General features: G+C 51.0%; 5 protein-coding genes across 5 annotated transcripts; 2 read left to right on the forward strand and 3 right to left on the reverse strand.

Moving 5' to 3' along the window:
• Window positions 1-12,779: 12,779 nt before the first annotated feature.
• On the reverse strand, window positions 12,780-15,838 carry LOC150042043 (uncharacterized). The gene is made up of 5 exons (XM_090325228.1): window positions 15,706-15,838; window positions 14,233-14,453; window positions 13,868-13,958; window positions 13,189-13,373; window positions 12,780-12,919 (listed from the first exon to the last, which is right to left on the reverse strand). The coding sequence occupies exons 1-5, from the start codon at window positions 15,788-15,790 to the stop codon at window positions 12,803-12,805; spliced, it is 699 nt and encodes a 232-aa protein (XP_090181354.1). The 5' UTR covers window positions 15,791-15,838; the 3' UTR covers window positions 12,780-12,802.
• On the forward strand, window positions 15,795-23,882 carry Gdf3 (growth differentiation factor 3). Its single transcript, XM_090325191.1, has 4 exons — window positions 15,795-16,047; window positions 21,765-22,058; window positions 23,050-23,133; window positions 23,341-23,882. Exons 1-4 carry the CDS (start codon window positions 15,795-15,797, stop codon window positions 23,880-23,882), a joined length of 1,173 nt encoding a protein of 390 aa, XP_090181317.1.
• A 7,204-nt stretch (window positions 23,883-31,086) lies between these two features.
• Window positions 31,087-33,264, forward strand: Apobec1 (apolipoprotein B mRNA editing enzyme catalytic subunit 1). Its single transcript, XM_090325241.1, has 3 exons — window positions 31,087-31,575; window positions 31,846-31,964; window positions 32,541-33,264. Exons 1-3 carry the CDS (start codon window positions 31,107-31,109, stop codon window positions 32,688-32,690), a joined length of 738 nt encoding a protein of 245 aa, XP_090181367.1. The 5' UTR covers window positions 31,087-31,106; the 3' UTR covers window positions 32,691-33,264.
• Window positions 33,265-33,723: 459 nt separating this feature from the next.
• Window positions 33,724-41,304, reverse strand: Aicda (activation induced cytidine deaminase). Its single transcript, XM_090325240.1, has 5 exons — window positions 41,244-41,304; window positions 38,308-38,455; window positions 37,896-38,166; window positions 36,055-36,170; window positions 33,724-34,759 (listed from the first exon to the last, which is right to left on the reverse strand). Exons 1-5 carry the CDS (start codon window positions 41,249-41,251, stop codon window positions 34,706-34,708), a joined length of 597 nt encoding a protein of 198 aa, XP_090181366.1. The 5' UTR covers window positions 41,252-41,304; the 3' UTR covers window positions 33,724-34,705.
• A 5,058-nt stretch (window positions 41,305-46,362) lies between these two features.
• Mfap5 (microfibril associated protein 5) lies at window positions 46,363-57,485 on the reverse strand. The gene is made up of 9 exons (XM_090325112.1): window positions 57,418-57,485; window positions 56,415-56,453; window positions 54,434-54,469; window positions 54,008-54,040; window positions 53,284-53,319; window positions 52,313-52,342; window positions 50,690-50,777; window positions 49,723-49,796; window positions 46,363-46,728 (listed from the first exon to the last, which is right to left on the reverse strand). The coding sequence occupies exons 1-9, from the start codon at window positions 57,473-57,475 to the stop codon at window positions 46,616-46,618; spliced, it is 507 nt and encodes a 168-aa protein (XP_090181238.1). The 5' UTR covers window positions 57,476-57,485; the 3' UTR covers window positions 46,363-46,615.
• Window positions 57,486-68,537: the final 11,052 nt, after the last annotated feature.

A 68,537-nucleotide genomic window follows, 5' to 3' on the forward strand; every position in this document is an offset into this window, starting at 1 on the left:
TCTCCAGGACCTGCTTGATAGCATTGTCTGATTAGTCCTGAGCCAATTCACAGACAAGGGACTTCAAAACTGCCTGGTGCTCGTCTACTTGAACCATGCCTCCAGTCAGCATTTGGCTAGATGATTGGGGATAAACTGCACAGACAATTTTCTCTGCCCAGGATAGTTTTGAATTGTGAACTACTGGTTACCTACTAAACCTCATGGGCTCTGTCTTTCTTCCCTGGTGAACCCCAAATTGTATGCGTGAAGACAGTTGACTCCTAGCCCTGCTCTGTCTGGGATCTGGGATCCTGGATACCATTGGAGAGCAAAGCTGACCCCTTAATGCCAGGAGCCTGTCTGGCTCACCTCGATTACTTGAGAGCCAGTATCTAAGTGGCATCACAAAAGGTGTGGCAGAAGCCTCTGGGGTCTCTGTTTCACTATCTGGGTCCGTTGATCCCTGTATGGAGGAGACAAGAATGGATTGCATGCAAGAAAGCTGGGGGGAAAATTCTGCACTCGGGAACCACCAAGAAGGAGAGTGGCTGCCCGAGGCCTCTGGCACATTTTTTAAAGCTATTTTTGAAGTTAGCGCCTGGCATTCAGTCTCTCCTCTGATCGCACTCACCAGGTCGGGGCTGTCTTCGGGGGTGTCTTCAGGGCTGTTAGGGGGGCTGTCGGGGAGGCAGGATCTCTGGGCTTCCTGCCCCTTGTCCTCGGCTGGTGGCCGGGATTGGTCACTGTCCAGCTTTAGATTCAAGTCAGAACTTTCCATCTCCCGGAACACTGAACCAGAAATAGAGTCGGCTGCAGGGGAGAAATGATTCTTAGTGGGGGGACCCCATGTCAAGTCTCAGGCCCCCACCCCAGTTTCTCACCATGACAAACAGAGGAAGAAGACAGCTCACATTATTTCTTAACCCCAGATACAGGACTTGGATCTGTTGAATGTCTCCAAACCAGGGAACCCCCATGAGATTCTCACCCCTCCCTCTTTACCTTCCCCTGGGAACCCCCCTGTTTTGTGTCTGGAGCCAGTTACACTCCTGGCACTCCTCTGTCTGGGGCCTGGACCCTGTGCTTCTCTGGAGAGCAAAATGACTGTGCCCAAATCCAGGGCAGACTCTGCCCCCCACTTCTCTGGGCACTGAATCACTTGAGGGACTGTCTCCTTCTGACAGTTTGTCCTCAGAAGAGTCTTCAGCGACGTCTTTAGAAGTCTCCGAGGTCCAGGTTTGATGAGGCATCTCGGATGGCAGCTGTGTGGAAAGAAGTAAGAATGGGTCGCCAAGATGCCTGGAAAAATGATGCACTCGGAGAAAAAGCCCAGATTCTGAACCAGCAGGGCGGGTCCTTTTTCAACTGGCTTCACTTTGCAACCCATGGCACAGCCAAGGTGCCAGGCTATGCTAATAATGAAATGATGGATGTCTTCATCTGGGTGCCATGGGGTGTGTGTGTGTGTGTGTGTGTGTGTGTGTGTGTGTGTGTGTGTGTGCTTTGATTTATTTTGTGGCAACCCAGGAGCTTGAACTCAAGGCCTGGGCACTGTCCCTGAGCTTTGGGCTCAAGGCTAGCAACTCTACCACTTGAGCCACAGCACCAGTTCTGGCTTTTTCTGTGTCTGTGGCACTGAGGAATCGAACCCAGGGCTTCATGCACTCCGCCACTAGGCCACCTTCCCAGCCTCTCAGCCTCTGTATTTGTATTTATTCTGTAAGATTTGCCATGTAGCTCTGCTGGGATTCCAGTCAACAGGGGCAGAGGGTCCTGAGCCCAGCCAGCCAATGAGTGGAGAGAGGCCAGAGCCTCAGCCAATAGGGGCAGAGGGTCCTGATCCCAGCCAATAAGAAGAGAGAAGCCCGGGCCTCAACCAATGGGGACACAGGGGTCTGGGCCCAGCCAATGGGAAGAGAGAAGCCCGGGCCTCAGCCAATGGGGGCAAAGGGATGTGGTGGCAGGGTGAATGAATGAGCTAGCCAGGAAGAGAAGCAGTGGATGCACAAGTGGGTGAGTGAGTGAATGAATGAGTGATGAACGAATGAATGAGGGAGGGAGTAAAGAAATTAAGAAATAAGAGATTGACAAAGCAAGGGACTGAGATGGAGTGGAGTGAGTGTGTGAATGGATGACTGAGTGAATGTGTAAATAAAATGACCAAGTGGATATACAAAGTGACCCTGGCCTGGCAGTCCCTCCTGCGATCCCACTCACCGGGTCACCGACTGTGATCTTCTCAAAGAGAGAGGGGTCCAAGAACTCTCTTTCCTGGGGGACTCTCTCTCCTGGTGGTCTCAGCCCCCTCAAACTGCCCTGTAAAGTAGGAGAAGCACCAGATTCCACATTCCACTTCCTGCAAGCTGTACAAGCTGCAAGAAAAGGAGGAGACTGAGGGTGGGGACCCCAGACCCACCAGCCCACCTGCTCATCATGAAGAATAGAAAAACCCCCTCTCTCCCCCTAAAATAGACCAAAATGCTGACTGGAGGCATGGCTCAAGTGGATGAGCACCCGGCGAAGGGGAGGTTTTGAGATTCCCTGTCTGGGAATTGTAGATGGTTCAGGACAAAGCTATCAAGTGGGTCCTGGAGATTCTAGCAATTTCCTCTCCCCCAAACTGGATATGGATGTTGAATGTCTTCTAAACTCAGCGAACCCCAGGAAATTCTCACCCCTCCCTCTTTATCTTCCCCTTTGAACCCCTGTTTTGTGTCTGGGGCCACTCCAAGGCTGGCCCTCCTTTGTCTGGGGCCTGGAACCCTGTGGTCCTCTGGAGAGCACAACGGGCAGTGGACGAATCCAGGGTGTCCTCTGACCCCCAAACTGTGAGTTAGGGTGGCCCCAGGAACTGACCTAGGTGACTTGAGGTGCTGTCTTCATCCGATGTCTCAGACTCTGGGATCAGGGTGATCTGAAGCACCCCTGAGGAGTGGGTTGGCAGTGGTGTGGAAGAGGCTCGAGTATGCTGTAACAAGAGCGAAGCCTGTGGGCTGTGGGCTTTACCTCTGGCTTCTTTTGTAAACTGAGCACAGCCAACGTTCCAGGCTATTCTATCAGTGAAATGATTTCAGCCTCCTTCCCTCTTTCCCCTCGTGTGGGCTTTGATGTCTGGGCCTGGGTCTTGTCCCTAAGCTCTTGAGCTCAAGGATAGCTCCAGATTTGTGTGTGGCTGTGTGTGTGGGGGGTCATGGGGCTTGAACTGGGCCTGGGTGTTGTCTCTAAGCCCTTCAGCTCAAGGCTACCACTCTACCCATGAGCCAAACCCCACTTCTCATTTTCTAGAGGTTAATTGGAGATAAGAGTCTCAGCTCTTTTTGTGGCCAGGCTGGCTTTGAACCTGGATCCTCAGATCTCAGCCTCCTGAATAGCTAGGATGACAGGCGTGAGCCACCATGCCTGGCATTCCAGATTTTTTTTTTTCTGTGTATGGAGCACTGAGGAATCGAACCCAGAGCTCCATGCATGGTAGCTGAAGGCTTTACCACTAAGCCACATTCCCAGGCAGCCAAGTCACTCAGCTCAGCCAATGAGAAAAGAGGGGCCTGAGTTCACCCAATGGGAGAAGAGGGAGTCTGGGCATAGCCAATGGGAGCAAAGGAGCCTCAGACTATCCAATGGGAAGAGAGAGGTCTGAGCCCAACCAATGGGAGGAGAGAGAGTCTGGGCATAGCCAATGAGGGCAGAGGGGCGGGTCCTGCTGATGTAGGTATATAAAGGAGCAGCCTTCTGCTTTGGGCGTCTCCTGGTGGACTCTGGGCTGGTGCAGGTTTTGTTCTGTAGAGTCAACTTCGCCTTGCCTTGTTCCTTTCGAATTGGGGTTCTTGGTGACACCCCAACTCTAATTCTAACACAGTCCCAGCACCCAGGCCTAAGAAGAAGACACCCACAGCTCCAGAGTCTGCTTAGCCCCTAAGATGGGAACTGAGGGGGCGATGGAGTTAGAAGGGAGTTACACATCCCCGTAGCCGGACCCCCCAAGCCTGTCCCTCCTGTGATCACTCGCCTGGTCACAACTGTGTCCCCGAGCTTCAGCTGGCATTGTGGCTTGCTGGCTGTCCAGATTCAGGCTTGTGTGTGAGCTCTGGGATGCAGCGGCTGATGTACCCGGCACAGAGTCCCCTGCAAGGAAGGGGCGACTCTGATCCTGGGGACCCTGTCTCAACTCTCAGGCCCACACCCCAGCTTCTCACCAACAGAGGAAGACACCTCACACCGTCTCTCCATTCTTATCCTAAACCAGGCGCTGCTGGCTCAGGCCTCTCATCCCAGCTACTCAGGAAGCTGAGATCTGGGGAACTGGGGTTCAAAGCCAGCCTGGGCAGGAAAGTCCAGGAGACATTTAGCACCAGTGCATTTGTCTGTCTATCTGTCTGTCTGTCTGTCTGTCTGTCTGTCTGTCTCTCTCTCTCTCTCACACACACACACCAGCCAGATGTAGATCTGTGCCTTTTCTTTTTTTTTTTTTTTTTTTGCCAGTCCTGGGCTTGAGCTCAGGGCCTGAGCGCTGTCCTTGGACTTTCTCAAGGCTAGAGCTCTACCACTTGAGCCTCCGCACCACTTCCGGCTTTTTTCTATGTATGTGGTACCGAGGAATCGAACCTGGGTCTTCATGCATGCTAGGCAAGCACTTTAACCACTAGGCCAAGCTCCCGGCCCAGATCTGTGCCTTTTCACTGAGCAAAAAAAAAAAAAAAAAAAGTGCTCAGAGATAGAACCCAGGCCCTGAGTTCAAGTCAGAGGACGCAAAATAAAATATGAAAATCTACAGCGGCTCATGCTTCTAAGGCCAGTTACTGAGAGCAAAGTTCACTGTTCAAAGCTAGCCTGGGGCAGATAAAATTATTTACACATTTTACCCGCAATCGTCTAGCCAAATGCTAGCTGGGAGGCATGGCTCAAGTGGCAGAGCACCAGGCCAAAGGAAGTTCTGAGATTCACTGTCTGTGAATTATGGATGGTTCAGGAACAGTCAGGCATAGCTATCAAGTAGGAACTGGGGAATGTTCTAATTTCCTTTCTCTAGAAATTGGGTGTGTGAGCTGAGTGTCTCCTCAACACAGCAAACGCCATGCAATGCTCTTCCTTTCCTCTTTTTCTTCCCCATTTGAGCCCTGTGTTTTGTGTCAGGATCCAGGTACCCTATGCTCTTCTGGAGAGCAAAGCCGCAGTACCAGAATATAGGGTGGCATCTGACCCCCAGGACCCCAAGTAGGACAGGGCAGTGGGGGGGGGTCCACCTAAGTCACTCCAGGAGCTGTCTTCATCCCATGTCTCTGAAGACTGCAGGGTCTGGGCTTGCTGCAACACCTCTGAGGCATCTCTTGGCTGCTGTGGGGAAGAGCAAAGAATATTCTCCAAAGAGGCTGGGGAAAAATTATGCATTCATGAAAAAGCCCAAGATTCTGGACCTCCAGGGAAGAGTGGCGGCCTGAGGCCTTTGCCTCTGGCTTCCTTTCAATTGTGTCACGGTCAGTGACAATCCTGCAGGTTATCCTAATAGCTTGTGCTACTCAGCTTCCCACCATTATTCTCCCCCTTCTTCTGAAGTTTGGAGACTACAACCATGCGTGACCTCAGCTATAGATAAAGACAGCCAGGGCAGAAAACGCCCTGAGTTCAGCTAATGGGAGCAGAGGAGCCTGAGCTCAGCCAATGGGGGGGCAGAGGGGACTGAGCTCAGCCAATGGGAGACAAGGGGACATAGCTCAGCCAATGGGAGCAGAGGGGCTTAAGGTCCACCAATGGGAGACGAGGGGACTGAGCTCAGCCAATGGGAGCAGAGGGGCTTAAGGTCCACCAATGGGAGAAGAGGAGACTGACACCAGCCAATGGGAGCCGAGGGGCGTGGCCTGCAGGTTGAAGTATATAAAGACAGCAGCTCTTGCCCAGGATTCTTGTGGGATTTTGGCTGGTGGGAGCTTTCTTGGTTGAAGTCAACTTTGTTTTTCAGGAAGGTGCTGGAGAGTGAACCGGAATGAATGGCTGCCAATCTCAGATCCCAAAGGCACCCCAGGTCTGGCAGTCCCTCCTCTCATCACACTCGCCTGATCCATGCTGCAGATGGGGTTGACTCCCTGGGCCCCGGCCAGCAGACTTGGACTCACCAGCTCTGAGGACGTTGCGCCAGGCACGGAGTCCTCTGCAGGGAAGGGAAGCCTCTTAAGCCTGGGGACCCCATCTCAAGCGTCAGGCCCACACCCCAGCTTCTCACCATACCCGCTTTTAATCCTTATCCTAACCCAGGTGCAGGTGGTTCTCAGCCAGCCCAGGCAGGAAAGCCCAGGAGGCTCTTAGCACCAACGAGTCACAAAATAAATCAATTAATCAAAAAAAAAATAAAACAAAACTGGAAGGGACAAAAAAAAAATAAATAAAAGCTCAGGGACAGATCCCAGGCTCTGAATTCAAGCCCCAGGATGCAGTAAAATAAAATATAAAAATCGACAGTGGGGCCAGGAGTTTGGCCTAGAGGTAGAGTGCTTGCCTAGCATGCACAAAGGCTGGGGTTCGATTCCTCTGTACCATATGCACAGAAAAAGCCAGCAGTGGTGCGGTGGCTCAAGTGGCAGAGTGCTAGCCTTGAGAAAGCCCAAGGGACAGTGCTTAGGCTCTAAATTCAAGCCCCAACACTGGCAAATAAATAAATACGGTGGCAGCCAAATGTGATGGCTTCCGCCTGTCATCCTAACTACTCAGGAGGCTGAGATCTGAGGACCATGGTTCAAAGCCAGCCTGGGCACTAAAGAACATGAGACGTTTGTCGTGGGGCTTGAACTTGGCCTGGGACCTGTCCCAAAGCTCCTCAGCTCAAGGCTACCACCCTACCCCTAGAGCCATAGTCTGACTTCCATTTTATAGAAGTTAATCGGAGATAAGAGTCTCAGGTCCTTTTGTGCTTTGAATCTTGATCCTCAGATCTCAGCCTCCAGAGTAGCTAGAAACTCTTATCTCCAATTAACCAACAGAAAACCAGTAATGACGATGTGCCTCAAGGGGTAGGGCCGTAGCCTAGAGCTGAAGAGCTCAGAGACAGCCTTGAGGCCCATAGCTGAAGCCTCGTCACTGTCAAAAAAAAGAAAAAAGAAAGAAAAAGAAAAAAAAAATCTAGTGACTTACGCTTCTAAGGCCCTTTACTGAGAACAAAGTTTACTGTTCAAAGCTAGCCTGGGCAGATAACTTTCTCCACATTTTATCTCAGTCCTTCTAGCCAAATACTGACTGGAGCCATGGCTCAAGTAGTCGAGCACCAACCAGGCTCAGGGAAGTTTTGAGATCTCCTGTGTGAATTGTGGATGGTTCAGGACTAACCAGACAGAACTAGTCAGACCCAGGGAGTCTTCTAATTTCCTGTCTCTAGAAACTGGACTTGGGTGTTAAATGTCTCCTAAACACACAAACCCCATGCAATTCTCATCCCCTCATCCCTCCCTCCCCGCCCTGTTTCTTCCCCCTTGGACTCCCCTGTTTTGGGTCTGGAGCCAGTTATACTCCTGGCTCACCCCTGCCTGAGGTCTGGTGTTCTGTGCTCTTCTGGAGAGCTGCAGGGCCTGAATCCAGGGTGATCTCTTGACTCCCCCAAAACCAACTTGGGGAATCCTATATGACTCACCTAAATCACCCCAGGAGCTGCTTCCATCGGACACCAATAGAAACTCGTCCGAAGAGTCCTCTGCAGATTCCAGGACCAGTTTTTCCTTGAACAAGCTCAACTCATCCATTGTTACCTGTGAGCAAGAGCAAAGCGGGCCGAGGGAAAACTATACACTCATGAAAAAGCTCAGGAAGCTGGAGGATTGTGGTCCCAAACCAGCCAGGGGTGAGAAAGCCCAGGAGACTCTAAGAAACAAGGAACTCGGTGAGATTCCCCCCCAAAAAAGGCCAAGCTGTAACACCCAGGTGGGGAGTCGAGAATACTCTCAGAACACAGAGAATTTTCTGAAATCCCAGACTTAAAAGGAATTCATTCCTATCCATGGGTGTGGACTCACTCCTCCCTCATGGGCCTAGGGGGGAAACTGAGGCTTATGCAAATTATAAGCTATTTATTGTGTAGCTGTCTTTCTCAGAAGGAGGAGGAGAAAATCTTGTTCTCTATGGAAGTTTCTAGCTTCCTATCTGCACACCACGCCCCAGACAAAAGTAATGAAATTCTTGGTGAATGGAATCTTGGGAAAATCTAAATTAGGGTTTGGGGTGGCTCTGGATCTCTGGGTCCCCCCAAACCTCAGCTCCTGGGTTTAGTTCCTATAACCACTTTGTTTCACTTTTTTGGGGGGGTAAGGGGAATGCAATCATTATTATTATTGTAATTATTATTATTAATATATAGATATACTACACATAGGCTGGGAGTTTGGCCTAGTGGCTTAGTGCTTGCCTAGCATCCTAGCATGCACGAAGACCTGGGTTCGATTCCTTGGGACCACATACATAGAAAAAAGCCAGAAGTGGTGCTGAGGCTTACGTGGCAGAGCTCTAGCCTTGAGAAAAATCCAAGGACAGTGCTCAGGCCCTGAGTTCAAGCCCAGGACTGGCCAAAAAAAAAAAAAGGATATACTACACATAAATAACACAAAGTAGCATAATAATAAACCCCCCAGATTTCCATTCACTGACCCCTAAAGGCACACACCACTGGCGACCCAAACAAGACTGTGTGGTTTCTAGAATGGTTTCTAGAATGCGTGCTGGGAATGGCATTGTATTATAATTTCCACCATCATTGTATTTCCAATAGACGCATTTTCTCCTCCTCCTCTCTTTCCCTGTAAGGAACCATGGCTCTCCCAGGATTAAATTTTTCTTTTCTTTCTTTTTTTTTTGTTTGTTTGGACCCATCCTGGGGCTTGAACTCAGGGCCTGGGTGTTGTCCCTGAGTTTTTTGCTCAAGGCTAGCGCTCCATTCCTTGAATCATAGCTCCATTTTGTTTTTCGGGGGGCAGTTCATTGGAGATGTAGAGTCTTTCACAGACTTTCCTGCCCAGGCTGGCTTAGAACTGCTATCCCTCCCATCTCAGCCTTCTGAGTAGCTGGGATTACAGGCGTGAGGCACCAGGCCTGGCTTCAAGTCCCTCTCTTACGTGTGCCTGTGTGGAGCTGGCGCGTCCTCTGGGGTCTGGCAGCTCTTGGGTACTCGCAAACTGTCCTGGGCATCGGCTGGCTTGGCAAACTTTGAATTCACTGGAAATCCGCCCTTGTGGCTAAGATGATTCATTGAAAATAAAGATCTTCAGCAGGAAACTTCAGCAGAAAACTTCTCCTTAGAGCGAAGGTGACCAAATCCAGCCTCCAACCCAAGTCCAAGAGTTCGCAGCTTTATAAGGCCCTCTGAGCTTCGGCTCAGCCCTTCTCAACCTTATGACCCACCCCAGGGACAACCTTCTAGCATCCGGTCTGCCAGCCCACCCAGATCTAGTGAAACAGGAAAGTTACTGGAGAGTGAGCCAAAGTGGGCTGGAAATCCAGGAGCTGGGGTTTCAGGAATCTGGAGATTCAAGGGAATCTTTCCCAATTGAAGATTCATCCATTCAGCTTTCCTTCTCCCTTTCAATCCAAGGGTGCGAGTGTTATATACATGCATATATGAAATATTACACAAGAAAAAAAATGGAAGACAATCTCAACCAGATAACAGTTGTTTCCATCTACTCAGGAGGCTGAGATCTGAGGATCAAGGTTCAAAGCCAGCCTAGACACTCAAGTCCTTGAGACTTTTATCTCTAATGAACCACTAGAAAAAGGGAAGTAGGACTTGGCTCCAGGGATAGGGCGGTAGCCTTGAGCTGAAGAGCTTAGGGACAGCACCTAGGCTCAGAGTTCAAACCCCACAACCACCACCACCACCAAAACCCAGAACAAAACAGTAGTTCCAAGAGGATCGTAGTTAAGGATAAAGCACCTTGTCAAAAGCTTTTCTCATTCTCATCTCCACCCCAAGGCCAAGGTACAAGAAATCTAAGCCTTTATTTAGGCTTTTCTCTCCCCAGTGCCCCCCAATTTCCGTCAATAACCGACTTCTCCACTCCCCACCTAATCTTCTTTGGTATCTAAAGCTGGACTAGAAAGGATTGACTGAGCCTTATTCCCTCAGCTCAAGCCAAGCTCCCAGTAGCCCCTAGATATCTGATTCCGCTCCAAGTTTATTCGTGCACCCCAGGACCTATGGTGTGATTTTGGCTGACTTAGTTTCTTGTGAAGACCTCTATAAGCGGGTCCCCCCTAAATCCACTCCCACGAACTCCAAACCCACTGGGAAGGCCTGTGCCCCCCCTCTTTTCCATGTTCCTACCACAGCGTTTCACAGTAGGGGCCAACTTTCCTCTTAATTGTAGCCTATGCTAAGGTGTCTCAGAGCAATGGAGAAGTCTAATATCAGAGATAGGTGGGAGAGGGGAGGCTGGGGTCACCCCAGAATCCTTACTTACCTCCCCCCCCCGAAAAAAAACCTACCCTACCATCCAGGGGTGGAGGAACTAAGGATTTTGAGCTCCTGGAATCCAGTGGAGGCTGCAGGGTGGAGGCCTGAGAGTGGAGGCCCCGAGGGTGGGGAGGATCCTGGAAGATGGATGGTGAGGGCTGACAGGGCGCCTCATCTCCCTTGCTTCTTAGTGTTCCAGGAAAAGGAAAACTCAAGCCAGAGGTTCAAACACAAGCCCGGGCAAGAAAGTCCCTGAGACTCTTCTCTTCAATGAAACACACACACACACACACACACACACACACACGCACACATGCAGAAGGCAGAAGTGGAGCTGTGGTGCAAGTGGTAGAGCAACGAGTGAAAAAGCTCAGAGACTGTGCTCAGGCCCTGAGTTCAAGTCCTTCCCAGTCAATAGCTCCCCCCCCCCAAAGAAAATTCACTTTTAAGTTCTTTCTATGCACATTTACGCACTCGTGACCATTCCAAGACACTGATGGCTCCTTTTACCCCAAATCAACAATACTTGAAAATCAGAATACAGTGAGTCATCTCCTAATTCTTCACTGATCCCCCAACAGACACCCCAGGATTGGTCCATTGCATGCAAATGTCTCTTTCCTATCACAGACAATAGACAATAGCAAACAAAGGATTTGGCATTGAGATAGGACCAAGGGAAAAAAAAAATAAGCTATTCCAAATTTCAATCCGGGAACTTCTGGCTCCCTGGCTCTCTTCAGTCCTCAGATTGACTTCATGGAGACACAACTGCAAGGACACAGAAGGGTGGAGGGCGGGAGATTGAGGCCACAGCCTTGGAAATGGCTGGGTGTGGTGGAGTCGGCCTGCAAACCCAGCCCTCAAAGGCCCAAGATGGAGGAGCTGAAGTTGAGAGGCTTTTCTCTTTTTTTTTTTTTACAATTAAAGTAAAAAAAAATAGGGGCTGGAAATGTGGCTCAAGGGGTAGAGCGCCAGCCTCGAGCAAAAGCAGATTAAGGACAGTGCCCAGGCCCCAAGTTCAAGTCCCACGAGTGGCATTAATAAAAAGGAAAAGGCATCCCTAGAGACTGGGTTGCAGCTCAGGGGGTTCAAACCAGAGTCCAGTCAGCTCAAGGATCTAATGAATGAGCTCAGCCCATTGCTAAGTGGAGAGAGGAGTCAGTGAATGAATGAAGCAGTTAGGGAATGAAGCAATGAAATGAGCAAGCAAGGGGGAGGGCGGGGTGATTGGATGAGTGAACAAATGACTGAATGAAGAAGTGAATGAGGGAAGGAGTAAAAGAATTGGTGAGTGAGCAAGTGAATGAATGAAATGAACAACTAAGTGAATGAATGATTGCCAAACTCAGAACGCTGTGCACAAATTCTGTTGTCTCTGTGACTGTTCAGGGTCCTGACTGGAGAGTTGGGGAGACAGCCGTCCAGAGTCCCACTGTGGGGACCCCCATCTCAAGTCTCAGGCCCACACCCCAGCTTCTCCCCATGAGGAACACGGGAAGACACCTCATACCATTTCAATTCTTACCCCAAACCAGGCACTGACTGGTGACTCACGCCTGCCACCCCAGCTACTCAGGAGGCCGAGATCTGAGGACCACAGTTCAAAGCCAGCCTAGGACAGGAAAGTGGCTGAGGAGTTATCTCCAAGGAACCAGCAAAAAGGAGTGGTAGAGAGCTAGCTCCACGTCGGAAGTGAAAAAGCCAGCTAGAATGAAAAGGCTACGAGTTCAAACCCTAGTACACACAGACACAAATACAGAATTTTAATAAAACACAAAGACTCATTTGAATTTCTTGTATGCATTTATTTGCTACTGAAAAAGCACACAAACGTATCAAAAGTCTCCATTTATTACAGCTCGAACCCTTAAAAATCAGAAAATAAGTTAGCCACCTCTCCCAATCAAAGTTAGGGTTGCTGTGCCTTTAACTGCACAATGCCAAGCGGCCTTGCCTGGAGTTAGGAAAGGACCCGCCTCAGGGAGAAAACAAAAACAAACAAACTTGTAAGCTCGAGGGAGGGGCTCACCTTGTCCAAAAAGAAAGGTACTCATTTTGTCAGTCCTGGGATTTGAACTCAGGGCCTGAGCACTGTCCTTGGGTTTTCTCAAGGCTAGAGCTCTACCACTTGAGCCTCAGCACCACTTCTGGCTTTTTCAAAGTATGTAGTACTGAGGATTCGAACCCGGGTCTTCATGCATGCCAGGTGAGCACTCTACCCCTAGGCCACACTCCTGCCCCCTCTTTTATCTTTATAACCATAAAAATGTTTATAAAACGCAAGAAAAGTAGCTCCCCAACCCCACACCCCAAAACACTAGAAAAGGGAATTGCAGTATCCAAGAGTGTCGAAGTTCTTAGCTTATCAAATGCTGGACGGCAGGTGGGGGGGGCTCCTCAGAGCAGGAGGTAGCTGTCTCGGGGGCCCTTGTCACCCCCCGAGCTGGGGTCGTCAGAAGGGTCTTCATTGTTAGCCTGACAGTAGTTGCAGTGGCGGCAGAGCCCTTCCGAGACCTGGAGAAACCAAAGAGAGTTAACTGAGATAGGATGGGATTCCTGAGACCCAGGTTCGATTCCTCGGTACCACATACATAGAAAAAAGCCGGAAGTGGTGCTGAGGCTCAAGAGGTAGAGCTCTAGCCTTGAGAAAGTCCAAGGACAGTGCTCAGGCCCTGAGCTCAAGCCCAGGACTGGCAAAAAAAAAATCCAGCTTGAATCCCCTTGTGCCTCGATCGACACAGTGTCAGCCAGGCCCAAGCACACGCGTGTGCACACACACTCACGGGGGAAGGTTTCCAGTAGGCCAGCTTTCTGCGGCGACGCCTCAGGGTGACATTCTGGCTCGGGGCGAGCCTGTCCGGCCTGGTCAGGCCTGAATTCTGCAGCTGGCTGTTGAGGACAAAGCTGCGAAAGAGCGCGGCCACGCTCTGCGAGAACTCCGTGAGAGGACGGTGGAGTCGGTGCACCTCTGAAAGGGAGGAGCCATGAGGGGGAGGAGGGGAGGAGGGAGAGCTTCATCTCAAGTCCCTGGACTGCTCAGTCTACTGCTGGGAATCACTTGAAGCACAGATGTGGCGACCAGGCCCTGAGTTCAAGCCCTAGAACTGGCAGACATATAAAAATCTGGGAGTTGTAGAGGACTGAAGCCTCTCTCTGGCTACTCCAGGGGGCAGAGAGATGGTGGTTCCAAGCTAGGTTGGAAAGAATCTCTCAAAAACATACACTAGCCAAATGCTGACGGGAGGCGTGGCTCAAGTGGTAGAGCACCACGCTAAGCAAATTGTGGATGGTCCAGTATTAATCAGGCAAAGCTCTAAAGAGGGCCCTGGGGATTCTAGTCATTTCCTTTGAACCCTGTTTTATGTCCGGGGCCTGGTACTATGTGATCCTCTGGACAGGCTGGAGTTCAGGGTGGCTTCTGACCGGTAGCACCCCAACATGGGAGAGTTCCCTGGGATTCACCTGATCCGTAGGCAGATATATTTCCAGGGGCCATCTGAGGGGACGCCTTGTTTGTGGATCCCGGAAGTGCTTCTGTGGGGTCCTCCAGCAGCTGTGGGAGAGAAACAGAAGTGCCCAAGATTCCCAGTGGTAAATTACACAGCCCTAAAAGAGGCTAAGATGGTGGAGCTGCCTCCGAGCCAAGCAGCCTGCACACTTGGGTCTGGGGTCTGTCTTGTGTGTGTGTTTTTTTTTGGGGGGGGGCTTAGTTGTGAGACTTGAACTTCGGGCCTAGAAATACCCACGGCTGGCAATCTACCTGGACTTACAGTCCAGCCCCTGCAGGCCTGGGGGTGAGCAAAGACTGTGAGCACGGGGACGCTTACCCCTTGTATCTGCGAGTATCTGTTCTTGAGGACCGATCTCAAGTGTGCCAGCTTTCTCTTCTGCTCCAGGATCACTCGGTGGAGACCGACCTTGGGCCCAGCAGGCCGTTCTCGCCTTAGGCTGGGCCCCAGGGCCGGAGCTTCCACCCCAGGAGCAGGGGGAGGGATACCAGAGTTCAAGGTCAACCGCTGAAGGTCGGCTGCTAAAGCCTCAGAGGATTCTGGAAGAGAAGGAGAGGCCCCTGAAAGGGGGAATTGGAGAGAAAGGAGGCTTCATCTCCACTCTCTGGCATCCTCTCTCAGGGCTGCCTTCAGCCTCAGTGGCAGAGGCTGGTGAGAAGGTGTCTGGTGAACTCTGTCAATGACAGTAAACTGCATTCTAGATTTGCAGGGCTCTGGTAGGTGGTGCCTGGAATCCTAGGTAAACAAGAGGCTGAGAGCTGAGGATCTTGGTTCAAGTCCAGCCTGGGCAGAAAAAAAAAAAAGTCCAGGAGACTCTGATTTCCAATAAATCAGGGGGGGGGGGGGGGGAAGGTTGACCAAGAGACCACAAGTTCAAATTGCAGGACTGGCAGAGGACGAAAAGGGAGAAAAAAAAAAACCACACACACACAAATCAACATGTTACTCAGGAGGCAGATCTGAGGATCTGGGTTCAAAGCCAGCCAGGGCAGGACAGTCCCTAGGACTCCACCACTCACCACAGACACAAAAGAAGCCAGAAGGGGCGCTGTAGCCTTGGGCTGAAAAGCTCAGGGTCACTGCCTGGGGACATGGCACTGGCAGTCCAACAAGAACAAAGGACTGGCCACAGGCGGGAGCCCCACAATTCCTCCCCAGAGCCGGTGAACCCCGAGATTCCCCCACACACACAGGGCCTCATCCAGGCCCTCCAGGAGACCCCACAAAGCTTAGGTCCTGGAGGAGAGGCTGGGACTCCCCGAAAAGCTGTGGAAAGGCCTAGACGCCTCAAAAGACTGCAGATGGGGGGTCGGGAGGCCCAGGCCCCACAGAACCCCGGAAATGGGAAAAGGAAGGCCCGGAGCCCCCTGGGGCCCTGGAGTTGGGGTGGAGATGGAGGCCCAGACCCCCCCAAGCCAGGGACAGGGGAAGAAGGCCTACATCCTCCCCTCAGCACCACCAAGTCCTGGGTCATGGAAGGCCCAACCCTCCCCCCAAGCCCTGGCGGTGGGGGAGGGGAGGCCCAGGCCCCCCCTGAGGCCCTGTCGGTGGGGGAGGGGAGGCCCAGGCCCCCCTCAAACCCTGGATATGGGGGAGGGGAGGCCCAGACCCCCTCAAACCCTGTCGGGGGGGAGGGGAGGCCCAGGCCCCCCTGAGGCCCTGTCGGTGGGGGAGGGGAGGCCCAGGCCCCCCTGAGGCCCTGGCGGTGGGGGAGGGGAGGCCCAGGCCTCCCTGAGGCCCTGGCGGTGGGGGAGGGGGGCCGGGGCCCAGGGGAACGGGTCTGGCGCTCACCAGGCCCATCGAGAGCCTCCTCTTCCTCGACCAGGGCGGCCGCGGGGCTGAGCCTGCGGTGGAAGCCGCGGTTCTCGGGGTCCATGGCGATGGCGACGGTGGCGACGACGGCGACGACGGCGACGCGGCCGGCGCGAAGCTCGGGAAGACTATGCAGTCCGGAACAAGCCGGCTGCGCGTCTGGAAGCTTCGCCAGGGGGCGGGGCCGGCAGCGGCAGCACCGCCCCCGCCCGCAAGCCCCGCCCACCACAGGCGGGCCCCGCCTATGTGAATACACCACCGCCCTGCCAGCCCGGGGCCGCGGTCCCATCCGGGACACCGCCATGCTAATGAGGGGGCGTGGTGAGGAGGGGGCGTGGCCGGTCGGCAGGGGGCGTGTCCAGGGGGCGTGGCGTCCCCGGGACTGGCTTCTGCCTGCTCTTGATCCACGAATCACTCTGTGGGGGGAGGGGGCCGCCCCAGCCTCTCCCCCCCCTCCCTCCTTCCCAGAGTTTTCTGGGAAGTTTTCCTTTGCACGGGCGGGGGTGGGGTGGATTCAGTGCATGGGGGTTCTTGGGAACCAATTCCACTCCCAGCACTGTAGCTCAAGGCCTGTCACCCCAGTGACTCTGGAGACTGAGCTCTGAGGATCATGGTTCAGAGCCAGCCCTGGGCAGGAAAAGCCCCGAGAGGCTCTGATCTTCAGCACACACACACACAGAACTTAGTTCAAGTCCTCCATGGTGGCCCATGAGGAAGAGCAGGTGTACGCTTGTTTTATTTATTATTCCAACAATTTTATTTATTATTCCAACAATTTTAAGGCCCTTATATACATATGTGCTGCTGATAATGACACACCAAAATCAATTACAATTCAAATACTTGTGATCTTTCCTAATTAGTATGCATCTGCATTTCAGACTTTACACTTGCAAAAAAAAAAAAAAATAGAAGCCAGAGGTAGAGCTGTGGTTCAAGTGGTAAAACATTGAGTATATAAAGCTTAGGGACAGTCCTCAGGGCCTGACACAAGCTCCGGAACTGACACAGACAGACACATACACCCTAAAGAAATAATCACAGCAATATGGAATTTACCATATACTATATGATTCAATCAGTGGATGATAGCATTGAATGGATGGATTGTCCATGGGTTATATTGCATTATCTCAGCACATAATTGACCTGTAAGAGTTCAACTCTAGTCTTAATCCATCCCAATTCTGGCATTTTCTGATGGGTCCCAATTAGTATTCACACAGAAACTGCAGGTACATCTGAATGGTTGGTTTGTATTCTGAAAGAAATGGAAGGAAAGGAATTATTTGAGATACAGAACTCCCCCCCCAAAAAAAATCAAATCTCAATGGTTTATAGTTAAACTCATATCTTGAAAGGCCTGGGTATGGTAGGGAGTGCTTATCTCAGCCCTGGTGAGTTTAAGGTGGAAGATATGCTTTGAAGTGATGGAGCCAAGCAGAGGTAGATACACAAGAATCCTTTCTTAAGCCTGGCATGGAAGTTCACGTCTGTAATCCTAGCTACTCAGGAGACTGAGGTCTGAGGACAGCAGTTCAAAGCCAGCCTGGGTGGTAGAGTGCTTGCCTAGCATGCATGAAGATCCGGGTTCGATTCCTCGGTACCACATACATAGAAACAAAAAGGTCGGAAGTGGTGCTGAGACTCAAGGGGTAGAGCTCTGGCCTTGAGAAAGTCCAAGGACAGTGCTCAGGCCCTGAGCTCGAGCCCAGGACTGCCCTCCCTCCAAAAAGAAAAAAAGCTGGGAAGTGGTGCCGTGGCTCAAGGGGTAAAGCACCAGTTTTGAGTAAAGCAGCTCAGGTTTTCACACTTACCCGTGCCATGCGGGAGGATAAAGCACCCAAGAGCATAGACCGCAGGGACCTTAGATTCCCACTGTAGTGAGACGACCCCAGGCTCCTGGCTCTCCGTGAGATCCTTGCTCTCCTTGTGGCAGGGGCTTGTGCCGGAAGCTCTGTCCCCGAGTTCAGATTCAACCTTTGAAGGCTCCTGACCAAGGAGGTCTGAGGACCCGGTTGCAAAGGCTCTGCAAGGGAAACAGGGAAACGTCATCTCAAGTCTGGAATCCACCCCCTTTAGGATTTCCTTTAGTCCCCGGAGCTGTGAGGGGGAAAAGATCACTGGAAATCATGCTTGGCTTCCTTTGTTGGGGTATCAGGGCAGAAGAAGTCAATGCCTGAAATGGTAATAATCTCGAGGCAGGGAGTTTGGCCTAGTGGTAGAGTGCTTGCCTAACATGCACGAAGACCCGGGTTCAATTCCTCGGTACCACATACATAGAAAAAAGCCAGAAGTGGTGCTGAGGCTCAAGTGGTAGAGCTCTAGCCTTGAGAAAGTCCAAGGACAGTGCTCAGGCCCTGAGTTCAAATCCCAAAAATGGCACCAAAAAAAATGGTAATAATCTCTAGATTATAGAACTTTTGCTCAGGGGCTGCTTGTTCAGTGGTCATTTATTCACATTTAACATTCACACTGATCCTTCCCCCTTCCCCAGAAACGGATGATAAAGATGATAAACTCCTAAAGTCCCAACACAGTGACCTCGCTCCCCTCCCCCCCCCCCCCCCCCCCCCCCCCCGGGTTGGGATCCAGCCATATCCTACAGCCTCCCAAACTCTGGCTTCTCTCCCACACCAGAACCCATTCCCCCAAAAGGCCCTGGAGTGATGTGGGCATTGGGGGTTCACCTGATCCACTTGTGAAATTCTCTTCCTGGGCTGGTAATGCCAGGCTCCCTGAACCGTTCTCACTGGGCATTTCTGCAGCCTCCATTATCAGCTTGAAGCAGGTTCAGAAGTTGTCGCCAAACACAGCTCCGGGATATTACTCACTCCAGAAAAAGCCCAAGAGGACTGAAGTCTCAGGAAGAAATAACACCAGACCTCTGAGGCTTTTGGGTTTTCTATTTAAAGGCCGAATAAGCCAATCTCCCAGGCTATGATAATTTTAAGGCTGAGTGGATTAAAGTTAGACTCCACCTGGGAAAGGTTTTCGCTCCAGGGAAAAGTTTATGTAAAAACCAATCCTACCTAAATTCAACCCCACAGGCAAATACCTGCATCTACCTCACCCACTCACCACCACCCCACCGTACTGCTTTTCCACCCTGAGGTTCTTAAATATTAGATTTTCCTCTTGGCTCATTTTATAAATTCTACTCCTACCCAAGGCTGCTTCATCTGTGAACCGAGAAGTCTCTACAGTGGACAGCTGGGAAGAGACAGCAACAGGAGCAGGTGGGGGTGATGGGTGGAAGAAGATGGCTCACCCCTGTAAATCCTAGCGACTCTGGAGGCTAAGATCTGAGGAATGAGGTTTGAAGCCAGCCTGGGTAGGGAAGTCCCTGAGACCATTATCTCTGATTAAGCACACACACACACACACAAAAGGAGAAGTAGAGCTGTAATTCATGAGGTAGAGCACTGTCTTGGAGCAAAAAGAGTTCAGGGATCACTCGTAGGCCCTAAGTTCAAGCCACAGGATCAGCAAACAACAATCACAAGAGTCCCTGGAACTTTCTCGCCTGCTCAAGGCCTCCAATCTTGATCCTCTAGATCTCAGCCTCCAGAGTAGCAAGGATTTGGGGGTGTAAGCCTTCAATATGGACTTTTTTTTTCCCCTGGAGGGGGCCTTTTATATCAGAAAGGCACCCCCAAATACCACCAACAACACAAAATTAAACCAGGGCTTTCTACACCCTGGGGACATTGATTTCAGGGAAGAATTTTCTAGAAGCTCAGGTGGTTAGAGGCCTACAGAGATTTGAAGCCTGAGGCCTCAGATTCGGACCCTTTGGCTCCTCCAGCCTCTCCTTGCCCTGTGGGTTCTAATTAGGTCAATCAAGGCAACAGAGCTTCTAAAGATTCTCAGCTAAAAACTGGAGACACAAGCCTGGGGTCTTGGATTTTGGGGCATCTTGGGGGGGTTTTCAGCCCCTCCCCCAACTCTCCTGAGCCAGAAAACCAAACAGGGAGGAAAAGGCTGCAGCTTTGACTTTAGGTCTGGCTTAAAATGTCTAAAATATGGCTGGACACCTAGGCTCTCACCTGTAATCCTAGCTACTCAGGAGGCTGAGATCTGAGGATTGCGGTTCAAAGCCAGTCCAGGGACTGAAGTCTCTGTGAGACTCTGATCTCCAATTAACCACAGGCCCAGAGTTCAAGTCCCACAACAACAAATTCTAAAATCTGAATCTTCCTCTCCCAGGCCCCAGCACTGACCCTCTGGAAAGAGACCCTGGCATTTATTTTTTGCCAATCCTGGGCTTGAACTCACAGCCTGGGCACTGTCCTTGGGCTTTCTCAAGGCTAACACTCTACCACTTGAGTCACAGCACCACTTGTGTTTTTTGTTTTTTGTTTTTTTCTGTGTACGTGGTACCAGAACCTGGTACACGCTAAGCAAGCACTCTACACTAGGCAAACTCTCAGCCCCATTGATTGATTGATTTGATTGATTGTTGTTGGTTGTGGGGATTGAATTCTGGGCCTGGGTGTTGTCCCTGAGCTCTTCAGCTCAAGGCTACCGCCCTAGCCCTTAAGCCACAGCCCCACTTCCCATTTTCTGGTGGTTAATTAGAGATAAGAGTCTCAAGGATTTTTAGTACCCAGGCTGGCTTTGAACCCTGATCCTCAGATCTCATCTTCCTGCGTAACTAGGATAACAGGTGTGAGCCACCACGCCCAGCTAGGGTACTTTTGTTTTTTTAACCAACAAATACCGGTGGCACCAGTGGCTCGCATCTGTCACCCCACCAGTGGCTGAGATCTGAGGATCAGGGTTCAAAGTCAGTCTCAGTTTCCTGCCCGCGCACCTCCTCTCCAATGAACCAGCAAAAAGCTGGAGCCGTGGCTCAAGTGGTAAGCAGGCCAGCCTTGACCAACAGCAACAAAAAAAGGCATGTACTTGAGACCCTGAGTTCGAGGCTTAGCACGCACATGCGCACAAGCACACACACACACAGAGAGAATGGAAAGAATAACCAGATAGTGCAAGTAGGAAATTTAGGATGGGCCTAACAAGAGCAGAGAGAACTAATAAAATTACAAAGTAACTTCTCCACTGGCAGCTGAGCTGTGGGAAAGTTCTAGACGTGCAAATGATGGCTGGGCTTGTGAGCGTGTTTCCTGTGGAAGGGAATGGGGAGGGAAGGGCCACAGATTTTTTTTTTTCCCCACCACGGTTTCCCTTTTCTCTTGTGATTTTTTTTTTTTTTTCTGGTTCTATCACGTGTGTCATTTTCCTTTGGTGTGGAATCTGTCCTGCCAGGCACCTACAGAGAATCTTGTGGCCTGCCCACCCCAAGGGGAAAGATCAACTCAGGAATTTCCTTCCCTCCCTCCCCACGCAGGTGCCAGCACTCTGGAAATGTGAATTCCAAAGGATGAAAAGAAAAAAAAAAAATTGAATACAAAAAAAAAAAATGAAAGAAATTGAATAAAGAAAAGTTGAATAAAGAAAGTGGCCGCCAGGTGTCGCTAAGAGCACACGCCTGTAATCTCAATTTGAATCCAGCCTTGTAAAAATCCTAATCTCTAGTTCAGCGCCAAAAAGCCAAAAGTGGAGCTGTGGCTGGCACGGTAGAGCGCCAGCCGGAAGCCAAAAGAGCTCAGGGACAGTGCTCAGGCCCTGAGTTCAAGTCCAAGGACTAGCAAAAACATAAAGCACGTTCTATAGACTCACTCAGAAATTTCCTTCCTCCCTTCCTTTGTTCCCCCTTTTATTTATTCCTTCAGGTCCACCAGGGACCAAGGACCAATGTCCTGTACTCCAGGCTGGGCCAGCCTTCAGTGACAGCCTCAGACCTCAGACCTCAGACCTCAGCCTCCAGATTGAGCCTGATTGGTGCCTGGCTATAGTGTAGTTAATTCTTTTTTTTTTTTTTTTTAATTTTGGTTTTCTTTCTCCTGAGAAGTGAAGGCCCAGACAAAAGGGGAGGGCAGAAGATTGTCTTCTTCCATTCGCTTGCCTCGGAGCGGAGGGGCAGAGAGCAAGTCACACCTGATTCCCCTCCAGCTGTGAACTCTGGAACCCAGGAGCTGGGACTCAACCAGAGGCCGCCATGAGTCCTCTCCTGCCTCTTCTTGCTCTGCATTTCTTGTGCATGGCGACTGGAGGCCGCACACTGCGATTTCACCAGAAGGACTTTCTCCAGTTTTTGGATCTGGACAAGGAGTCTTCTCCCCGCTCTTCCTTGATTGTGCCTTCCGTCATGGAGAGAACCTTCCAGAACTGGGAGACAGCAGGGAACACTGGAAATTCCCAGGAACTCTGCTATGTGAAGGAGCTGGGGATCCCTGGAAATGTTCTTCGGCTTCTTCCAGACCAAGGTAAGAAGGGGGTGTGAGGCTGGGTGCCAGGGTACATACCTGGAATCCCGGCCACTTAGGAGACTGAGAGCTGAGGTTCATGGGTGGAGGAAAGTCTGGGAGACTTTTATCTCTAGTGGAACACACACACACACACACACACAGGGCTGGGTGTGGCCCAAAAAGTTCAGAGACAGTGGCCAGGGCCTTGAATTCAAGCCCCAGGACTGGCAATCTCTCTCTCTCTCTCTCTCTCTCTCTCTCTCTCTCTCTCTCTCTCTCTCTCTCTCTCTCTCTCTCTCTCTCTGTCTCTCTCTCACACACACACACACACCCCAAACATTTGTACCAAAACTTAGAGGAAAGTCCTCCCCCTCTTCCTCCTCCTTTTTCTTCTTGTTGCTAGTACTGGGATTTGAACTCAGGGCCTGAGCGCTGTCCCTTATTGTCTTCCCACAAGTGGATGCTCCGTCATTTTGAGCCACAGCTCCACTTCTGGCTTTTTGGCTGGTGGTTCAGTGGAGATCAAAGTCTCCCAGCCTTTCCCGCCTTGGCTGGCTTTGACCCTTCCATGATTTAGGGACCCTCTGTCACCTTCCTGGGGTTTCCACTGCAGTCAGTATTAGACACACCGCCAGTTCCTTCTCTGAGTCCATTATTATTGGAAGGTGGCATGTGCATTTCTATGCATCCCCTGGCTCTTCTGTTTCTGTCTTTCCACCAACGCCTAGAAGAGTTGAATATGGATTTGTGGAAGAAACACATCCTAGAGCCCCGCTCCGTGCAAGAGGAACAGTTCAGAGGAACAGTAGTCGTGAATGACGGGGACCAGGGCCTGTGAGACTCTGATCTCCAACGACCTGCCATGACTCAAGTGGTAGAGCACTAGCCTTGAGCAGAGGGACAGAGCCCAGGCCTTGAGTTCAAGCCTCCGGACTGGCAAAAACAAAACAAAAAATAAACAACAAAAAACCCAGAATGTGACTTCATGTTGCTTTTTTTCTCCCTCCAGGCATCTTTCTGCCCCCTAGAGAACACACCCAAGATGGCTTGTGCCTGCGGAAACGACTCCATTTTACCTTGCCTGACATCCAAGGCAATCCTACAGGGCTGCATCTGAGTCTCCACATGGGACCCCATTTCTCTTATGCCCGGGGACCTGAGCTTCAGTTAGTTCTGTCTGTGGCGCATGCCCAGCCAGACACAGCTAGAAGGAGGATCGCTGTCCTGAGGCCAGGTAGGGTACTGGTGGCACAGTCCTTCCACTGGCCTCTAAGGACCCTTCCTTTCCCCCTGGGGAAAGCCATCAAGGGCTGGCATAGAAACATCCAGAAGAACTTGACCTTCTTCTTGGATGTCAGGACCCCCCCAAAGAGAGATTCTGGGGTGCATTTCCCGCAGGAGGCCCTGTGTGGCCAGCTGAGACGTTCTCTCCAGGCCTCTCTCCTGGTGGTGACCTTGCGTCCTGAACAGTGTCGTCCTCCTTCCCGGATAAAGAGGGCGGCCATCTTGGTTCCAGATGTGACCCGGAAGGACTTCTGTCACCGCCATCAGCTCTACATTCACTTCCAGGTGCTGGGGTGGCACAGATGGATCATTGCCCCTAAGGGGTTTATGGCCAATTACTGCCAAGGACAATGTCCCCTGGCACTGACCATGGACTTAAACAGCTCCAACTACGCTTTCATGCAAGCATGCATGCAGACAGTGGACCCCCGGGTACCCCAAGCTGCCTGTGTCCCCACCAAACTGTCCCCAATCTCCCTGCTGTACCATGACAGGGATAGCAGCGTGGTTCTCCGGAACTTTGAGGACATGGTGGTAGATGAATGTGGCTGTGGCTAGCCCAGCCTTGAGCGGCCATGCTGCTAATAAAGCCGCCTGTCAGGCTGGGAGCTCTGGTCTGGTGTATTTTGATTATGGATTTATGGTGTGTGTGTGTGTGTGTGTGTGTGTGTGTGTGTGTGTGAGTCCTGGGCCTTGAACTCAGGACCTGGGTGCTGTCCTTGGGCTTTTCCTCAAGGCTAAGTGCTCTGCCACTTGAATCACAGCACCACTTCCAGCTTTCTCTGTATAGGTGGTACCGTGGAATCGAACCCAGGGCTTCATGCATGCCAGGGAACCACTAGGTCACGCCAGTCATCCAAGCTACTCAGGAAGCTGAGATCTGAGGATCGTGCTTCAAAGCCAGCTGGGGCACTAAAGACTGTGAGACTCTTATCTCCAATGAACCACCAGAAAATGAGAAGTGGGGCTGTGGCTCCAGAGGTAGGGTGGTAGCCTTGAGCTGAAAAGCTCAGGGACAGCGCCCAGGCCCACAGTCCAAGCCCCACAACCAAAAAAAAAAGTTAAGTTTCTATTTCCCCAAAATTATCTCAGCACGACAAAGTCTTGGCCCAGTTACAAGACATTCCTTCTTCCAGCTCCTGAAGCACCCATAATGCCCTCACAACGCCTGCTTCTAGGAACTGTCTACCTTCCACCCAAATTCTCATGGTCTACGTAATGTGACCGTCCCCTGGAAAGTTGTTTTAAATCCCACTCCCACCGGTCCACCACTGTTTCCTCCATTTGTTATGTTGCACGTCTGTTCCCCCAATAAAGCCTTGAGCCCCCACCAGTCGCTTGCCTCTTCTTTCTTACACTCACCTTGGTAATAAAAAACCAAAAGTTGGGGCTGGGAAGGTGGCCTAGTGGTAGAGTGCTTGCCTAGCATGCAGGAAGCCTTGGGTTGGATTCTTTAGTACCACAGACATAGAAAGCTGGAAGTGGGGCTATGGCTCAAGTGGTAGAGCTCTGGCCTTGAGAAAGCCCAAGGACAGTGCTCAGGCCCTGAGTTCAAGTCCAGGACTGGCAAAAAAAAAAAAAGAAAGAAAAAGGAAAAAGAAAAGAACAACTAGGTAGGACATTAATTATCAGTAGGTAACCAAGGAGACAAACAAAACCCAGACAGACACACACATGCACAAACAAACCGAAGGGCGGGGGCACACTCTTACAGAGTGTGTGTGCTCTCATAGGTACACACACACGCCCAGAGAGAGACACAGGGCTTTTGGGGGGGTGTTGGGGATATTTCTAGGGGAAAGGTGGGGGATCTGGATTCAAAGTTATATAACCTTAGGTGCTTGTGTGTGTGTGTGTGTGTGTGTGTGTGTGTGTGTGTGTGTGTGTGTGACGATCCTGGGTCTTGAACTCAGGGCCTGAGCCCTGTCCTTGGGTTTTCTCTCAAGGCTAGAGCGCTACCACTTGAGCCACAGCACCACTTCTGGCTTTTTCTATGTATGTGGTGCCAAGGAATCGAACCCAGGTCTTCATGCGAGCTCTTTACCACTAGGTCAAACTCTCAGCCACTGAATACCACAGTTTCTTCCAAGTTTTCTTGCCTCACTCTAGGATGTTTCCCTATCCCCAGACAGGACCGCCTGTCTCGCTGACATTAAATGGAGCTGTAGATTAACTTGGTTTCTGGGTGTTTTTCTGGGTTGTCGATTTCAATATGGGTGCATCCATGTTCACTGCTGCATTTTTTTTTTTTTCACAATAGACAAGATGGAAACAGCCCAGAAACATCCCCACCCCCACCCTCAGAGAAGTGGATCCCCCAAAAATGTGGTAGCTCTACAAAACTGGAATTTTGTGTCCCTCTCATACCTGTGTTTCTGGAGAGCAACAAGTCAGGCTCCGAGAAACAAATGGTGTATGTTTTCTGTCACGTGTGGAAGCTAGATTAAAAATTATATTAGGAGGCCACGAGTATGGCCTAGTGGTAGAGTGCTTGCCTAGCATGCACAAAGACCCGGGTTCAATTCTTTGGTATCACATACATAGAAAAAAGCCAAAAGTGGGGCCAGTGACTCACACCTGTCATCCGAGCTCCTCAGGAGGCTGAGATTTGAGGATCATGGTTCAAAGCCAGCCTTGGCAGGAAAGTCTGCGAGTCTCTCATCTGCAGTGAACCAATGAAAAGTCACACCACTCTTTTTTTTTTTTTCTTTTTTGGGGGGTCATGGGGCTTGAACTTGGCCTGGGCAATATTCCTGAGCTCTTCAGTTCAAGGCTACCACCCTACCCTTGAGCCAAGCTCCACTTCTCATTTTCTAGAGGTTCATTGGAAATAAGAGTCTCAGATCCTTTTGTGCCTGGGCTGGCTTTGAACCCGGATCCTCAGATCTCAGCCTCTTGAGTAGCTAGGATTACAGGCGTGAACCACCGTGCCGCTCCAGTCACATCACTCTTAAGTGGTACAGTGTCAGCCTTAAACAATTAAGAACAGTACCCTGGCCCTGAGTTCAAGCCCCAGGACTGTCAAAAAAAAATTAAAATAAAATAAAGTTAAATTAAAAAAAAAAAAACTGAAGTAACTCATGCTGTTTTGCTCTGCCTGATTTGTACTTTGTGGACAATTCAGTATTAAAAGACTATGTTTCTGTTGAATTAAATAAGCAAATGGAAAAGGTTCTTGCCTTTTTTCCGGAAGACGAAACTGAAACTTAGAAGAGGTATGTGTGGATTTCATTTCATCAAATATTCTGGTAGAAAGGAGAACTAGCAATTAGGAAATATGCATTAAGTGTGTGTGTGTGTGTGTGTGTGTGTGTGTGTGTGTGCTGGATTTTTTTTTTTTTTGGCCAATCCTGGGCTTGAGCTCAGGGCCTGAGCACTGTCCTTGGGCTTTCTCAAGGCTAGAGCTCTACCACTTGAGCCTCAGCACCACTTCTAGCTTTTCCTAGATATGTGATACCAAGGAATCGAACCGCTGTCTTTGTGCATGCTAGACAAGCACTCTGGCACTCGGCCAAACTCTCAGCTCCGCTGCATTGTTATTTCTTTCTTTATTTTTTAAATGATTGGACATTTTTTTGTGTGCTGAGAAAGGAGGAAGAAAAATGGATTTCTCTAATAAAGCTTCCTGCTTCTTAATCTCTTGTCCCCCTAGCTGTCCTATCTTGCTGTGGGCTAGCTGAGGTTTTCCATCTTTATCTCAAAACCCTAATGAAAAAGGGTGGCTGTCTAAGATACAAGCTCAGGACTTTGGTCTCTGAGTCAGATAATGAAAAAGAAGGCCTGGGCTTCCTTCTCTTTCTCCTGTAAGCTCAAGTGATGAATTTAACCTCACACCTATAATCCCAGCTACTAAGGAGGCTGAGATCTGAGGATTGTAGTTCAAACCTAGGCCTGGCAAGAAAAGTCCCCGAGAAGCTTATGTCCAATAAGCCATCAGAAAACTGGACATGGAGCTGGGGCTCAAAGTGGCAGAGTGCTAGCCTTGAGTTCAAGCCCCACGACTGACCAAAACAACTACAATAAAAAGTAAAGTAGAGTGGTGGCTCACGCCTATAATCCTAGCTACTCAAGAGGCTGAGATCTGAGGATCTCAGTTCAAAGCCAGCCCTGGGCATTAAATTCTGAGAAATATTTATCTCTAATTAACCACTAGAAAACAGGAAGTGGGGCTGTGGCTCTGGGGCCTATGACTGAAAACAAAGCAAAATAAAACAAATAAAATAAACATGAAGTAGCATTGCGATAGGGTGCCAGCCTTCAGAAAAAAAAAAATCTGAGAGTTTAACCCCTGAGTTCAAGTCTCAGCGCGCATGCGCGCATGAACACACACACACACACACACACACACACACACACACACACACACACACACAAATTATACAGAATTATCCATACAAGCAGGTTTCTGGTTTCTGGTGGCTCACGCCTGTTATCCTAGCTACTCAGGAGGCTGAGATCTGAGGATGGAGGTTCTAAGCCAGCCAGGGCAGAAGAAGAGTCATTGAGACTCTTTTTTTTTGGGGGGGCCAGTCCTGGGCTTAAGCTCAGGGCCTGAGCACTGTCCTTGGATTTTCTCAAGGCTAGAACTCTGCCACTTGAGCCTCAGCACCACTTCCGGCTTTTTTCTATGTATGTGGTACCGAGGAATCGAACCCGGGTCTTTGTGCATGCTAGACAAGCACTCTACCACTAGGCCACACTCCCGGCCCCTCTTTCTTTTTTTTTTTTAATTAAAGAATTTATCAACATTGATTTTTACATCATATTTCAAATGACGTGTTTAACAAACAAGTATTCAAGAAGGGAATCTCTATATACGATCACTGGCACATAGATTTTAGAACAAAATTAAAAGTAGGCCGAGGGCTTGTATGTCATAGATACATATTAATCTATGTAATAAAACATTATCTCTAGGGGCTGGGAGTTTGGCCTAGTGGTTAAAGTGCTTGCCTAGCATGCACGAAGACCTGGGTTCGATTCCTCAGTACCCACATACATAGAAAAAAGCCGGAAGTGGTGCTGAGGCTCAAGTGGTAGAGCTCCAGCCTTGAGAAAGTCCAAGGACAGTGCTCAGGCCCTGAGCTCAAGCCCAGGACTGGCAAAAAAAACAAAAACAAAAACAAAACATTATCTCTATAGAGTCATAGGTTTTTATGTCTATGTAGTTGTGTTTATATTTCCAATACCATTGGGTAGGCAAATATTGAGTCCTCGCTCTTGTACTGTTTGGATCTAATAGCCACATATTAAGGATACCATGTGCCTTTTGTTTCTTTGGTCTTGTCTCACTCAACATGATTCGCTCTAGATTCCTCCACTTCCCTGAGAATGCCATTATTTTATCTTGTCTGTTGGCTATGTAGAATTTATATATAAACTCACATTTTTTGTATCCATTCCTCTGCAGTAGGGCATCTGGGTATGAGACTCTTATTTCCAATGAACCACTAGAAAACTGGAAGTGAAATGGTGGCTCAAGTGGCAGACCACCAGCCTAGAGAGGAAAAGTACACAGTGGTGGTGTGGCTCAAGTGGTAAAGTGCTAGCTTTGAGAAAGCTCAAGGACAAACGCACAAGCCCTGAGTTCAAGCCCCAGAACCGGCAAAGAGAAGAAAGAAAAGTACAAACAAAAAGCATGACATTCCTGAGTTCAAATCCCAGGATGGACACGTCTGAAAATAAAATGATAAGTTTGCTGGGAACTCACACCTGTCAATCATCCTGGCTACTCAGGAGGCTGAGATCTGAAGATCACAGCACACACACACACACACACACTCACACACGCACACACGCACACACGCAGAGGCTTAATGTTATTTCCTTACTTCCTGAAGGCCAGATATCAGATGGACGCCAGCCACACCTCCTCTAAGTTTCAGTTTCTTCTTCCAGAACTAGGCGGAGACGTTTTGTTGTGTTTTGGGGTGCTGGCCTTGAGTGGATCTTGCTCACTCACGCTGTAGCACTTGAAGCCACAGCTCTGCTTCTGCTTTCATTGGAGATATCAGTCTCCCGGAATGTTTCTGCCCAGCTTGGCTTTGAACCTCTGATCCTCAGATCTCAGCCTTCTGGGTGGCTGGGATTCCAGACCTGAACCCCCAGAATCAGCACAGAGGAGCTTCATAGTTACCTCATCTGCGAATCTCCACCCCCCACTCCCTGCCCTTTTCTCTCTTCTTCCTGCTAGTTACTCACTCCTCACAGCTGGAGATAAGTCACCCAAAGGCCCAGCCCAGTGGCAAGGGCACCCCTAGGGTACAAAAGTTCAGACTTTGCTGGCAGCAGCCTCAAATTGCTCAGTGCCAATGGCAGAGAGAGAAGACCAGAGACTGAGAGAGAGAGAGAGCGACATGGCTTCCGGGTCAGGTAGGAGGGGGGGATCTGGGTGCCCCTCCAAAAGCCCATTTTCTTGGATTTTTCCATTTTGTGTTTCATTTTGCCTGGGGGGTGGGGAACCTCGTGTTTTGTTTTTACTCTGTGGGTTCTGAGCACCTATGATGATTCTTCATTTTCTTCGTGTCACTGGAATAAAGACAGTGGGTGTCTTCAACCACACCTGTTAGGCTGCATAGTGTGTGTGTGTGTGTGTGTGTGTGTGTGTGTGTGTGTGTGTGTGTTCTGGGGCTTGAACTCAGGGCCCCGGGTAGTTTCGTTTGATCAAGGCTGTTGCTCTACTCCTTGAGCCTCAGCTTCCCTTGTGACCTTTTTGGTGGGTAGTTGGAGAAAGAATTTCCTGGACTCCATGCTCAGGTCAGCCTCTAAGAGCCATCCTCCGATCTCAGCCTCCCGAATGGCTGGGATGTCATATGTGGGCCCTTTTTTCTGGACACTCGAGTTAAGATCTGAGCGTGGTCTGACAGCCATTTCTTGGTCCACAGCTCCTGCGGCTGTGGATGCCACGCTGAGGTAAGTTAACTACTGGTTCTGCACGGTGGGATGTATTTAAGAATCGATGGATTTATTTAAGCATAGATGCTAGATTTACACATTTCTTTGCTTCTTCTATGACTTGTTACCATCCTTCCTTTCCAAGTTCACTTTGTAAGATTATTGTGATTTACCTCTGCTCCTACATCCTTGGAATTCTTTCTCTCTCTGTCTTCTGTCTTGCTCTCATTCTCTTTTGTTCCTTTTGTGCCAGGCCTGGGGCTTGAACTCAGGGCCTGGATACTGTTCCTGAGCTTTTTCACTTAAGGGTGGTTGATTGACTACATGAACGACAGTTCCACTTCTGCTTTTGGCTGGTTTACTGAAATAAGAGTCTCATAGACTTTCCTGCTCTGGCTGGCTTTGAACCCGAACCCCACCCTCAGACCTCAGCTTCCAGCACCTGGCAAGAACACACTTCTATCTAAATTCAAGACTGGAACCATATGATTAGCGAATGATCAGATCCTATCCTGACCTAAGAGAAAAACCTTTGTCTCTGTGTGTGCGTGTGTATGTGTGAGAGACACCGCCATTCAAACCAACTGACGCCTACAACTTGGAGATGGAATAGAACCTTGGTGGCTCACGCCTGTCTTCCCAGCTACTCAGGAGGCTGAGATCTAAGGATCGAGGTTCAAAGCCAGCCTGACCAGGGAAGTCCAAGAGACTCTGTTCTCCAACGAACCAGTTAAACTCCAAAAGCGGAGCTGTGGCTCAAGTGGTAGAGCGCCAGGCTTGAACACAAAAGCTCAGGGACAGCGCTCGGGCCCCGAGTTCAAGACCCAGGACACACACACACACACACACACAGAACAATGAAATAATAGAAAAAGCAGCTGAGGCTCCATGTTTCAGGTCTTGTTCCAGGGGAGCAGGGACTACAGGTATGTGTTGGTGCATGTCGTATGTTGCAGGAGGCGTATTGAGCCCTGGGAGTTCGAGGCTTTCTTCAACCCCCGGGAAATGCGCCGAGAAGCCTGCCTGTTGTATGAAATCAGATGGAAAAGGACTCAGAAAGTCTGGCGGGAAACAGGCCGGAATACAGCCAGTAACCACGTGGAAGTGAATTTCCTTCAGCACCTGACCTCGGGGAGATATTACCACCCCTCCATGCACTGCACCATAGTCTGGTTCTTGTCCTGGAGTCCCTGCAGTGCCTGCTGCAAAGCCATCGGTGCTTTTCTGAGCCAGCACCCTAATCTATCTCTGGTCATTTATGTCGCCCGGCTGTTTCACCACAGACATGAACAGAATCGCCAGGGACTGCGAGATCTCTGTCACAGGGGGGTCAATATCCTTGTGATGACATTTCAAGGTAACAGCCAGTGAGGCCGGGGGGTGGAGGAGAGGGAAAGAGGAGAATGGATTTGAACTCAGGGCCTGGGCGCTGTCCCTGAGCTTCTTTTCCTCAAGGCTGGCGCTCTACTACTTGAGCCACAACGCCACGCCCATTTCTCTGATGGCTCTTGGACTTTCCTGTCCTGGCTGGATTTGAACCGTGATCCTCAGATCTCAGCCTCCTGAGTTAGCTGGGATGGGTTTACACTTGTCATTTGCTGAACCAGTCGAGCTGTTGTTTCCTCAGAGCACAGTTACTGCTGGAAGAATTTTGTCAACTACCCTCCCGGGCAAGAAGAATGTTGGCCAAGATATCTTCCTCAAGACATGGCTCGCTATGCCTTGGAACTGTATTGCATTCTCCACGTGAGTTTCCTCAAGGGACAAAGATTCTCACTGCACAAATGTCTCTCTCTCTCTCTCTCAGGGCTTGAACTCAGGGCTTGGCACATTTTCAATCAATTCTGGGGCTCTACCACTTGAGCCACAGCTCCGTTTCCTGTTTTCTGGTGCTTTCATGGGTGATCAGAGTCTCATGGACTTTCCTATCCAGGCTGGCTTTGAACCCTGATCTTCAGATCTCAGTTTCCCGACAAGCTGGGATAACAGGCTCCCAGTTATGCAATCTTACTTGAATTCTGGGTCAATAGTTTTCCCATTTACACCTTTGCTGATTCATGGTAATAATTATATTAAAATATTGATGCTGGGTGCTGGTGGCTTACGCCAGCTTGGGTAGGAAAGTCTGTGAGACTCTTGAAAGAACCAGCAAAAAGCTGGAAGTGGTCTGTGACACAAGTGGTAGAGCTCCAGGCTTGAGTGGAAAAAGCTCAGGGACGCCACCCAGGCCCCAAGTTCAAGCCTCAGAATGGACACAAACAAAACATGGACCCCCCTTTCCCCTTCCAAGATGGAAAGAATCATCTTTCTGTTTTGTTCTAGAACCTTCCATGCTGTTTACAGATTACAAAACAACGCCCGCACCAGTTTGCCCAATTCTCACTTCGGCCTTCAAACTGCCATTTCCAAACGATTCCACTTCCGCTTCTTTTGGCTGCCGGTTTGGTGCTGCCTGTTTTGCCATGGAAATGAAGAGGACATTCTGCACACCAAGCAATTACCAGCAAGAGTCCTGGCAAATCCCTCCCTTCCTCCATTGTTTTTCTTTTTTTGTCACTCCTGGGGCTTGAACTCAGAGCCTGGGCGCTGTCCCTGAGCTTCTTTGGTTCAAGACTGGTACTCTACCACTTGAGCCACAGCTCCACTTCTGACTTTTATGGTGGTTCTTTGGAGATCAGAGTCTTAGGGACTTTCCTGTCCTGGCTGGCTTTGAACTGTGATCCTCAGAGAATTCAGTCTCTGCCCTGGGCATGTTGTCACATGTCTATAATGACTGGCCCTCAGGAGGCTCCGCTATGAAAACCCTGAGTTCCAGGTCTGAGCAATCCCCAATGACTTTTTTTCTTTTTCTTTCTTCATTTTTTCTTGGTGCTAATCCTGGACCTGGAACTCAGGACCTGGGTGCTGTCTCTGAGCATTGTATGTGTGTGTATGTGGGTCATGGGGCTTGAACTCTGGGCCTAGACGCTGTCCCTGAGCTTTTCAGCTCAAGGCTACCGCCTTACCCCTGAGTCACAACCCCACTTCTCATTTCCTAGTGATTAATCGGAGAGTCTCAGGTTCTTTGGGGCTGGCTTTGAACCGTGATCCTCAGATCTCAGCCTCCTGAGTAGCTGGGATGCCAGGCAGAAGCTACAGACGAGAAGCTCAAGACTTTTATTTCTTTGGTGCCAATGCTAGGACATAGCTTTAGGGCCTTGGTGCTGTTCTGAGGTTGTTTTTATTCTTTTTTTTTTTTTTGCTCAAGGCCGGTGGTGCTCTACCTCTTGAGCCACAGCTGTTTTTGGTGGGTCATTGGAGATAATAGTTTCATAGACTTTCCTGCCCAGGCTGGCTTCGAACCGTGATCTTCAGATCATAGCAGCTGGGGTGATAGATGGCACTATATTGCCAGTCTGTAGTGAGTTTCCTGGGTCAAACAACAAACAATAGAAACTTTCCCAGATAGCAATATCACATAGTATGCGGTTTCCTGCCACCTCGCCTCATCCACTCTGCAACTTCCTACCTGAAAATAATAAATATTTATTATGGCTTCCAGTTTGGTTTGGGTAAGGAATGTGATTTGGGGCCCAGCAGTCACCAGATCTGGGTACTTGTGCACAGTACCTGGTGACCTCACACGGTGCCCGCTGACTTGTGGAAAAGCTTCTGGAAAGCCAGGGTGGAGTTTGGGATACGATCTATTGGCTTCCTCTAGGTGTTCTTTTTATGCTGGTATTGAGATTTGAACTCAGGACCGCTCACAGCTAGCCCTCTATCCCTTGAGCCACACCTCTGTTCCAGCTTTTTGCTGGAGACAAAGACCCCTGTGGAATTTTCCTTCCCTGGCTGGCTACCCAACACTGTCTTCCTATCTCCGCCTCTGGAGTAGCTGGGATTACAGGACTGTGCTACCCACCTTGGAAAGTCTTGAGAGAGTCCCTTTTCTAGTCCTTTATTAATGTCACCCCGGGGTGACTGTGTAGATAACCCCCCCACCCCTCCAAATCCTTCTATGTACAAATACACAAACATGTCACACACAAAGAAAACAGCTCAGCGCCCACACAGGAGTGCAGGGGTTCCAGAAAAGGGGGAGGGGGGCTGGATTTCTCATCAGCCAGAGGAACCGGTGGTCCTGAAGTTGTTCTATTATTCCAGGAGAGGGTGATTCAGGATCTCATCAGTGGAGGCCCTGCTGGGTGTGTGTGTGTGTGTGTGTGAGTCCTGGGGCCTGAGCTCAGGGCCTGGGCACTGTCCCTCCCAGAGTTTTCCACGTGTGGATTACTGGACTTAAAGAGTCTCCTGAGCTTTCCCTGGTCATGGCTGGGCCTTGAACAGCGATCCTCCTATTTCAGCCTCCGGCATGGCAGGGACTAGATATATAGAGAAAGTGGATTTTGTTCTCTATACTGGAAGACCAGGAGGATGGAAGAAGGCACTGGAGAGGCGTGAAGGGCGGTAGCTCTGTCCACTCCCGGTGGGAACAGTCCATCAGCCGTTCATCAAAGCCCCAGTGTGCGGAAGGCCTCTCGCAGGTCGTCCACTTCGTACAGAGGCTGTGGGAAGAACAGAGGCATTGGTCACTGTCCCGCAGGGCACACGGGTGGGGACACGGGGTGGGAGGGGCAGAAGACAGAGAAAGTACCATGGACAGAAGGGGTGGAGAGGCAGGGAAAGAGAGAGAGAGAGCAGCAGGAAGAAAAGCCCTTGAGAATCCTATCCCCAAGCAAGCAGCAAAAAGCCTGGTGGGAGGTGTGGTTCAGGGGGTAGAACATAAGCAGGTGACGGGCAACCCTGAGAAGCAGTGACAGAAAAGGAAGGAAGAAAAGCAAAAAGGGGAAGGGAAGACGAGAGGGGAGGGAAAGCAACTGCATCAGGTGAAAAAAAAAAAAAACAACCCAGGGACGGGGAGCGTGGCCTAGTGGTAGAGTGCTTGCCTAGCATGCACGAAGACCTAGGTTCAATTCCTCGGTGCCACAGATATAGAAAAAGCCAGAAGTGGTGCTGAGGCTCAAGTGGCAGAGCTCTAGCCTTGAGAAAACCCAAGGACAGTGCTCAGGCCTTGAGTTCAGGCCCAGGATTGGCAAAAAAAAAAAGCCCCACAATAATATATATTAGCTAAACTTATATAATATAATTTACTGTAATATATAACATTACATATTAAACATAAAATGCTATATATTAAACATAAAATGCATAAACTATGTCATTGTACATCAATAAAAGTATTTATGACATATATTATATGACTAAACATTATATACGTATATTTTGTCATATATAAATATCTATATGACATAGAATATATTATTAATATTATAATATGTTGATATATGATATACAACACTTGCATGACATATAATATATACTAGGAAATGTTATTATAATAATGTGTAACATAAAATCTAGAATATATTATATATGAATAGATATGTGATGTAGTATATATTTTATTGTGTATAATATATAACCTAAAGATGATAGACGACAGGTATAATGTGAAATATATCTAACAATTATATACATATAGACAATATAAATGATACCATCTTTGTCTAAATCCGTAGTAAGCGTGTAACATGACCCATACAGGTATTGATGTATCTATTCATTAATAAATAGGTAACGTGATCTAGAAATACATTCACAGGTCCTGTGTTTCTGTGTGGGAGCGCGCGCGTGCGCATGCGTGCACCAGTGTGGAAGCGCGCGTGTGCGCATGCGTGCACCAGTGTGGAGGCGTGCGCGTGCGCATGCGTGCACTAGTGTGGAAGCGTGCGCCAGTGTGGAAGCGCGCGCGTGCGCATGCGTGCACCAGTGTGGAAGCGCGCGTGCGCAGGCGGCTCACCAGGAGGATGCGGCGCAGCTGGCGGGAGAGGCGCACCGAGTTCTCGTGCAGCCCGTCCCAAGCCTTGAATGTCCGCTCGCCGTTCTCCACGAACGTGTTCCAGCAGTAGAAGTAATCTTCCACGCCGACCGCGACCACGACGAAGGGGGGCGGGGGAGGGAGGATGGGGAGGAGGATCGGGAGGAGGACAGAGGTGGGGGGGTAGAAAGTCTCCAGTCAACACCCCAGGAAACCCCAGCGTCTCCGTTTCTCTGTCGCCGGGCCTGGGCCGCAGCCCACCGCCTTTGCCTCCTTCCCTGCCTAGTCGTGGGCCTTGAACTCGGGGCCCGGGCGCCGTCCCTGAGCCTCTGTGGCTCGAGGCTGGCGCTCCACCCGGTCTTCCTGTGTCCCGCACGGAGGAAGGGAAGGCCCGCCGCGAGCCGCCCGGCGCCCAACCCCGCCCACCGCCCGCCCAGTCCCCGCCCAGCTCCGCCCGGCCCGGCCTCCGCACGGCCCTGCCCTGCTCTGGCCTGATCTCAGCCAGGCCCCGCCCCAGCTCCGCGCCCGGCCCCACCCCGGCCTGGCTCCCGGCCCTCCCTGCGCCTTGGTGGTGGTTGCTTGCTGGCTGGCTGGGCTGCCGGTGCTGGGAATGGAACCCAGGCCTCTCACCCTGGCCGGCCCGGCCGCTGGGTCGGACCTCACCCCCCGTCCACGCCCAGATCCCCGCGGGCGGGGTGAGCCTGGCGGCCTGGCCCACACCCCGGCACTTGCGCCTGTCCTAAGGATGGAAAGGTCAGCAGCGGTGGGGAGGGCGGGTCCACCCGTGACCCCAGGTACTCCCGAGGCTGGGAGCTGAGGCTGGCGGATCAAAGCCAGCCCGGGCATCAGAGTCGGTGAGACTCACCCAGTGAGCCACCAGAAAGCCAGAAGTAGCGCTGTGGCTCAAGGGGTAGAGCGCCAGCCGGAGCCAAAGAAACGCAGGGACGGGACAACCCAGATACAATAATAATAAACACAATAATAAATTAATAAGACTGACAATAATAACGATAGTCCCAGCCACCCAGGAAGCTGAGCTCAATGGAAGCGATTCCCCAGTGCAGCGGCAGGAAGCGGGGCGGGGGCGGTTCTGGCGGTGGGCGGGCCATGGAGGCCACGCCCCCTAGAGGCCACGCCCCGAGATGCCTGGTCCCTGAAGGCCCCGCCCCGTGAGACTCCTCCCCCGAGAGGCCCCGCCCCAGACCCTCCCTCTGAGGCCTCGCCCCCAGAGGCCCCGCCCCCGTGGCCCCGCCCCAGAGACCAAGCCCCCGAGACCCCCTCCCCTGAGACTTCGTCCCCTGAGACCCCGCCCTGGAGACCCCGCCCCCAAGGCCCCGCCCCAGATGCTCCGCCCCCTGAGACCCCGCCCACGAGCCCCTCCCAGAGACTCCACCCCCTGACATCCCGCCCGCGAGGCCCCTCCCCTGAGACCCCGCCCCCAGAGACCCCTCCCTGAGACTCCACCCCCTGAGACCCCGCCCACGAGCCCCTCCCCGAGACCCCGCCCCGGAGACCCCGCCCCCTGAGACCCCGCCCGCGAGGCCCCTCCCCTGAGACCCCGCCTCCAGAGACCCCTCCCCTGAGACTCCACCCCCTGAGACCCCGCCCACGAGCCCCTCTCCGAGACCCCGCCCCAGAGGCCCCGCCCCCTGCGACCCCGCCCCGTGGCCCCTCCCCGGAGACTCCGCCCCGGAGACCCCGCCCCCAAGGCCCCCCAGAGACTCCTCCCCGGAGACCCCGCCCGGAGACCCCGCCCCCGAGACCCCGCCCCCGAGGCCCCGCCCCGGAGACCGCGGCCCCGCCCCCGCGGCCCCGCCCCGCACCTTTGAAGGTCATGACGGCCAGCTGCACCCCGGCGCGGTGCAGCCGCCGCAGCCCCTCGGGCTCGGCCTTGCGGTCCTCGCAGAAGTAGAGGCGCGCGGTGAAGATGCGCAGGCGCAGGTTGGGGTTCCCGCGCAGGAAGTCGGCCACGTGGCGCGCGCAGTCGTAGCACGGGCTCCACGAGGTGAACCACGTCACGCGGTAGCAGCGGCCCGGGTCCAGGTCCCAGTCGGAGACGTAGCGCAGGAACAGCAGCTCCACGTGGCAGCCGTTCTGGGGGGGCGGGGGGGGGGGTCAGGCGGTGATGGGGGGTCAGGCGGGGTGGGGGGGTCAGGCGTGGGGGTCAGGCGGGGTCGGGGGTCCCTGGGCGCTCCCCTCCCCCTCCCCCTCTCCCCTCCCCCCTGCGGCGCCCACCTTGTTGCGCAGGTGGCCGAAGTCCAGCGAGCAGGAGGTGGCGCTGTCGCGCCGCTTCACCACGTAGCACAGGTAGGTCTCGTGCCGGCCCTTGGCCCAGCGCACGTTCTTGAAGTGGTAGAGGAACTTGCGCTGCTTCATCAGGAGGCTGGGGGGGGGGGCGGAGGGGGGGTCGGGGGGGGGCTCGGCAGGCCCCTGCCCACCACCACCGCTGTCACCAGCACCGCCATCCAGAACACCACCATCCACCCCGTCACCACCACCTCTGTCACCACCACCACCATCCCCAACACCACCATTCACACCACCACCACCACCCACCCTGTCACCACCACCACCCACCCCAGCACCACCACCTCTGTCACCACCACCACCATCCCCATCACCACCGTTCACACCACCATCCACCCCGGCACCACCACCTCTGTCACCACCGCCATCCTGTCTCGGCCTGGCTGGCCCTGAGGTCAAGGCAGGGAAGCCCGGCCTGCGCCACCTTTGGCTCTGAGTCCACCTCGGGGCCTCGAGCTGTCCACTCCCCACCCCGTCCCGCTCGTCCTCACCCACCATCACCTGTGGGAACGAGGTGGGCAGGAAGTTCCAAGGCTGGGAGCGTGGCCGAGTGGTGGCACGCCAGCCTAGCACGCACGAGGCCCCGGGTTCAAATCCCCGGTGTCACATACCCAGAAAAAGCCACAAGTGGAGCTGTGGCTCAAGGGGTAGAGCTCTAGCCTCGAGAAAGCCCAAGGACAGTGCCCAGGCCCTGCATTCAGGGCCCAGGACCGGCAAGTGTATATAAACATAAATACATATAATATATAGATTGTAATTTAGCCTCTCTCTCCCTGACACCTGCACACCCAATGGGTCCTGGTGGCGCGGACGGGTCCTGCGGGGACCTGGTTAGAAGTTTGCGTCCTAGTTTGAAGCCAGCTAGGAAAATCCCTGATCCTCTCATCTCCAGTAATGGCAAAAACCTGCAGGTGGAGCTGTGACTCAAGTGGTAAAGCACCTGCCTTTAGGGGAAAAAAAAAAGAAAAAGAAAACCAAAGCTCAGGGACAGCGCCCAGGCCTTGAGTTCAAGCCCCAGGATTGGCCACAAAAATAAAGAAAGAAATAAAATGGATCATATGAGGTCTGGAGACAGAGCTCAGGGGTGGAGTCCAAACTCCAGAACCACGAAAAAGAAAGAAATGGATGACATAATCTTTGACCTCCTCCTCCTCCTCCTCTTTTTCCTCCTCCTCTTCCTCCTCCTCTTCCTCCTCTTCCTTCTTCTTTTGGTTGTGGAGCTTGAACTCAGGTCCTGGGTGTCATACCTGAGCTTCCTTGCTCAAGGCTGGTGCTCTACCACTTGAGCCACAGCTCCATTCTGGTTTTTTGCTGGAGATGAGAGCCTCCTGGACTTTCTGGGCTGGCTCTGGACTGCGATCCTCTCATCTCAGCTTCCTGGGGACCTGGGAAGGTGGGCCCGGGCCCAGGGCTGGTCTCAGTAGCCGAGGCTGGCATGGTGACAGTTGCTGGAACAGCTGTGCTTTCTGAGGCAGAACGCGCCATGCTGCCCGCCCGGGCCATGCAAACCAGAGACGAACCAGTTAAAAATAACCTGCACGACCTGTGTCACTGGCGTGATGGCGGCACTGTGGCCCCAGAGGCGGAGACTCACGCCTGTCACGCCGGCAACTCAGGAGGCTGAGATCCTGGAATCACAATCCAAAGCCAGCTCAGACAGGAGAGTCTGGGAGACTCTTTACTTCCAGTTTACCAGCAAAAAGGCAGAAGTGGAGCTGTGGTGCAAGTGGTAGAGCACCAGTGTTGAGTGAAAAAGCCAAACAAGAACGAGAGGTCCTGAGATCAAGTCCTAGTATTAGTACACACGCCATATACAACACACACACACACACACACACACACACAATAGCCATTACACATCACACACACACAATACACACAACAGTCATTCTTTTCCAGGTCTGGTGGAAAGACGAGGCAAGCCAATCGAAATGGCACTGCACGCTGGGCCACACCTGGCCTGAGCAACTTGGCTTTTTGCTCCGTCTCTTGACTTTTAACCCGGTTAGTCTAGAAGATTCTGCAGCTTAACCCCTCCCCCCCAAAAAAAGGACTGAATTTCAAGCTAAGGGACAGAGGCTGGACTGTAAGTTCAAGCCCCAGTACACACACACACACACACACACACATACACACACACACCTCTATACCACAGTAAATAATTTCAGCAAAGTCTCCTTAGAAACATTTGCCATGGACCTCTGTCTGTCTGTCTGTCTGTCTGTCTGTCTCTCCCCCCTCCTCACCCTACCTCAGGCCTTGCCTGTCTCTCAGCTGTTTCCCCCCTCAAGCCTGCTACTCTACCATTTAAGTCACAGCTCCACTTTCTGCCTTTACTACTGGTGTGAGGGAGATCAGAGTCTCCCGGACTTTCCTACCTAGGCTGGCTTTGAACCTCCATCCTCACATCTCAGCCCCCTGAGTAGCTGGGAGGACAGGTGTGCGCCACTGGTTGCTGGCTTTGCGTGGTTTCCTCATAGAAGATTTACAGGATTATTAGGAAAATCGCAACTACATTATTATTATTATTATTTAAAGTTCTGCTGCCACCAATTTCCCAGCCTGAGTCTGAAGAAGGCTGTGCCAGCTCATCTTGGGAACGTGGCCAGGCCAGCTGGAGCCAGGGTTCGAATCTCCTGCCCCCTGTTCAATTTGCAATACAGCAGAGCAACGCAAAGGTCAAGGGACCCTGCAGGCCCCGGCGGGTGAAGTCACAGCCAAACCAAAAGCCGGGATGCAGATCTGGACTAGAAAAGAGAAATTCTGCATAGCTTCCACCCACAGCAGAGAAAGCGAAGGCTTCGCCGTCTCGTGTGGCTGATAGCAAGTGGGCAGATAAACCGCAGAACTTCCACCCCCTTTACCTGTCCATGGCGACCTGGGAGTTCTCCTCAGTCCTGGAGAAGAGTGGGGCTCGGGAGCGTAGACTCAAGCAGTGTCCTCTCTCTGCTCTGGCTGCTCAAGCATGAGCCCCTCGCATTCAAATTCGAGCTCCTCCCCCTCCCCCCCTTGTCCCCCACAAAGTGTGATCAGTGGAGGAGGACGGGGTGTCACATGGAATGGTTGACTGACAACTGCACGATTGTTGTTACTGTTTGAATTGTTTCTTGCCAATCCTGGGGCTTGAACTCAAGGCCTAGGCGTTGTCCCTGAGCTTTCACTCAAAGCTGGTGCTCTACCACTTGAGCCACAGCTCCATTTCCAGCTTTATTTTTTGCTGGCTCATGGGAAATCAGTCTCATAGATTGTGTCTGCGCAGGCTGGCTTTGAACCACCATCCCCAGGTCGTGATGATAAGCGTGAGCCGTCAATGCTTGGCTCAGTTTGGATCTGACGCTTGCTAGACAGGTGCTTTAGCACTTGAGCCAGCCCTCCCACTCATGCAAATAATTCAGGTAAAACATAGATTCCAAAGATGTTTCCAGCTGTGGCAGTGGCTTGGGGCTGTAGCCTAACAAGCCAGTGTTTTGTTTTTTACTTTTGCCAGTCCTGGGACTTGAACTCAGGTCTGGGCACTGTCCTTAAGCTTACCCAAGGCTCTACCACTTGAGCCACAGCACCACTTCTGGCATTTCCTTCATCTGTGGTACCCAGGAATCGAACCCACAGCTTTGTGCATGCTAGGCAAGCACTCTACCACTAGGCCAAACTCCCAGGGCAAGAATCTGAACTATAGCACAGTATCCGAGAGATACCATGCAGCCGTGAAAAAGCAACCAGGTTTGAGGAATGAAATAGCATCCGTGGGGGTTTGTGCCGAATTCCACTTTGTTTGATTCTTCACGAGAGAAGAATGTGATTAGTCCAGTTGTTTTCCACATCTGGACCTCACACATTAATATTCATCCTGAAAAGGCCAGGTGAGGTTTACCACGGGGCTGGGATAGGAGGCCCAGAGGCCCCCTGGGAAATCTCCAGGACCTTTGGTCCTGTGACTTAGGGGCTCAACAACCCCCTCCACGGGCTTGCTATCTTTCGCCCCCAATTCCATTGCTCAATCTGATACTTGGTTGTTTTTTAAGAGAACCCCTGCAAAAAAAAAAAAGGGGGTCTGTGTGGGTGAAAAGTATGGTTTTGGGATTGTTTCAACTTCTCCATTCTCCAGCTTTTGTTTTTCTCACTTTGCAGCCAAACAGGTCACTGCATTTTCTCAGGGGGTCTGAAAACAGTTGAGGGGCCCGGAGTGAAAACATCTAGAAATTACTCAGCTTTGGCCCCACCACAGCCCAGAGCTCTGTCGGGAGAGACAGGGAAGCCAACGCTTTGTCCCCAAGCCTGGGACCTGGGTGCCTGCCTGTAATCCTGGTTTTTCCAGAGGCTGAGAGCAGAGGATGCAGGTTTGAAAGCAGTCCGGGCAGGAAAGCCCTGTGAACCAGCCAAAAGCTGGAAGTGGAGCTGTGGCTCAAATGGGAAAGCGCCAGCCTTGAGTGAGAAAGGGAAAGGACCAACACCTAAGCCCTGAGAAGGAGGGAGGGAGGGAGAGGAGATGAAAGATCTTAGATCTGTACAAAGATCTCAAGAAACAGATTGTTTTCTTGTTGTCAGTCCTGGGACTTGAACTCTGGACCTGGGCGCTGTCCCTGAGCTTCTTTGGCTCAAGGCTGGTGCTTTACCACTTGAGTCACAGCTCCACTTCTGGTTTTCTGTAGGTTCATTGGAGATCAGAGTCTCATGGACCTTCCTGCCCAGGCTGGCCTAGAACTGAGATCCTGAGCTCTCAGGAGGAGCTGGGATGACAGACCTGAGATACCAGAGCCTGGAATCCACCATGGTTTTTGAATTCTGCCTAATGCTCAGTGTTTTAGTTTATTTGTATGCAAAATGTGAACAAGGCCAGGAGTGTGGCTTAGTGGTAGAATGCTTGCCTAGCATGCACGAAAACATGGGTTCGATTCCTCAGTACCACGTACACAGAAAAAGCCAGAAGTGCTGCTGTGGCTCAAGTGGTAGAGCTCCAGCCTTGAGAAAACCCAAGGACAGTGCTCAGGCCCTGAGTTCAAGCCTCAGGACTGGAAAAAAAAAAGTGAACAAATGATGTTTACACTATTTTTCAGGCGTGTATCCTGCTCCAGGCCCACGTGAAGCACCCTGGCTGCAGTATCTCATGGAAAGCCGAGAGGCAGGAGAAGCTGATTCCACTTTCCAGATGAAAAACGTTGAGATGCGGACTGTGGAAGCAGCTTAGATGGCAGAGCGGCTCCAAATGAACGAAGGATTCTACACACACACACACACACACACACACATACGCACACACGCACACGCCGCCGTCACGCGTGGAAGGCAGGAAGGTGGCTTCTGTGAGTTGTCATGTTTAGAAGACAAGACATTGCTAGTGAGTCTGTCTAGGAGAAAGAAGAGAGAGACAGAGACAGGAAAGGAAGGAGGGAGAGAGAGAGACAGAGAGAGGGAGAGGGAAAGGGGGGGATGGCAAAATAAACAAGAAATTATCTTCTCTCATGAGTGAAAACCTGGCTCACACCTTCCCCCCCGCCCCCCGACTACTCCAGAGGCTGAGAACTGAGGATGGAGGTTCAAAGCCAGTCCAGGCAGGAATGTCCGAGACTCTTCTCTCCAAAATAACCAAGAAAAAAAAACAAACCCAACAAGCTGGAAATGGTGCTGAGGCTCAAGTGGTAGAGCTCTAGCCTTGAGAAAACCCAAGGACAGTGCTCAGGCCCTGAGTTCAAGGCCTACGACGGACACTAAATAAATAAAATGATGGGATACATTGGAGGAAAAAAAAAATGAAGCCCCCAAATTCTAATCAGCTTCTTATTTAAAAAAAAAAAAAGCCACCAAAAAAAACAAAAAACCAAAAAAACCACAGTGAGTTTTTGAAAGTGAAGCAATTCTCGGTTTGATGGAGGAAATGACAGGCTCTACTGTCTATTTATATGAACAATATTTGCTTTTGCTGTCCCGGTTTCTGCCCAGAACTTTTCGTCTCGCTGGCTGCTTGTGGTTCTGCCTGGCTGATTTTTCTTTTTTTTTTTTTTAAAGAAAGAAAAATAATAGAAAAAAAATAAAAGAAACTCCCACGAGCTACCACCTGTCCCCTCCACCATGGAAAACCATGGGTCACTTTCTTTGGTGTTTGGTTGGTAAATTATGCTGGTAGATACAAAGCCAGCACTTTTATTTTTTATTTATTTTTTTCCAGCCAGTGTGAGATTCGAACTTGGGGCTTTAGGACTTGCAAAGCCGGTGCTCTGCCTGTTTAACTAAGGGGATGCCGCATGGAGATTTAAAAAAAGAAAAGCATTATTATTTGCTTTCATTAGCTTATGGAAAAACATGTGTCCCACAGCTTAATGGTAGTTGAGGGAGGGATATTTATAGATTAGCTTATTGGGGGATTGCAGGATACCGATGGGAATTTCATTGTTACGTGAGTTCGTGCAGTTTCAATATATCCAATCAATTATTTTCTGTTCTGGGTGCCAGTCCTGGGGTTTGAACTCAAGGCCTGAGCGCTGTCCTGGGGTTTTCTCAAGGCTAGAGCTCTACCACTTGAGCCACAGCACCACTTCCGGCTTTTTCCTATGTGTGTGGCACTGAGGAATCGAACCTGGGTCTTCGTGCATGCCAGGCAAACACTCTACCACTAGGCCAAATTCCAGGCCCCAGGCCCCCCCTGAGTTTCTGTGCTCAAGGCTGGTGCTTTACCACTTGAGCCACAGCACCACTCCCAGCTTTCTGGTGCTTTGTTGGAGCTCAGAGTCTCTGGAACTTTTCTGGCCAGGCTGGCTCCCTGTTGTTTCATTTCCTTGTCGGCTGAACTTCCATTTTACCCGTTTCTGGCAAAATTTTATCCTTCCTAAACCATCACACAGCGCTTTCAGTTCAAAACCAAGAATGGCTGGCAGCGGTGGGCTGGCTCATGCCTGTAATCTTTGCTAATGTGGAGGGTGAGATCTGGGGATCAAAGTTCAAAGCCTGCTAAGGGCAGAAAAGAGTCTGTGATAATCAGCAAAAACCTAGGCTGGAGGCCTGCCTCAAGTGGTACAGCACCAGCCTTGAGTGAAAAGATAAAACTGAGGGATGGTACCAGAGGCCTTGAGTTCACGGTGTAGGCCTCAGGCAAGTGGAAGGAGAAGGAGGAAGAGGAAGAGAAGGAGGAGGGGAGGAGGAGGATGAAGAAGAGGAGGAGAAAGAAGAGAAGAGGAGGAGAAAAGGAGAGGAAGAAGAGGAGAGACCTGCCAGGTCACACGACTTAGTTGAGCACCTATTTTCTTGCCACAGCACCCAGAGGCACTTGCAGCCAGCTACTTAGACTTCTCGCAGTTCAAAAGACCCAGGGAAGGGAGGGCGGGAACCACTGGGGCTTCTTGGGGTCCTTCTCCTGAGTTAACAACCAACAAAACCCTAAGGGAGCCCGGCACAGGGGACTCACGCCTGTTATCCTAGCTACCCAGGAGTCTGAGACCCGAGGATTGCAGGCCAAAGACAGCCTTGGAAGGATAAAGTCTTTGGAGACTCCATTTGCAAACTGATGACAATAAGCAAAAAGCTGGGCTGGAGGAATGGCTCAAGTGGTAAGGCGCCATTATTGGTATTGTTTTCCCCAAGTGGCTCAAGTAGTAGAAAGCTAGCCTGGAACACAAAAAGCTCAGAGATCACACCCAGAGTTACACACACACACACTCACACACACACACACACGATTCTCTCTGCATCTCTATTTTTGTCACTCCTGGGGCTTGAACTCTGGGGGACCTGGGCTCTGTCCCTGAGCTCTTCAGCTCAAGGCTGGCGCTCAATCACTTGAGTCACAACCCCACATTCTGGTTTTCTGGTGGTTTATGGGAAGATCAGAGTCTCAAGGATTTTCCTGCCCGGGCTGGCTTTGAACCAGGATCCTCAGATCTCAGCTTCCCGAGTATCTGGAATTCCAGGCGTGAGCATCAGCGCTCACCTCCAGAATTCTTCACCTAAGGGGAAGGCGGCTCTCCCTGCGGAAATGACACCAGACCACATGAAAAGGTCATAAGAGTTTATTGCCCTCTCCCCCCTCCCCCTGAAGTCTGAAGGCAGAGCGTTGGGTCTGAGAGGCCGGGGACCTCCATACCTTGGTTATACACGAGGTTAAGAGACCAAGAGAAGCCGCAGCGAGGCTGGGCCTTGCTCTTGGGATGGGGTTGGGAAGGTCTGGGGTGTCTGTGGGCTGGCAGAGGGAGGCTGAGGAAGGAGGAATTCTCTTTCCCCACCCTGGCCCACCTCGGGGGGTGGCAGGTCACAGGCCGTGGGCCCTGCGCAGATCCACGCTGTCACAGGGAGGCAGGCGGAAATAATTGGAGCGGCGGAGACGCCTGGGTGGCAGGCCAGCCATCTGCCTGCACAGTTCATCTGGAAGAGAGAGAGAAGCAGAGAGCCTGGGAGGAGGGTACACAGGGGCGGGCTCCCCACGCTTGCCAGGGTGGCTCACACGGCTGTCATCCTGGCTGCTCGGGAGGCTGAGAGCGGAGGATCGAGATTCGAGGCCAGCCTGGACAGGAAAAGTCTGGGCGACTCTTCAAGAGGCCAGCAAGAAAAAAAAAAGGCACCAGTGGCACTGTGGTTCAAAGGGCAAAGCGCCAGCCTTGAGTGGAAGAGTCCAGGGACAGCGTCCAGGCCGTGGGTTCAAGTCTCAGGACTGGCACCCAAAAGCAAACGTGTCCATTTGCTGGCTGCACCCCCCCTGTCTTCCCCGTCACTCTGTGGCCGCATCTTCATGCGGATCACAGGCCAGGAGCTCGGGGTGCTGCTGAAATCCCCCAAGATTCTAGAAAGTGCCCGGCCTTCCCCGCACAGGTGCTGCCGAGCCCCGAGGGCTTTCTGCGAAGTTCACTTCAGCTCTGAGTCAGCGCGGCAGCCAGGCCGAGACTGACTCAGAAGGGCACGGGGTGGGGGGCCCACCTGCCACCACCACCGCACCCCACTCACCGTTCCTAGAATTACCAACCACGGCCCGCGCCGGGCCGACCCACGGCACAGCCAGTTCCCAGAACCTGGCTTCCAGTGTCCTGCTCGTCCATCTGTCCATCTGTCCAGCTATCCACCCACCCATCCATCTACTCACTTTCTATCTATCTATCTATCTATCTATCTATCTATCTATCTATCTATCTATCTATCTTTCTATCCATCCATCCACTCATCTATCTATCTATCTATCTATCTATCTATCTATCTATCTATCTATCTATCTATCCATCAATCCACCCATCCATCCATCCATCCATCCATCCATCCATCCACCCATCTAGCTATCCATCCATCAATCCACCCACCCATCTATCTATCCACCCATCCATCCACTCACCCATCCACCCAACTGCCCACCCATCCATCTATCCATCCATCCATCCATCCATCCATCCATCCATCCATCCATCCACCCATCCATCCACTCATCCACCCACCCATCCATCCATCCATCTACCCACCCATCTATCTATCCATCCATCAATTCACCCAACCATCTATCTATTCATCCATCCACTCACCCATCCATCCATCCATCCATCCATCCATCCATCCATCCAGCCATTCATCCACTCATCCATCCATCCATCCATCCATCCACCCACCCACCCATCCACCCATCCATCCATCCATCCATTCATCCACTCATCCATCCATCCATCCACCCACCAATCCATCCATCCAGCCGTCCATCCAGCCATCCATCCATCCACTCATCCATCCATCCATCCACCCACCCATCCACCCATCCATCCATCCATTCACCCACCCCTCCACCCATCCATCCATCCATCCATCCATCCATCCATCCATCTACTCATCCATGCACTCATCCACCAACCCATCCATCCATCCATCCATCCACCCATCCATCCATCCATCCACCCATCCACCACCCATCTATCCATCTATCCACCCATCCATCCATCCATCCATCAATCCACCCACCCATTTATTTATCCATCCATCCATCCATCCACCCATCCACCACCCATCTATCTATCCATCCATCCACCCATCCATCCATCAATCCACCTACCCATTTGTTTATCCATCCATCCTTCCATCCATCCACCCATCCATCCATCTATCAACTATCTATCCTATCCATCCATCTGTCATCCATCGATCTATCCATCTATCATCTATCTAATCCATCCATCCATTCATCCATCATCCATCTATCTATCTCTCCTCTATCATCTATCTATCTATCTATCTATCTATCTATCTATCTATCTATGTATCTATCTATCTATCTATCTATCTATCTATCTATCTATCTATCTATTCATCCATCCACAATCTTTCTATGTATGTATGCATGCATGTATGTGTCATCTGGCTATCTATTTATCCATCTGTCTGTCCGTGTATCCATCCATCAATCTGTCTCACATTCCATCCATCATGTGTCTATGTATCTACATATCTATCATTGGTCTGTCTGTCTGTCTGTCCGTCTGTGTATGTATGTATCCATCCAGCTTCTATCTTTCTATCTCTCTATCTATGTGCCTGTGTATCTGTCTGTCTACCCATCGTCTTTCTTTCTATGTATTCATCCATCTATCAATCAATCAATCATCTACCTATCATCTATCACCCCTCATCAATGAATTCCTAAATCTATCATCTATCTTATTTTGACCTATCATCTATATTATCTATCTAGTAGATTTCTTTTTTTTTCTTTTGCCAATCCTGGGGCTTGAACTCAGGGCCTGGGCACTGTCCCTGAGCTTCTTTTACTTAAGGCTGGTGCTCTACCGCTTGAGCCACAGCACGACTTTTGGCTTTTTTTGTGCATGTGATACTGAGGCATCGAACCCAGGGCTTCATGCGTGATAGGTAAGCACTCTCCCACTGGGCCACGCTCCCAGACGATCTAGTATATTTCTGTTTTGTCTGAGTCATTAGCTATCTCCATCTCTATCAGTGTATCATCTGTCGGTCAGTCAGTCAGTCTGTCTGTCTTTCTGTCCATCTGGCTTTTGTGCCAGCACTGGGGCTTGAACTTAGGGTGTTAGTTGCTCTGCCACTTGAGCCACATTCTCCACTTTTGCTGGTCCCTGGGAGAGGAGAGCCTCTGCCTGGGCCTCAAGCCTGGATCCTCTACTCTCAGCCTCCCGAGGAGCTGGGATTACAGATGTGATCGCCGGTTCGCGGCGCCTATGTATTCCTCAGAAGCCCTCTCTACACTCGCCTGTCTCCAAATGACTCTGTGTGTGCGTGAACCCCTTTATTAACGGGGCATCACTGATTTCATGAGATGTTTGGGGTACCGTGGCAGGGAGCCCTGCTCCGAGGGAAGCCACAGGTCTGTTGACGGGGGGACCCCCTCCATCCCTCCTTGAACCCCAGACACCAACTCACCTTTCATGGCTTCGTGCTCCTTACACACCAGGCGGGAACAGATCTCATTGTTGACGACGTACATACGCCGCAAACTGCCAGGGCCCCAAGGTCACAGCAAGGACACAGATAGAGAAGAAACAACAAAAAAGAAAGACCCTTGTTTGTTGTTGTTGTGGGTCCTGGGGCTTGAACTCAGGACCTGGACGCTGGCCCTGAGCTCTTTGTGCTCAAGGCTGGCGCTCTACCACTTGAGCCAAGCTCCACTTCCACCTTTTTCCATGGTTAATTGGACCAAAGAGTCCTACAGGCTTTTCTGCCACGGCTGGTTTTGAACCGCCATCCTCAGATCTTAGTCTTCTGAAGAGCTGGGATGACAGGCAAGACGCCGGGCTGGCGATATTGTTGGTGGCGGCCATTTTCCAAGACTTCTGTCCTCAGCCTGGCAAATCCATGCTTCAGAATCATGCCACAGAGAAGCCAGCCACGGTGGCTCACGCCTCTCATCCCAGATCCTCGAGAGGCTGAAATAGGAGGATCACAGTTCTGAGCTGGGGCAAGAAAGTGTGTGAGACTCTTATCTCCAAAGAACCAGCAAAAATAAAAATAAAAGTGTGTGTGTGGGGGGGGGTGAGTGTGGCCCAGTGGTAGAGTGCTTGCCTACCATGCACGAAGACCCGGGTTCGATTCCCTGGTACCACATACATAGGAAAAGCCAGAATGGTGCTGTGGCTCAAGTAGTAGAGCTCTAGACTTGAGAAAGGCCAAGGACAGTGCTCAGGCCCTGAGTTCAAGTCCCAGGATTGGCAAAAAAAAAAAAAGGCCTAGAAGTAAGAATTGTGGCTCAAATGGTAGAGTGCTAGCCTTGATTGCAAAAACTCAGGGACAGGGCCCAGGCCCTGAGTTCAAGTACACACACACACACACAGACACACACAGACACACACTCACACGTCTACCTTGGTCCTGGGGGTCTCGGCACTCTTACCTGGTAAAACACACCTGATGGACACACTGCTTGACTGGGCGGTGGACTGAGTAGAGTCTCGTACAAGCGAATTTCTCATCTCGGCACTCTAGACCAGCCCGACACAAAAGAGAGAGAGGAGAGAGGCCGGGGAGAAGCAGATGAATGAACACAGGATTATTTCAGGGACTGGGATAGAATAAAACTTAAAAAAAAAAATCCAGACGCCGGGTGCTGTGGCTCACGCCTGTAATCCCAGCTGGTCAGGAAGCTGAGATCTGAGGACCAAGGTTCAAAGCCAGGAAAACTGATGAGCCTTTTCTTTTTTTTTTTTATGTCAGTCATGGGGCTTGAACTCTGGGCCTGGGTGCTATTCCTGAGCTCTTTGGCTCAAGGCTACCGCCCTACCCCTTGAGCCACAGTGCCACTTCTGATTTTCCAGTGGTTAATTGGAGATAAGAGTCTCACGTTCTTTAATGCCCAGACTGGCTTTGAACTGCGATCCTCAGATCTTAGCCTCCTGAGGAGCTAGGATTGCAGGCATGAGCCATAGTGCCTGGCTCAAGTGAGACTTAAAAAGGGCTGGGAGTTTGGCCTAGTGGTTAAAGTGCTTGCCTAGCATGCATGAAGACCCGGGTTCGATTCCTTGGTGCCTCATACATAGAAAAAAGCTGGAAGTGGTGCTGAGGCTCAAGGGGTAGAGCTCTAGCCTTGAGAAATCCCAAGGACAGTGCTCAGGCCCTGAGCTCAAAGCTCAGGAGTGGAAAAAAAACAAAACAAACCTCCAATTAATCAGCAAAAAGGCCAGAAATGGAATTGTGGCTCAAGTGGTAAAGCACCAGCCCTACACGCAAATAAATAACCCCTTGAAAATGCAGGGGCCAGTCTCTTCAGAGGTTTGTGTGCTTGTTTACACGTCGGGACATGGCTTTTCTGCTTGCCATATGTCCAGCCAAGAGAAAGAGACTCTGGTGAAATTTAGGTAATTTCCTACCTGGAAGCAGAAGCAGAGAGATTCATCTCGGAGACTCTAAAATCAAATCTTTCTAGGACTCTGTGGGTGTTGATTTGAATATTTTTTCCCCCACTCTATTCTAGGTCAGAATTGCCAGTTTAACTGGGAAACTGCCAGCAACTGGGGCTTGAATTCAGGGCCTTCCATTCTCTTGCTTGGCTTTTTTCCCTGCTCACTGCTGGTACTCTACCACCTGAGCCATACCTCCTGCCTCTGACTTTTGGGGGCTGTTGACAACATTCTCCCATCTTTGTCTGCCTGAGCTGGATTTGAACCTTAGCACTCAACTAGAAAAGCTATGTTCACCATGAGGTCTGGGTTAGTATGGATTCCTGTTCTTTCTAGTCAATGGCTCACTCAGCTCCTCAGGGAGCTGAGATCTGTGGATCACGGTTCAAAGCCAGCCTGGGCAGGAAAGTCTGTGAGACCTTCAGTTAATCACCCCAAAGCTAAAAATGAAGCTGTGGCTCAAGTGGTAGAGCGCTAGCTCGGAGCAAAAGAAGCTCAGAGACAGAGCCCAGGCCCTGAGTTCAAATGCCAAGTCGGGCACAAAAAAAGAAAGAACGAAAGAAAAGAAAACTAAAAAGGGAAAAGAATTTAAGGAAAAGACAAAGAGGAAGCAGTCATACCTGCTGTGGTGTTTCGGTCATTGGCTGAGGCTGGAAGAGAAAAGTTTATTGTAATAATAATTATTATTGTTGTTGTTGTTGTTGATATTTTGTGGGTCCTGGGGCTTGAACTCGGGGTCTGGGCGCTGTCCCTGAGCTTCTTTTTGCTCAAGGCTGGTGCTCTATCACTTTTGCCAAAGCTCCATTTTGGTCATAAAGATGCCTGATTAGCTTCTCGGAGATGAGTCTTATGAAGGCTGGGGATGTGGCCTAGTGGTAGAGTGCTTGTCTAGCATGCATGAAGCCCTGGGTTCGATTCCTCAGTACCACATGCACAGTAAAAGCTGGAAGTAGAGCTGTGGCTCAAGTGGTAGAGCTCTAGCCTTGAGAAAGCCCAAGGACAGTGCTCAGGCCCTGAGTTCAAGACCCAGGACTGGCAAAAAATAAATCTCATGGGCTTTTCCACTCATGCTGATTTCGAACTGCAATCCTCAGATCTCAGCCTCTGAGAGCTGGGATGACAGGCGAGAGCTACTGGTTCTGGCTGAATTAATAATTCGTTTTTTGTCAGTTGTGGGACTTGAACTCAGAGCCTGGGTGTTGTCCCTGAGCTCTTCAGCTCAAGGCTACCGCCCTACCCCTTGAGCCACAGTGCCACTTCCGGTTTCCTAGTAGTTAATTGGAGATAAGAGTCTAACAGTCTTTACTGCCTGGGCTGGCTTTGAACCTCGATCCTCAGATCTCAGCTTCCTGAGTAGCTAGGATGACAGGTGTGAGCCACCTGTTCAAGTGGGAGAGACCAGCCTTGACCCCCAAATCTCAGGAACAGTGCCCAGGTCCTGAGTTCAAGCTTCAGTACTCAGGCAAATGCATGTGTGTGCTAAGTTGAACTGTTGGAAGAATGTGCCTGTCATTTACAATCCTGTTTATTGGGGATGCTTCAACAGCTGGCCTGCCCTCCGTGCCGCCCTGAACTCCAGATGTGAACTCACCCAGGTCGTCCGTGGAAGGATGGATGTCTGCCAGAACTGAAAGGCACAAAGAGGCACGCATGAGGGTGTGTGTGTGTGTGTCAGTCCTGGGGCTTGAACTCAGGGCCTGAGCACTGTCCTTGGACTTTCTCAAGGCTAGAGCTCTACCACTTGAGCCTCAGCACCGCTTCTGGCTTTTTTCTATGTATGTGGCATCAAGGAATCGAACCCGGGTCTTCATGCATGCTAGGCAAGCACTCTACCACTAGGCCAAACTCCCGACCCCTCCAGCTTCTTTTTATTTCAGGTTTTATCTACCACTTGAGTCCCAGATGCACTTCCAGCTATTTTTTTTAAGTAGTTTATTGGAGATAAGAGTCTCACAGGGGCCGGGAGTATGGCCTAGTGGTTAAAGTGCTTGCCTAGCATGCATGAAGACCCAGGTTCGATTCCTTGGTACCACATACATAGAAAAAAGCCAGAAGTGGTGCTGAGGCTCAAGTGGTAGAGCTCTAGCCTTGAGAAAGTCCAAGGACAGTGCTCAGGCCCTGAGTTCAAGCCCCAGGACTGGCAAAAAAAAAAACTTTCTGCAAGTAAAGGTTTGGTTTAAGTGGTAGAGCTCCAGCCTGGAGCTAAAAAGCCAAGTAAGAGTGAGTTCAGGTCCCAGTACTGGCACACAAGTACACGAATACCACCACCCCAAAATAAAAAACCCCTCAAACACTGAAAGTTCTGGAAAACCTACCAGTTTCATCTGTATATGGGTCATTGACCAAATCTGTAAAGAGATAAAATATGGAATGAAAATACAGGTAGGAAAGCTGGGCCCGGTGGCTCACGTCTGTTATCCCAGCTACTCAAGAGGCTGAGAGCTGAGGATCGCAGTTCAAAGCCAGTCTAGGCCAAGAAAGTCAATGAGACTCTCATCTCTGATGAACTACCAAAAATTTAAAAAAAAAGCCCAAAGCGGTGCTGTGGTTCAAGTGGTAGCACACCAGTCTTGAGTGAAAAAGCTCGTGGACAGCGCCCAGGCCCTGAGTTCAAGACCCAGGAGCAACCTCATAGAACCATGGCTCTTGATTTTCCATCCGTCCTTCTCCCCATCTTTACCGACACCCCCTCTCTAAATGGCCAGTAAACAAACACCACCACCAAGCTCACAGGTCCTTACTTGGGTCGTCTGTGAACGGCTCTTGAGTTACATCGTCTGCCAAGAATTAGAAAAACATGGTGTTCAGTAGACAACCCCAAAATGAGCCCATCCAGCCTCACGGCCCACGGGTGATACCCCTGGGTCTTGCCCGTGCGCCATCTTTCACACGCACTTATTACAATACTTACGTTTATTCAGTTGTTAAATCTGATGCTGGCAGCTTACGCCTGGCAGCCCAGTGACTCAGGAGGCTGAGATCTGAGGATCACAGCTGGAGGCCAGCCTGGGCAGGAAAGTCCAGGAGTCTGTGTGTCTGTCTGTCTGTCTGTGCCTCTCTGTCTCTCATTCATGAGACTTGAATTCAGGGCTGTCAGAGTGGTTTGTGGGAGATGAGAGTCTCCCAGACTTTCCTGCCCTGGCTGGATTTGAACTGTGATCCTGAGCAGCTGGGGTGACAGACGTGAGCTGCCAGCACCTGCTTTCTTCGGAAACTCTTATCCTCAAGGAACCACCAAAAAGCCAGAAGTGGTGCTGAGGCTCAAGTGGTAGAGCTCTAGCCTTGAGAAAGCCCAAGGACAGTGCTCAGGCCCTGAGTTCAAGGCCCAGGACTGGGAAAAAAAAAAAAGTTAAATCTCCTTTGTTTGCTGTTTATTACTTCAGTATCAATAACCATGACCCACTCTGACCACTAGAGGTCAGCAAATTCATGGTCTGCGTTGACCTTACGGTTAAAAAACCTGATTTGAAAATCCCAGATTTCAGTCTGATGAGAGTAAGTGTATTTCTTTTTTCTTTTCTCCCAGTCCTGGGTCTTGAACTCAAGGCCTGAGCCCTGGCTCTGAGCTTCTTTAGCTCAAGGTAATCCCTCTTGACCCACAGCACCACTTCTGGCTTTTTTTCTGTGCATGTGGCACTGAGGAATTGAACTCAGGGCTTCATGCATGCCAGGCGAACACTCTGCCATTAGGCCATGCTCCTGTTTGGCTTGGTCATGGGCTATGAAGATTCTCATGGACTTTCCTGCAAAGGCTGGCTTTGAACCATGTTCCTCACCAGGTGAGGGTTCCTGGGCCTTCTTTTTATCCGGGTTGGCCTCTAACCTCGATCCTCCAATCTCTGCCTCCCACAAGGGGAGAGAGGCAAGCTGGAGCCTCTGCTCCCCGCTCAACCATTCCAGACCCTCAGGATGTTTGAGAAATCAAACATGACTGGACCCAGGCCCGCCCAGCTTGCTTCCCTTCCTCCTGAGACCCAGAGGCAATTCCAGGGCGGCCAGGCATGGAGGAAGGCTGATGTCACCCGGGCGGAGGCTAGGGGCCTTCCAGGGAATTTAGGGCCTTGCTGCTTTATTTTCATTCTTTATTCCACTTTTTTTTGGGGGGGGGAATCTGTATCTTCATGCCGACAGCTTTGCCACAGCCCCATCCCTGTCCACGCGGCCCCCAGCCCGCCTCGAGTGGCGTGGAACGGGTTTTGAGGGTGTTGAAAAAACCTGAATATTGGCTTCTGCTGAAAAAAAAAAAAATATATATATATATATATATATGGCCCCTCCTTAACTTGCCCAGCAAGAGGAATTCACATGTGTAGCTCTGTCGAATCTCAGCCAGCTTTCCATAGTCAGGGGTTAAGAAAGGATTTCCCTTTTTTTAAGTCTTAATTTTATGGATTGTGGGGTTTGAACTCAGGGCCTGGGCACCGTCCCTGAGCTTCTTTTTTGCTCAAGGCTGGCGCTCTACCATTTGAGCCACAGCACCAGTTCGGTTTTATGTTGATTCACGGGAGATGAGAGTCTCCGAGACTTTCCTTCTCCGGGCTGGCTTTGAACTGGGATCCTCAGATCTCATGGGATGCCAGGCGGGAATCCCTGGTACCTGATTAGAAGAGATTCTTGAACAGTGTGTGTGTGTGTGTGTGTGTGTGTGTGTGTGGTGTTTCTTCTCTCTCATAGTCCTCTCCTGTCCAAGCTCCAGTAAGAAAGATCTAGATTTCCACTCACCTCCACGCTGCCCACTTACTCCTCCTAGAGGGATCCAGTCTGTAAAAAACAAAACCAGAATTACAAAGAATGTGAGTGACGACAGCCAGGCACTGGTGGGTCAGCCTTGTCATCTGAGACCTGAGGATCGTGGTTCGAGGCCAGCCCGGATAGGAAAGTCCGTAAGACTCTTACCTCCAAAGAACCAGCAAAAGGCCGGAAGTGGGGCTGTGGTTCAAATGGTAAAGCACCAGCCATGAGGCCTGGGACTCTCTGAGACCACCCAGAACATGGTGGATAGACTGGCATGGGGTTGGGTTGATTCCCACAGACTGCAACATCAACCCACGAACAGCCCACGGGAGCAAAATCACTCAGGACTCACGCGCCCTCCCCCCCCAGAAAAAACTCTGGCTCCATGGCCGGATGAGCTTGTTCTCATCCCCCACTGGGAATGGGGGCGACCCATGGTGGCGGGGAGACATGGCAGAGTGAGTTTTCTCTGTATGTGGAAGATGGGGGGGAAGAGGGAGAGAGAGAGGGAGAGAGAGAGAAGCTCCAGGAGCTTCAAGGTTGAAGGCCAGTCCTGGACTCGAACTCAGGGCTTGAGCACTGTCCTTGGACTTTCTCAAGGCTAGAGCTCTACCACTTGAGCCTGAGCACCACTTCTGGCTTTTTTCTATGTATGTGGTACCGAGGAATCGAACCTGGGTCTTCGTGCATGCTAGGCAAGCACTTTAACCACTAGGCCAAACTCCCGGCCTACTTCCCGCTTTCTTTTTGAGAGTTGAAAAGTCTCATGGACTTTTGGCTTGAGGCTGGCCTCGAACCTGGATCCTCCAGGCCTGCAACCTCCCCAGTGGCTACGGTAACAGACGTGAGCCTCCAGCCACCGGGCTTGTCCTCCTTTCCATCCCAGGTCCCAATATTAACACATTGTCCCTTAATTCGCTCAACCTCCCATGATCGAATGCCCGACATAACCAGGGGTGGAAGAATTACACAGGAGAGAAAAAGGACTCACCCGAGGAGAAGAGCAAGACAGCGAGACAGAGCGTCGCCTTCCGTGCCAGGGGCAGCATCTCTAACGGGGAACAGTGACCGAGTGTTAGTTTCGAGAGTAGAGAGTCTCACGGACTTTCCTGCCCTGGCTGGCCTCGAACCTCGAGCCTCCGGTCTCAGCCTCCTGAGTAGGAGGTGGCAGCCGTGAGCTGCAGCCCCTGGCAAGAGGAATTCTGTCTTGTCGTTGGTTTTTGAGCCCGTCGTCTTAGGCTAATCCTTGACCTCACCTCCTGGAGCCAAGAGGATTCTCCTGCCTTGGCTTCCTGTAGAGCTGGGACTACAGACGTGTGACACAGAGCCTGAGGTAGGAGCAGGCTGTGAATTCTGACTAGGGCAGACACGACCCTTCCCTGTGGCCTCTTTCCCCTAATATCTCCTCCTCCTCCTCCTCCTCCTCCTCTTTCTTCTTCTTCCTCCTCCTCTTCTTCCTCCTTTCCCTCCTCCTCCTCTTCCTCCTCTTTCTCCCTCCTCTTCCCTTCTTCCTCCCCCTCCTTTTCCTCTTCTCTTCCTCCTCCTCCTCTTCCTCCTCCCCCTCCTCCTCTTCCTCTTCCTCCTTTTCCTCCTCCCCCTTCTTTTCCTCTTTTCTTCTTCCTCCCCCTCCTCCTCCTCCCCTTCTTCTTCCTCCTCCCCCTCCTCCCCTTCTTCCTCTTCCTCCCCCTCCTCCTCCTCCCCTTCTTCCTCTTCCTCCCCCTCCTCCTCCTCCCCTTCTTCCTCCTCCTCCTCCTCCTCCTCCCCTTCTTCCTCCTCCTCCTCCTCCTCCTCCCCTTCTTCCTCTTCCTCCCCCTCCTCCTCCCCTTCTTCCTCCTCCTCCTCCTCCTCCTCCCCTTCTTCCTCTTCCTCCCCCTCCTCCTCCTCCCCTTCTTCCTCCTCCTCCTCCTCCTCCCCTTCTTCCTCCTCCCCCTCCTCCTCCTCCCCTTCTTCCTCCTCCTCCTCCTCCTCCCCTTCTTCCTCCTCCTCCTCCTCCTCCTCCTCCTCCCCTTCTTCCTCTTCCTCCCCCTCCTCTCCTCCCCTTCTTCCTCTTCCTCCCCCTCCTCCTCCTCCCCTTCTTCCTCCTCCTCCTCCTCCTCCTCCCCTTCTTCCTCTTCCTCCCCCTCCTCCTCCTCCTCCCCTTCTTCCTCCTCCTCCTCCTCCTCCCGTGTCTATTACATTTCTGATCACAGGTAAACTCTGAAGTTTAGTGACATCGCCTGTCACCCCTCCCCACCCCTCTAGCACATCTGCACACACACACACACACACACACACACACACACACACACACGCACGCTCACATGTGATTGTGCAGGGCCATCAGCAAACCACTCACCGTGGACCGGCGCGTGTGTCCTTGCCGTGGCCTGCGCTGCTCTCGTGGGCTTCTGGGCTGCAGCAGGAGAAGACTGAGCCGCACCCAGCAAGGCCTGGAGATTTGGCCTCCAATGGAACAATGACATAAGGGAGGGACTGGGGGGGGGATGCTAGGCTAGAGGCTCAGAACAAGGCTGGATGGAAATGGAGATAGAAAAAAAAAATTAAGAGACACTCACACCCTCATTCCAAAGCTTATAATCACAGAGAGAGAGACAGAGAGAGAGGGGAAGAGAGCGAGCGAGCCAGCCTGCTGCCTTCAGGAGGGGCTGGCCCCAGAGCCCCTCTGCCTTTTCTCTAGCCATCATTTTTTCCCACACTGGGCCCCAGTTCTTTTCCCAAATATTTCTATATTTTTTGTGTATTTTTTAATTTTTCCTGGGGCTTGGAAATAGTCAAAGATGAATATTCAAATAGTCACGTGGTCCCCTGGAACACATTCCTTGGCATTTCTGTCTTTTCTTCCTTCTTTTCTCCTTTCCTTCCTTTTTTTTTTTTTTTGCCAGGCAGAAGTGGAGCTGTGGTTCAAGGGGTAGAGCACCCAGCTTTGAATATAACTGCTCAAGGACAGTGCTCAGACCCTGAGTTCAAGTCCCAGGATGGACAAAATCAACAAAATAACTACATAAATCATAAAGGGGCTGGAGTGTGGCCTAGTGGTAGAGTGCTTGCCTAGCATGCATGAAGACCCGGGTTCAATTCCTCGGTACCACATACATAGAAAAAGCCAGAAGTGGTGCTGAGGCTCAAGTGGTAGAGCTCTAGCCTTGAGAAAGTCCAAGGACAGTGCTCAGGCCCTGAGCTCAAGCCCAGGACTGGAAAAAATAAATACATAAATAAATAGTGATCTGACAAATTTGGGGGAAAAGGCCTGAAATCATGGTGAGTCTCCCGTGGATTTTTCTACATGACTGTGGGACCCTCATCTGTCATTAACTGAGAAAATCAGTTAAGGCACTGGTGGTTCACACCTGGAATCCCAGCTACTCAGGAGGCTGAGATCTGAGGATCGTGGTTCAAAGCCAGCCTGGGCAGGAAAATCCATGAGGCTGTGATCTCCAATGAACCAGTAAAAAGCAGAAAATAGAGGTATAGCTTGGTAGAGTGCTAGCCTTGAATATAAAAGCTCAGGGACAGTGCTCAGGCCCTGAGTTCAAGCCCCCGAACTGGCAAGAGAGAGACAGACAAACAGAGATAGACAGACAGTGAGAGAGAGGGAGGGAGAGAGAGTCAGAGGGAGAGAGGAAGAAATGAGGGAGGGTAGAAAGAGAGAGGGAGGGAGGGAGGCAGAGGAAAGGAGGAAGGGGAGGAAGGAAGGAAAGAAGGGAGACAGAAGAAAAACAGAGAGAGGGGGCGAGGGGGGGGGGGGAGAGCGCGCCTCAGCAGCGCTGTGTCTTTGTGGAGTGCAGACAGATGGAGACGTTGAACTCAGGCCAATGGTTTGGCAGGGGCTTCCATGACCTCAGCGTGCTGGGCCGGCCGCCCCGTCTGGTTTGGGGAGGCCCAAGGGTGGGGGAAAGGGGAGAGGCCTCTCCTGGGGTCGCAGGACAGAGCCTACAGAAGGGCAGGGAAAGTAGGCACAGAATGTTCGGCTTCACGCTATGGGAGAGGCAGGCAGGGAGCAGGGCAGAAAAACAAAAACCACCTTTGGTGGCTGGGTTTAGTGGACTTTCCAGACCTCATTTGCAGCCAGCCAGGTGTGGTAGTGCAGGTCTGTAGTCTCGGCTACGGGGGGGGGGGGTTGTGGAAATAGGAGGATCGTGGTCCAAAACAAATCAAGTGTCTGATGCAGGTGGCTCACACCTGCACGTCATCTGGGCTACTTCCACATCTGGAGGACTGTGATTCCAAGCCACCTGGGTAGAAAAGTCAGAAGAACTTGGTCTCCAGTTAACCAGCAAAATGAGTTCAAACCCCAGGCCTACCCACCCCAAATGCCTGTCATCCTCGCTCAGTCAGGAACTGAGATCTGAGAGTCGTGATTCAAAGCCACTGGCAACAAAGTCTGTGAAACTCTTATCTCCAGTGAACCAGCAAAAACCCAGAAGTGGTGGTGTGGCTCAAGGGGTAGAGGACTAGCCTTGAGCAAAAAAAAAAAAAAAAAATGGAACAGTGTCCAGGCCCTGAGTTCAAGCCCCAGGCCTGGCAAAAAGAAAAAAATACAAGGACCAGGAATCTGGCCTAGTGGTAGAGTGCTCGCCTAGCATGCATGAAGCCCTGGGTTCCATTCCTTGGTACCATATACATAGAAAAGGCTGGAAGTGGTGCTGTGGCTCAAGTGGTAGAGCTCCAGACTTGAGAAAGTCCAAGGACAGTGCCCCAGGCCCTGAGTTTAAGCCCCAGATTGTACTGAAAACACAACAATTTATGTTTGTGCTGGGCTAGGTGAAAACTCTCTGTGTCTGTCTGTCTGTCTCTCTCATGCACATACACGTATGAAAACGAATTCAGCTTGTTTTAAAGCAGTTTGGTTCTTTTCTTCTGGCACAATTCTTCTTCGGCTTTTAAAGCTCTCCAAGCTTGGGCGGTAATAAATGGATTTTTCTCCAGGGTGGAGGTTGGGGGGTTGGGCATCGTTCTAGTCAGTTCTGTTAAATTACGTTATCAGTTTATCACTTCAGTACATCAAGCCAAAAAAAAACAATCCGCTCCAATGGCCAAAAATGACCAAATGCTACTCAGAGATAAAATCTTGTCCTTTTTTTTTTAACCTAAAAACCCCAGGTTACTTAGCACAGAGGTAGAGCGTGATCTGTGGGTGATGACCTTTGCGGGAGGGCGGTGGTGCGAACACTGGCCCGGGGTTTGCAGGCTGTTTTGATTTCAGAGGGGTCAGTGGTGTCCAGAATCTGATTGTACTGGAGGAAGAGATCTTTGACTTATTCTACGAAGTCTCGTGGCCATGTTGAACAGGCAACTGGGCTTGGAAGATGGATGGATGGATGGATGGATGGATGGATAGGTGGGTGGGTGGATGGATGGATGGATAGATGGATGGATGAATGGATGGATGAGTGGGTGGATGGATGGATCGGAGAGGTGGGTATATGGATGGGTGTATGAATGTTTGGATGGATAGGTGGGTGGGTGGGTGGATGGATGAATGGTTGGATGGAGAGGTGGGTGGGTGGATGGATGGATGGATGGATGGATAGGTGGGTAGGTGGGTGGGTGGATGGATGGATGGATGGGTGGTGGATAGATGGGTGGATGAGTGGGTGGATGGATGGATGGAGAGGTGGGTATATGGATGGGTGTATGAATGTCTTTGGATGGATAGGTGGGTGGGTGGGTGGATGCGATGAATGGTTGGATGGAGAGGTGGGTGGGTGGAGGATGGATGGATGGATGGATAGGTGGGTAGGTGGGTGGGTGGATGTGATGGATGGATGGGTGGTGGATAGATGGGTGGATGAGTGGGTGGATGGATGGATGGAGAGGTGGGTATATGGATGGGTGTATGAATGTTTGGATGGATAGGTGGGTGGGTGGGTGGATGGATGAATGGTTGGATGGAGAGGTGGGTGGGTGGATGGATGGATGGATGGATGGATAGGTGGGTAGGTGGGTGGGTGGATGGATGGTTGGATGGGTGGTGGATAGATGGGTGGGTGGATGGAGAGATGGGTGGTGGATGGATGGGTAGATGGATGGATGGAATAGATGGATGGATGGGTGGATGGATGGATGAGTGGGTGGATGGTTGGTTGGTTGGATGTATGTATGGATGGGTGGATGGATGGATAGATGGATGGATGGATGGTTGGTTGGTTGGATGGTGTATGGATGGGTGTATGGATGGTTGATGGATAGGTGGGTGGGTGGGTGGATGGATGGATGGATGGATGGATGGATAGGTGAGTAGGTGGGTAGATGGATGGATGGCATGGATGGATGGGTGGTGGATAGATGGATGGGTGGATGGAGAGGTGGGTGGGTGGGTGGGTGGATGGATGTGTAGATAAAAGGATGATGGATGGATGGATAGGTGGGTGAGTGGGTGGGTAAATGGATGGATGGATGGTGGATGGGTGGGTGGGTGGATGGTTGGATGTATGTATGTATGGATGATGGGTGGATGGATGGATGGATGGATGAGTGGGTGGATGGTTGGTTGGTTGGATGGGTCTATGGATGGATGGATGAATGGTTGGATGGAGAGGTGGGTGGGTGGGTGGATGGATGAATGGTTGGATGGAGAGGTGGGTGGGTGGGTGGATGGATGGAGAGATGGGTGGGTGGATGGATGGGTGGGTGGATGGACAGCACAAATCTGAATCACAGAATCCAACCTCTCCCATGTACTGGACAGACCATAGGACAAACTCCTGCAGCAGAAGCAGAGCCTGGAAACCCGTCTTGGAGCCAGTACAGATACCCCACCTCCTGGGACACATTTCCTCCTGTGTCAAGAAAAGTTGCTGGGAATGGAGCTGTGGTTCAAGTGGTGGAACACCAGCCTTGTGTGAAAAAGCTCAGGGGCAGCGCCCAGGCCCTGAGTTCCAGCTCTGGATTGGTGATCACACACACACACACACACACACACACGCTGAGTACTGACGGCTCACATCTGTCATCCTAGCTACTCAGGACGTGGGAGGATTGCAGTTCGAAGCCAGCCCAGGCAGACGAATCTGAGGGACTCTCATCTCTAATTAACCAGCAAAGATCCAGAAGTGGGGTTGAAGCTCAAGTGATAGTTGCCTAGGCTCTGAGTTCAAGTCCCAGTACTGGCATTGAGTGCATGCATGAATGAACAAGTAAAAACACATTTTCTTTTTTCAGCAAAATGACAGCTTTTGTTTGTGTGGTGCTCATCCGAGGGCTGAAACTCAGGTTGTGAGCATTGATCCGGAGCTGTTTCACTCAAGGCTGGCGACTCTACCACTTGAACCACAGCTCCACTTCTGCTTTTTTGGCTCTTTAATTGGAGGTAAGACTCTCAAAGACTTTTTCAGCCCAGGCTGGCTTTGAACCAAGATCCCCCGATCTCAGCCTCTGGAGTAGCTAAGACGACAGGTGTGGGCAGTAAGTACTTTTTCTTTTTCTTTTTTTTTTTTGGTGGGCTTGAACTCTGGGCCTGGGCGTTGTCCTTGAGCTCTTCAGCCTTACCCAGGAGCCAAGCCCCACTTCCCTTTTTCTAGAGGTTAATCGGAGATGAGAGTCTCAGGTCCTTTTGTGCCCGGGCTGGCTTTGAACCTCGATCCTCAGATCTCAGCCCCCGGAGTAGCTAGGATGCCAGGCGTGAGCCACCACATCCCGGTGTAAGTAGTTTTTTTTTTTAAAAGCAGATGAAAATGCAAGGTTGGGAAATTAAAAAAAAAAAAGATGATGAAATTATAAAAAAAAAATTGTTCTGTGAGTGGAAGGAAAGTTCTGGGGTGGAGGCAGCTCAGCCAGGCTCTGAGAAACAAACCCCAAAGTGTTTTCCAAACCCAGTTTCTTCCAGGAACTATGTCTGGCTGGCTTGGAAATCCGTCTTTCCCATTTGGCTGAGACTACGTTAGTATTCTACACACCCCTTCCTCTCCCTCTCCACCACCACGTCATATCTCCCTCTGGTCTTTCCTTTTCTTTTATATGTGTGTGTGTGTGTGTGTGTGTGTGTGTGTGTGTGTGTGTGTGTGTGTGTTTAGTCCCTGGATTCAATTTATTCAGCTTGGATTGCGGTGTTTCTGTACATCTGCCCAATGGCCTTCAACTAATGGGTGTATTTCTTTATTATTGTTATTATTATAGGTCAATAAATGATGATTAAGTTATCTTCTCTCTCCCTCCTCCCCCGCCTCTTTCTCTCTTCCTTCTTTCTTCTCTCTCTCTCTTTTTTTTGCCAGTCTGGGCTTGAGCTCAGGCCTGAGCACTGTCCTTGGACTTTCTCAAGGCTAGAGCTCTACCCCTTGAGCCTCAGCACCACTTCTGGCTTTTTTTTTTCTATGTATGTGGTACCGAGGAATCGAACCCGGGTCTTCGTGCATGCTAGGCAAGCACTCTACCACTAGGCCAAACTCCCGGCCCCTTTTTTTCCCCCCCTCTCTACCTCCCTCTTTCTTCTTTCTTTTCGGTATAGATCCTCAGGCTTCAGCCAGGGCCCGGGCACTGTCCCTGAGCTGCTTTTACTCCAAGTTGGTGCTCTGCCACTTGAACCACAGCTGGAACTTTTGGCTTTTTCTGAATCTGTGGTCCTAAGAAATCGAACCCAGGGCTTCCCGCATGCTAGGCCAGGATTCTACCACTAGGCCACACTCCCACACTCCCAGCCCTGTTCCTGAATGGTTGTTGTTGGTTTTTTTTTCTTTTTTTCTTGTTGGTCAATGCAAACAAGACATCCAAGTTGTCTTTATTATTTTTTCCCCCCAGAAAATCAAAGGAATTGATTGCACAGCATTATTTTCTCAACTTCAAAGCTAGCAACAACTTTACCACTTGAGCCATATCCTGTTTTGCTTCGGATTATTATTATTATTTGCAGACTAGAATCCGCTCATCTACGGCCTGTCACTTGTAGCTGAGATGACAAACTTGAGCTACTCACCTCCTTTGAGCTTCTTGATAACCATCACCTGATTAACTCTTTTTTTTTTTCTCGTGGGTCGTGGGACTTAAACTCAGCCTGGGCACTGTCCCCGAGCTCTTCAGCTCAAGGCTACCGCCCTACCCTTGAGCCCAGCCCCACATCCCGTTTTCTGGAGGTTACTTGGAGATAAGAGTCTCAGATCCTTTTGCGCCCGGGCTGGCTTTGAACCTTGATCCTCAGATCTCAGCCTCCGGTGCAGCTGGGTGACCAGCTTAAGTCACCAGGGAGAATTGACTTGTGGAATCACCTACCCAGGATGGATCCAGAAAGCTTAGCTCACTATTTCTCTTTTAGGCCATGACCTTGTATAACCTTGGGGCTTTTATCTGGGTGAGCTGGGCTGGGAATATTGGCAGAAGACGGAAAATGGCAGTCCTGGGGCTTGAACTCAGGGCCTGGGCACTGTCCCTGGGCTAGGGCTTGTGCTCTACCATTTGAGCCACAGCACCACTTCCAGCTTTTTCTATGTCTGTGGTACTGAGGAATCGAACCCAGGGCTTCATGCATGCTAGGCAAGCACTCTACCCCACTAGGTCAAATTCCCCAGACAAACTCTTTCTTTCCTGGAATGTTCTGGATATTTTCTTTCTGTCTGTCTTTTTAATTTATTTTTTTTTTGTTGTTGTTGTTCTTGTTTTTGTTTTGTTTTTGCTGGTCCTGGGGCTCGAACTCAGGGCCTCGGTTGGTGACCTAGAGCTTTTTCCCTCAAGGCTGGCACTCTACCCCTTGAGTCACAGCTCCATTTTCAGCTTTTGGTCGTTTCTAGGAAATAAGAATCTCTGGCATTTCCCTGCCCAGGGTAACTTCGAACCAGGATCTTCAGATCTCAGCCTCTGGATTAGCTAGGAGCCTCTAACCCCAGGCATAATATTTGTCTGTGTGTCTTTTGTTGGAAAAGGGCTGAATGAGATCATTCATTAGCATATGCTAATGAGATGCTTTAGGATTTGGTCCCACACACCCTCAGAATAGGACTGGTACCTAAACCCTGGCTGTGATTGGACGGGCTAGAACATTGGCCCCGCCCACTGGCCTCCAGGAAGCTGGAACCTGAAGTTCTTTTAAGTTCTGTGGGACTCTGGAAGCTTAGTGACCTTCTGGGTTGGTGACTCTTGAAGCCACTCAGGACTCTGGGACTGACAGCTTTTGGACCAGCTGTGTGCTTGTGATGCCATGTGCCTGGCTGGGTGCCAGCAAACCTTCCAAACTAAACTGGTAAGCAATTTTCATTGATTTGCTATGTATTTTATACTTTGAGTACTGTCTCCCTGGTGCAGGGAATTACAAAGTGGGGGCTGGCGAGGTGGTTCATGAGTGGATCAGAAGTCAGGCAAGGAGACTTGAACTTGGGGCTGGCTGACATGGGAAGGAAAGGGGACTGGGGGGGGGTTTGGGGGGGTGGGTTGAGCTCTAAATTTCTCAGCTTGGAGGTGGTTGGTGCTGAATTGGAAGACACCCATTTGGTGTGAGAGAATTGGTTGCTGTACACGCAAAAATAAAATGTAAAAATCAGGCCTGTGTCAAATCCGAGTACCAGGAGTCGCTCATGTCTACCATGCCAGCCACTCAGGAGGCTGAGATCTGAGGATCCTGGTTCAAAACCAGCCATGACTGGAAAGTCTGAGACTTTTTTTGTTTTGTTTTGATCCTGGGACTTGACCTCTGGGCCTGGGCGTTGTCCCTGAGTTCTTCAGTTCAAGGCTACCACCTTACCCCTAGAGCCACAACACCATTACCCTTTTTCTGGTGGTTGATTGGGAGATAAGAATCTCATGGACTTTAGTGCCCCAGGCTGGCTTTGAACCACCAACCTCAGATCTCAGGTGGGAGCCACTGGCGCCCGGTGTTATGAAAATCTTAGCTCCAGTGAACCAGGGGAAAAGCCAGAAGTGGTGCTGTGGCTCAAGTGGTGGAGCACAAGCCTTGAATGAAAAACCCAGGCCCAGAGTTCGAGCCCCATGACCCACAAAACAAACAATTCTGGAATTATTGAGTGCAGCCTAAGTAGACTGTAGTTCTCAACGATGAACACCAGAGGGCAATAGAGAACTTCCTTGCCTTCAGCCAGTTTCTAATTCTTTCCTTTCTCAGTGGTACTAGGATTGGAATTCAGACACTCCACTTGCTAAGGGGGGGTCTCTACCACTTGAGCCACTCCTCAGGCTTCTTTTTGGCCAGTTCTGTGGCTTGAACTTAGGATCTGGGTGCTGCCCTTGAGCTTTCTCAAGGCTAGAGGTCTACCATTTGAGCCACAGCACCACTTCTGGCTTTTTTCTATGCATGTGGTACCGAGGAATCGAACCCGGGTCTTCATGCATGCTAGGCAAGCACTCTACCACTAGGCCATGCTTCCAGCCACGTGTGTGTGGCTTCTATAACTGATTTATTTTGTAGATTATGCCTGTGATGTTGTAGATCAAAAATGTATCAGTATATACAAGGTCTTCTATCGTCTAAGCATCAATACGCACCCCGTACTGGTTCCAGGATTTGAACTCAGGGACTTGAGCTGTCCCTTGACTTTAGGACAACTGGCATTCTACCATTTGAGTCATACCTCCAAGCCGAGCATTTTGCTGGTTACTTGGAGATCAGACTTTCTTAGACATTTTTTCCCCCCCAAGGCTAGCCTTGAACTGTGACTTCTCAGATCTCAGCCTCCCGAGGAGCTGCGGGCTCGAACTGCAGGATTGGTTGTTCTTGAGACGGGAGCTTCTTATTATCCAGGTAGGGGCTGAGCTTCCATTCTGGAGGCGCCTTCCTACCCAAGGTTCATGAATCCCGGGATTACAGGCAGATACCACCAGGCCTGGTTTTCTAATTAGCGTGCAAGCAAATAAGCCAGTCTGTTTTGTTTGTGTTAGTGTGTATTGCATCAAACCCAGGTCTCCGTGCATGCTATAACTGGAAAGTCTATGACACTCAGAGCTGAAGAGCTCAGGGACAGCGCCCAGGCCTAGTTCAAGCCCCGCGCCCCCCCTCCCCCCTGCTTTTTGCTGCTTCATGGGAGATAAGAGACTCACGGACTTTTTTAGTGCCCAGGCTGGCTTGAGCTACAGCACTGCTTCCCGTTTTCTAGAATAAGAGTCTCAGGTGTCCGGGCTGGCTTTGAACCTTGATCCTCAGATCTCAGCTTCCTGAGTAGCTAGGATGACAGGCGT

Source organism: Megascapheus bottae, chromosome 37 (assembly GCF_031878675.1).
Source record: "Megascapheus bottae isolate mThoBot1 chromosome 37, mThoBot2.hap1, whole genome shotgun sequence".
Classification (NCBI taxonomy): domain Eukaryota; kingdom Metazoa; phylum Chordata; class Mammalia; order Rodentia; family Geomyidae; genus Megascapheus; species Megascapheus bottae.

Bases quoted from the DNA above. Each gene is read 5' to 3' on its own strand.
- Mfap5 (XM_090325112.1), bottom strand. From the start codon at position 57,475: ATGCTGCCCCTGGCACGGAAGGCGACGCTCTGTCTCGCTGTCTTGCTC. The intron at 49,797-50,689 runs GTAAGAGTGCCG...GGGCCCTGGCAG, and splicing joins CATCAGGTGTGTTTTACCAG to TTTGCGGCGTATGTACGTCG. The intron at 46,729-49,722 runs GTGAGTTGGTGT...TCTCTCTTCCAG, and splicing joins GGAGCACGAAGCCATGAAAG to ATGAACTGTGCAGGCAGATG.
- Gdf3 (XM_090325191.1), top strand. From the start codon at position 15,795: ATGGCGACGGTGGCGACGACGGCGACGACGGCGACGCGGCCGGCGCGA. The intron at 22,059-23,049 runs GTAAGAAGGGGG...TTCTCCCTCCAG, and splicing joins TCGGCTTCTTCCAGACCAAG to GCATCTTTCTGCCCCCTAGA. The intron at 23,134-23,340 runs GCAATCCTACAG...CCCTGGGGAAAG, and splicing joins TACCTTGCCTGACATCCAAG to CCATCAAGGGCTGGCATAGA.
- Apobec1 (XM_090325241.1), top strand. From the start codon at position 31,107: ATGTTTCAGGTCTTGTTCCAGGGGAGCAGGGACTACAGGTATGTGTTG. The intron at 31,576-31,845 runs GTAACAGCCAGT...TTGTTTCCTCAG, and splicing joins CCTTGTGATGACATTTCAAG to AGCACAGTTACTGCTGGAAG. The intron at 31,965-32,540 runs GTGAGTTTCCTC...GTTTTGTTCTAG, and splicing joins AACTGTATTGCATTCTCCAC to AACCTTCCATGCTGTTTACA.
- LOC150042043 (XM_090325228.1), bottom strand. From the start codon at position 15,790: ATGGACCCCGAGAACCGCGGCTTCCACCGCAGGCTCAGCCCCGCGGCC. The intron at 13,374-13,867 runs GTGAATCCCAGG...CCTCCCTTTCAG, and splicing joins TATATCTGCCTACGGATCAG to AGGTGCACCGACTCCACCGT. The intron at 12,920-13,188 runs GTGAGTGTGTGT...TGGTTTCTCCAG, and splicing joins CCTACTGGAAACCTTCCCCC to GTCTCGGAAGGGCTCTGCCG.
- Aicda (XM_090325240.1), bottom strand. The intron at 38,167-38,307 runs GTGGGCGCCGCA...CCGCCCCCCCAG, and splicing joins TCGGCCACCTGCGCAACAAG to AACGGCTGCCACGTGGAGCT. The intron at 36,171-37,895 runs GTGCGGGGCGGG...TCGGCGTGGAAG, and splicing joins GGCCGTCATGACCTTCAAAG to ATTACTTCTACTGCTGGAAC.